At 37.4% G+C, this 72,089-nt stretch overlaps 3 protein-coding genes and 1 non-coding gene across 9 annotated transcripts; 1 reads left to right on the top strand and 3 right to left on the bottom strand.

Moving 5' to 3' along the window:
• Positions 1–16,507: 16,507 nt before the first annotated feature.
• On the bottom strand, positions 16,508–26,337 carry LOC145638985 (putative E3 ubiquitin-protein ligase RHG1A). The gene is made up of 6 exons (XM_081690070.1): positions 26,020–26,337; positions 22,843–24,698; positions 20,435–20,485; positions 17,192–17,290; positions 16,969–17,112; positions 16,508–16,870 (listed from the first exon to the last, which is right to left on the bottom strand). The coding sequence occupies exons 2-6, from the start codon at positions 24,607–24,609 to the stop codon at positions 16,739–16,741; spliced, it is 2,193 nt and encodes a 730-aa protein (XP_081546196.1). The 5' UTR covers positions 24,610–24,698; positions 26,020–26,337; the 3' UTR covers positions 16,508–16,738.
• Positions 26,338–34,643: 8,306 nt separating this feature from the next.
• LOC145640136 (uncharacterized) lies at positions 34,644–35,126 on the top strand. The gene has a single exon (XM_081691445.1). The coding sequence runs from the start codon at positions 34,644–34,646 to the stop codon at positions 35,124–35,126; it is 483 nt and encodes a 160-aa protein (XP_081547571.1).
• Positions 35,127–48,478: 13,352 nt separating this feature from the next.
• Positions 48,479–60,210, bottom strand: LOC145638984 (uncharacterized). 6 transcript variants are annotated; one of them, XM_081690069.1, is made up of 9 exons: positions 60,015–60,210; positions 59,786–59,908; positions 53,704–54,004; positions 53,413–53,629; positions 52,736–52,913; positions 52,506–52,540; positions 49,567–49,808; positions 49,158–49,489; positions 48,486–49,051 (listed from the first exon to the last, which is right to left on the bottom strand). In XM_081690069.1, the coding sequence occupies exons 4-7, from the start codon at positions 53,497–53,499 to the stop codon at positions 49,782–49,784; spliced, it is 327 nt and encodes a 108-aa protein (XP_081546195.1). In that variant the 5' UTR covers positions 53,500–53,629; positions 53,704–54,004; positions 59,786–59,908; positions 60,015–60,210; the 3' UTR covers positions 48,486–49,051; positions 49,158–49,489; positions 49,567–49,781. The 6 variants fall into 6 exon arrangements, 5 of the variants coding, with proteins under 5 accessions (XP_081546193.1, XP_081546195.1, XP_081546190.1 ...); XM_081690067.1 differs by lacking the exon at positions 52,506–52,540 and having other exon boundaries at positions 48,479–49,051; positions 49,348–49,489; XM_081690064.1 differs by lacking the exon at positions 52,506–52,540 and having other exon boundaries at positions 48,488–49,051.
• A 1,448-nt stretch (positions 60,211–61,658) lies between these two features.
• LOC145641252 (small nucleolar RNA R71) lies at positions 61,659–61,764 on the bottom strand. The gene has a single exon (XR_014115307.1). It is a non-coding gene; the product is annotated as a small nucleolar RNA R71 (small nucleolar RNA).
• Positions 61,765–72,089: the final 10,325 nt, after the last annotated feature.

Raw genomic sequence — 72,089 nt, 5'->3', positions numbered from 1 at the left:
GTTCAACTCAAGTGGGTTTCTCAAATCCCAATACTTTGGTATTTATAGAAAATTCCCACCAATATTCCTCTCTCCCATCAATGAGGGAGAATTGGTAAAAAAAAACCTTTTTTCAATTTTATTTTTTAGATCAAAAGAAAAAGCATTGCAATAATTAGTCAGCAAGTGTCAAGCAAGATGGGAGAGAGTAGGTGAGGACCACAAGGGGGGACAAAGCCTTGCCCCCTAAGGATCCCCAAAACCGCCTCACACAACCTCTCACCTAAATTCACTAATCGCGCGCTAGCTGGCGCTACTAGCCTTGGGTGACAAGGATGCCCAGTTTGCTACCTGGCCCCTTGGCTAGGCCTACTAACTGTTACGGGGCTAGCAGCCCCCGCCAGCACGCCTCACAATGATGCAGGCTGCTTCCAGTATCTCTCTTGCACCCACCTAGCAAGCAATGCTTACTTGCTTGCAGTTGGGCGTGTCGTGCTATAATGCTCCGCTCCGTGCTAGCTAGCCAGCGATGCTAGCATTCTGCTAGCACACTACATCCCCTGCACTAGCCAAGTGCTGCCAGCACCCTTGGCTAGGTGCGGTGCGCATGCTAGCTTCTATGCTAGCACCATTACCCCTAGAACTCGATTTTCTCGGGCCATTCCGATGCTAGGGGTATTTTGGTAATCGTTTATTAATTGATTTTTTACCATCTCGTAGTTTTATTACATTGACTCGACGACTTGCGACTCTCGGTCTCAACGCTCCTAGCTTGATATCCGTAGTTTGTGTTCATAATACTCGAGCGACTCATTAAATCCTTTCGGATTAATTAGTCATGACGGATCGTTAGTTTACTTGGGTGTAAGGTTTCAGTCAAGATTAAGCTATAATATTAATTATATATTAATATTTGTGATCAAAAGTAGCCTCCAACTAGGCATTCCGATCACTTGACCTCACTGAGTAATTAGCTTTCAAATAATTTCAAACCCTCTATCAGAACAATACACTTGTTCGAAGGACACCATTCCTATCAGACTCTTGCTGAGCTAGGGGAAGATGTTATAGTGTTGTCAACTACAGATTTGGATCCTAATTTTTCGACCGTTTCTCCTAAGCCCATCGACGACATCGGAGTGCTGCCGACGATTTGTGAAGATGTTGCGGAGAATGCTCAGGCTAACGAGATCGTCAAGGACGTCGTCGGGGAGTTGAACACTGATGATAACCCCATAGATGATTATGTTTGAAGGCCATCTTTTGTGATGGTTTTGCTTTTTTATGTATTTTTGTTTCCTTTTTTTCTTTTGAACTTTTTACTTATGTTTTATTGCTATGTTATTCTACTTGATGGCAAGTGGTTTATTTGAACATCGTTGTGGTTTCTTTGAACGTCGTTGGTACTTTGTTTTTTGTTTTGTTTGTTCATCGTTTGTTTTTTCTCTGTGTATGTTATGTCGGTATGAAACATAAAACTTCATAAGTTAGAAAATATGATAAAGTTAAAACTGGAATAAAAGGGAATTTTGTAAAAGATGAAGAAAAAGAAAAAAAGATGTACAAAGTGATAGACTGTAGACACCTAATAGTGTCTCCCCAAAATATCCAAACCCAGTGATGAATATCCTTTACTTAATTTGATTATCAACAAGAAGAAGTGTGAAAAGTCTTGTGATGCGGTCATTTTTAATACAATACTTTCTTTCTGTTTTCGAAAAAATTTCTTTTCTTACTCTATTTATGAAAATAGCCAGTCCAATTTATTTTGTCCATGATATGGGTCCAATAATAGTGTAGTCGGACGGAGTTTGAAAAGACCTTTCCAACGATATATTATAAGCCTAATTCCGATGAATAATGAGGAAGTTGTGGCCAAAATACTAAACTGGGCCCAAACCGGATTTTACCTACGGCCCAACGATCATGTGGAGGGTCCAAAGTTTTAATCCCAATCCTAAACTAATTAGGATTTAATAATAAGCTTTTATAAGTTTCTGAAAGATCTTAATTATCCTTTTTTGAAAAGATAAGATCAAAGAATTCGAAATTGAATAAAACTTCTCTTTTTTAGAGTCCTTGTTCTGTGCGAAATGGAAGATGTTCAGATATTATTTTCATGCCTCATAATTTTTAATCCAAATATTAAATGGTTTGATAAATCATGAAATTATCTTTCCAATAATATAATATAATATTAATTCCCAGCCATAATGAAAAAGATATGAAAGAAATACAAAACTCTAACCAAAATTGACACCATTCCCTTATTTCGGTCATATCTTTTTATCTACAAAAGATTTTTATTTGATTCCAATTGGGTTGTAAAGTAGACTTTAAGGTATTTCCAACTACATATTATATGACTTATTTGAACTTATGGATCAAAAGATAAGATAAAAACAAAATTCGCAAAAACAGTCCTAGCGCCAAACGACAGAGCCTGTCGCCATGCGTGATCCCTGTCGTTTAGCGACAGACTTTGTCGTGAGAAAAATCTTTGTGACAGGAGCTAATTTTATTCCGATTCAAATTCTAACTCTTTTCTATCATTTCCGGACGATTTTCTCTATACATAGGGGTCGTATTTCCCCGTTTTTAATCATTCACAATCACCAACAATCATCTAATTCTATTCTTTTCTCTCTCTAAAAGCTAGAAGCTTGTTCTTTCTCCCTCTTTCTAAACCTCCCGTTTTACAAAATTCCGCATTCACAAGTTCTACACACACCTAGCCAAGTTCGAAGTTGCCTTCGCCCTAGGCTTGAAAGGTTGTTAATTATTGAGGGTTTGGTCCCAAATCTCTATTTCAATCATTTAAATTAATTGTTTGATTTATTATTTTCATTGAGGTTACTAACGGGAGTATTTTGTTATTAGAAAGAGAAACGAGGCATCCAAGTAAGAAATTTAATTACTTTGTTATTCTTTTGATATAGATATCATGCTTTAATTATATTAATTCCTGTATCATGTTCGGATGTCTTTATGATTCCTAGTATCATGTTTAGGGTATTAACTAATATTTCTAATATCATGTATTTCTTTCTTATTCATATTTAGGTTGCTTCCTATTTCTTTCTTATATCATGATAATATCATGTTAGGGCTAAAGATTTTATCTTTAATGTTTAGTGACATGCTAGGATTTGTTATTAATCATGTTAGTATCATGCCTAAGATCTTGCTAATATTATCATGCTTTATAGAGATTGAGAATATTATAATGATTGTGATTATTATGTTACTTGATATTACTATTGTTATTGCTTGATCACGCCCTCTCTTGCATGTTTAAAGGGAATTTGTACTTTTAATCACGCTTAATAAGATAATTAATAACCTTGTTTAGGTTAATATGATTATAATTCAAGTGATCGCCAATAATAGATTTTTTTGTGCATTAATATTCAACCAACATAGATTAAACAGGTTTAGGATTAACCTATTGATTGTATGTTAGTCAGAAAGTGCACATGAATATGAGAAGAATAAAGTAGAGGCCTATTTTTAGGGCAGGTTCAATCTCTTTTAGGTTGCATTTGTACCTTCATCCCCGAATATCTAGTCATGGTTCCAGACCACTATGAAGTTAGCGATCTCATGGATCGTGAAGGGGTGTAACCTTCACCCTGTGAATGGTTTACAAGTTCCTAAAACTTGTTGGCGACTCTTTTACTCTAGCTTCCTTCCCTTTGGATGCCACTATGCTTAATTGTATGATCTCAGTGGGGCTCAAGTGTGGGATTCTTGAAATATTCCCTACATAGAAGAAAGAAGTAAGATTTAGTATATATTCTATTTCAAAATAAAATAGACAATGTGATAGACGAAAGATGTAAGATTTGGTAAACATAATTTCGACTTTTCATTCATTGGTTTTTTCAAATTATACAAAGTATTCGTTGAAGACTAGGTAACTTAAGTTTAGGCCTTTTATTGTTGTCAATGCCCCTTGCGTCCCATGATGAGTGTCATAAATGGCACTCATTTGATGAGTTTTTAGGTTGTTTTTACCTTCTTTTCATAGCTTTCTTTCTTAATAAATGCTTAGTATATGCATTTTCTCTTTAATTTTCTTTTTTCTCTTACTGTGTTTTTATGGGTTTTTTTTTATGTTTTCTCCTTTATTTGCTCTCTTTTTTAGGTTGTAGGTATTGTACAAGGTTTAGGTCTTAGTATTGGTGGCTTTATTAGTAGGAATATGCCTTTTGAGCAAGCTTATAGCATTGGGAAAGCTCAACATGTAAGAAAGTGGCATGCTCCAAGTTCTAGCTCTTGCACTCTCAAGTCATGCTCTCATGAGATCATGGTGTTAAACCCACCGTGAAGTCCATTTGAATCTGTCGTGCTTAGTGACTATCATGAAGACCTTGCGAGCGCATATGAAGACTCATTAGCGAGAACACGAAGCTACGAGGACGTGAAGAAACCCAAATGAGCGTGGACGCGCAGCCTTGCGCAGCCGCGGGTTTCCCCGCTTTCCCGATTTTACGACTTTGAATTCCTGCCTCTTATAAATACCTTTTTGTAACCAATTATCAGAGGAAGCTTTTAGACATTATTTTCCTCATAATCTTAGCTTGATTGAGAGTTTCTAGTTTTAGGGGTAGTTTAGGAGTAAATTTAGAGAGAGAAAGTGAGAGAAATCATTGATGATTTGAGAGATTGGAGATTCAAGGTGACAATTGTAATGAAGATCTCCACAATCAATCAATAAGAATATAATTTTATTGCTTTGTTTAGATTCATGTTTGTTTTACTTGGTTTTGAAGATTGATTGTTGTTTAGTGTAGTAATTCCTCATATTTTGTTTATTCTTGATTTCTTTAGTAGTTTATTGATTAGATGATGATTCTTGAGTAGTTGTTTTGTTAGGGATTGGGTGAAACTTGTTGATTGATTAATTGATTGTGATCAATTTGGGAATTATGTTGATTGATTGTTGAGATTAAAGTGATTAATGTTAGTTTGCATGTGTGTATTTTGATTAGGCCTTTAGAATTATTCTAGATTGCATTGTGATTTCTAATGACACGATCCATTGATTTAGGAATTGCAATTATCGATTGATTTGGATTGTGTTCTCCTAGTTTGTTATTCGTAGAGACCACTAGCTTAACGATTGGGAGATAGCTCTTTTATCCCAATCGATAACTCTTATCATTAGTCTTCAAAACCATTAATTGTCATATTCTTCCCAAGTTGTTGCAATTGTCATGATTACTTGTTGATCCTAATTCCCTAGTGTTTCATTTGTTTGATTGTTTGTTTTTGTAGTTGTTAGTGTTACCTCTTCACCTTCAACTTTCACCTAGCTTAGGCCTTAATTGGAAACATTTAAACATAATCGTTCCTAATGGTTCGACCCTTGAATTACCTTTATACTTTAATTTAGGTTTGTTAGGTGATTATAAATTTTTTTGGCTTAGGGAGGATTAGTCAACAACCTAGTTTTCCCCCTTTTAAAATGGCGTCGTTGCCAGGGAACACTGTCTATGTTTGAGTGTTTTTTATTGCTTCAATCTAGGTCTTTGAATATACTTTTCTTTTTTTTGTTAAAAAAAAAAGTGGCATATCTCTCAAATTCTCATCAATTTGATAATGAGTCTTTTTGTGAATCTTTCATTAAACTTGAGGGATTTATTGATTATAATTGTTGTAATCTTTGGGAGGCTTGTTAGATTTGTTATTTTTGTTTCAATGAGCAAATTAGGGATGAAGTTGAATGCATGAATAATGGTGAATTTAGAGCATTGTCAATTGATGATGCTTGGGATCTTTATGTTTGGTTTGAAAGGAATGGTGTCCTTTGAACAAGTGTATTATTCTGATAGAGGGTTCAGAGCTATTAGAAAGCTAATTATTCAGTTAGTTCAAGTGATCCGAATGCCTAGGTGGAGGTCGCTTCCGATCAGTAATATTAATGCATAATTAATATTACAGCTTAATCTTGACTAAACCCTTCGGGTCACACCTAAGCAACTAACGATCTGACACGACGAATTAACTCGCGAGGAATTAATGAGTCGCTCGAGTAAAAAATATTTAGACGTCGGAAATCGATCTACGAGCGTTGAAACTAAGCGTCGCAAGTCGAGTCGAATAAATAGAAGACGAGACGTTAAAATCACTAATTAATAAACAATTTACCGAAATAACCCAAACATCGGAATGCCCCGAGCAAACCGAGTGCTAGGAGCATTTGGTAGAGTAACATGGCTAGCATGCGCATCAAGTTGGGCCTAGGATGGCTGGCTAGGTGTTGCGACATGCTAGCGCACCATTGCTAGCAAGGCTGCCAGCACATGGCTAGCAAGCCATGCTAGCATGTGCGGGGGCAGCCGCAACAATGGGCTAGCAGTAGGGGTGTTAAAAAATACCCGACCCGATTGACCCGACCCGTTGACCTGCCGACTCGATAGATTTTAGCAGGTATTTTTTTCAGTTTTCTTCAAAATTAGCGGGTCGGGTACCCGACCTGGTTAAACTGAGATGTAGCGGATCGAGTCATGGGTCACCCTTTTGTGTTAGACGGGTACCCGCTGACCCGCTAAGCTTTTTTTTATATATAATATATATTGCTAGGGAATTAGGGTTTTATGCACAGCCATCAGCCGTCACACTTTCTCTTCTTCCCCCCCACCCCCCCTTCTCTCTCTCTCTCCTTTAAGCACCCACCTCCTCTCTCTCGCTTTCCTTCACTCCTCTTTCTCTCTCCTTCACTCACCTATTGAAAATAAGCAAATTCATTGCAAGCATCAAGAGCAAGCTTTCGTCAACCCAAAAAAACGGAACCACGCAATAGGTATTCGATCCCAAGAACGAATTGTCGTAGATAAGCTCGCTGGAAACCGCCATATACTCCCTTCTCAGCCAAGCTTCAGTTGCGGGCCTATCAATCCTAGCAATAACACTTCTAAATCGGCCATTTAAACATTCGACAACCGACACTTCCCCTGAGAAAGTTACTCATCAAGTTCAATTTGATAATTTAACTCCTATTGATGTTAAGAAATCTAGTGATTCTCTAGTATTTTACTCAAATGTGATAAGATTGATCCAAATGATATAAATTCTCAATGGTTCGTTCATTGTTTAATGTTTAAGGTGTTTTGTCATTATATTATTTGTGGTTGTATCTAAATTTTATTCTCAATTTCTTTTAATTACTTGGTTGAATCTTGATTATCTTCAATTTGTGTATGAGAGTATTTTTGTATGCTTTCAATTGCAAGCATTAAACTTTTTTTTTTTTTGAACTTTTATTCGGGTACCCTTTGACCTAACCCGGGAATTTTGGTACCCGTATTTCGCGGGTCAAGACATGGACCAAGTACTAAACTACCCAAAACCTCGGGTACCCGCATTTCCGGGTACCCGAAATCTTGGGTACCCGGATCTGAACACCCCTAGCTAGCAGTGCTAGCTATCTAGCACCGCGCTAGCGTGCTAGCACTGCTAGCAACGTTGCACGCATGGTGCTTCGGCTAGCCACACAGCCACGCGTAGCAGTATGCTAGTCGTGCACACCAAGCACCAACAAGGCTGCTTGTGTGCCAAGGCTCGGCCTTCCACGTGGCAGCAATCCATTGGGGCATTTGGCATTAGGGGAGCCGGTTTTGTGAATTTTGGGGTCAAGTATTGCCCCCCCCCCCTTCCCTTGTGGTCCTTACCTAACCCCTCCTCTTAGAATGCCACTTGTTGATTAATTAGTTGTTAGCTATTTTCTTTTATTTTTAATTTAAAATAAAAGAAGAAAAATGATTTTACCAACTCTCCCACATTGATAGGAGAGTGAATTTCTCACTTGAGTATCCCTATAAATATCCCACTTGGGGATCAGGTAAACTCACTTGAGTAAGAGCTCAACTAGGCATCTCCACTTGAGAGAAAACCTATAAGCTCACTAATTACTCGAGTACTGTTTTGGTCCGGCTTGGCTAACCTCCAAGCAAAAGACCTGTCGCGATTGTGTTATGGGTGGATATCGTCGGAGGTCGTTGCGCTTGCGAGGCTTTAGCTTTCTCAAGTAAGAGCTCCATTTGATCGAGTGAAGCACGCTGCAAGAGTAATTTAGTCTTTTCTCTAATCTTGTTATTTATGCATTTTGGTTATATTAATTGTGAGTTTTTCCTTGGGCTCGGGTTTTATTTTCCACGGTGAGTCGGACTCATCGAAACCCAACATGGTTTACTTGGGATGTCTATAATAGGGGTAATCATGTTTCTAATATTAATGTGCAATGTCTTGATTCTTCTAATATTAGCATGAAATCCCATGAATTGGCATATGATCCCATGATTGAACTTAGAAAAAATGATTTTATATATCTCTATTTCCTCTATTGCTCATGATGATGATGTACAAGCTCAAGTTGGTGTTAATGGTGTGTTTCAATGTTCTTCATTATTTACCATGCCTTCTTTTAATGTGCTTGTTCCCTCAATGACGAATCTCATGTGCTTGATTGTGCCCCCACTCCCCAATGTGATGAATATGCTTATGATTTAAATGTTGGTTCTTCCTGGTTGTACTCCTTCTTTTGTTGTACCTTAACCTTCTACACCTTTTGAATATTTGATTGCTATTTTTGAAACTCAAATTAGGCATATTGAGTTAGTGATGATCTTGGGCCTAGTAAGGATTCAATTATTAATTCTATGAGAAGTCAATTAGAGATGATAAAAAGAGTGAGGAGCGTCTTGAGAAGGAAAGAAGGAGACGTGGAGAGTTAGAAAGCCAATTGTCATCTTCGATGTTTGTTTGTGAAACATCTCAATATAATGTGTGTGTTGAGGATGATGATGATAATTTTGAGCAACCAAGAGAGTGTGAGGATCCCATTATTGAGCATAAGAGTGAAGGGAAGGGAGTTGAGAGTGATGATGATGATGGTTTTGTGAATTGCATGCTTGTGTCTTCTTCTAACACTCTTTGATCGGGGGTTGCATTTTCTGTTTTTGGAAGGACAAAGAGTGGTGTTCTACATAACATTGGTCGTTGTAACCTTTCCCCCCCTCCCCTATATCTAAAGGAGGTAATTCGAGAGCCCTAACAAGTTTATGCCCTCTTCCTTTGAGGAAAGGCCAAAGATACCAAACAACTAGGGTATCGTGTCAAAAGGTCAAGTATTAAGAAAGTGAGTTTAGAATCCCATTGTTTGGTTTTAGGCCCTTTGGATTACTCATTCAGTAGTGGGCTCCAAGTCTAGGCAACTCGCGTTTTGCAATCCCTTGCCAGTAGAAGTTCCTTACTTCCAATTATTTCATCAATATTTTGAGTCCACTTCTATTTCATCATTTTTGCTTTTTGTCTAACCTCAACAAGCACAAGTAAATTGTGTTTTTGCAAGATTGTGGTTGTATAGGTGTGGTTTGTTGTAGTACCTTCCGTTCAGTTTGTTTACTTTAATCGTTATAATTTCTCTTATTTATGAAGTTCTCTTCCAAAAAAAATGAAAAAAAAAAAAAAAAAAAAAACAACAACGTAGTTTGTACATATAGGATGATTGTTGAATGAAGTATTATTTAAGTATAATTCTTTTCTTTTTATTATTCTCTTCCAAATTTCCAATCCATTTCTTACTTCTTTCTCTCTTCTGTTCTTGTCTTGTTGTTACTCCCTCCGTCCCCAAATGATAGGCCCTTATAGACAAATTTTAGTCCCAAATTGTTCACACCATTTGCTTTTTCCAACAACCATTAATATTAATTTGTTACCAAAATTCCCTTAAATTTGCAACAATATTTGTGTAAATTTAAATTTCCTATGTAAATTTTGTTTTCCTATGTACTTTTATTACTTTCTCTCTACTTTTTTACATACCCAATGTCAATTTACTTTTTCAATATACTATTACTATTCTTATTTGTATTTATTAATTTCCGTGAAAAATGCCTATAAGGAACTATTAATAGGGGGCGGAGGGAGTATTTTTTTTATCTTGTCCGAATAACTATTCTATTATTCCTTCAAAAAAACTGCAAAATTACCATGTGAACGAACACACACATAATACTAATATTAGATGGACTTCCTCCAGACCCTACTGACTCGAGCGAGGTCAGAAATTGACAATGCCATAAGCTTCATGAGCAAATCCAAATTGATATCCTATATCAACAAAGCGGCAAAAACGTCAATTCAGTCATTAAATGAAGGACAAAGTTGGAAGAGAAATAACTGCCCAATGTACCCCGTTTTTTGTCCTCCGTTTTCGTTTGGAGTGTTGTATGTACGACGTTAACATCGTTAATGGTTTTCTGTCATTGAAATCTTAAAATGTGTGGAGATTTCTCTCTCTACCGCAACGATGGTCATTAATGGTTGATCAATAAGTGGTAATTTTGATGATCAATAAGGAGTTGTACATCGTATAATGAATATTGTCGGTTTCGAGGATAGCAGGAGTGAGCTTCATTGCGTTGCTGATGACGGGTGGAAACTGAATCCAATCTCAAAATTCAACACCACAACTACACTCTGCAATGGGGAATAACAAAACAAAATCACAAGTCTAATCAACATTGAACAACAAAATGTACAGACCTATTTCCACAACTTATCTCAAAATTCTAACCACAATAAAAATGACATACACCAATTCGCTTGCATTAAATCATGTTGGAAATTTGGAATAACATATTCTGGATATATTTTGCTACATTACCTAACTAAGAAAAGGTCTGCAACTACTTGAAATAAACGATTCAGGTCTGATTTGCAAAAAAGTGAATTACAAAGTTTCCAATTACAGGATTTGCAAATTGAAATTGAAGGACTAAATGGACAACAACCATCATTTCTCGATTCTTCCCAAAAACAGCCAAATACAAACAATTAAGGACTGAAAATAAGTTAACAAAATTAGCTCATTAAGGGCAGTCAAGTTGATACAGACCATATACATTATTAAGGAATTTGGCGGGAAAGTTTGTTAAAACAATTTGTTATTTCCAGTTTTGTCTTTTTCTGCTTAGTATATTACAGCTGGATTAAGGGAATCTTTCTGTTAAGCCATGCTCTATTTATGCTCCGTTAGATTGTAATTCTGGCATTATGAAATGAATTACATCTTCTTATCTTAATCTCTCTCTCCCTTTCTCTCTCTATTCTGTTACACAATATTCTTCTTCCTAGCTGCAAGTTCTCTTTCTGGAAATTCTAATTGAATTTCTGGAGAATTACTCAGATAAGGTTTTAAACCTTATCAGTGGTATCAGAGCTACCGTTGTACTACTCTGTCGCGCTCCATTCTGGCACCATCTCTTACTACCCGGGTGACAAGAATGGATGCTCAGCTTGCTGCCCTTGAGAAGAAGCTGGAAGCTCAATCTGCTGCTTCAGCTACTTCTGCGAAGCAGATTGAAGACCTTCTCGGAATGATGCAGATCATGAAGGATCAATTGGCGATGGCAAAGAATGATGCTCGAGGCAATCTGCCTAAATTGGGGTATAATCCTAAACTTAAGTTTCCTAAGTTTAATGGTAGCAATCCTAGAATGTGGATAAAAAAATGCTCAAAATATTTTGCTTTGTGTAAAATCCCTGATGATCAGAAGGTAGATTTAGCTTCCCTGAATATGAAAGATAAAGCTGAGATGTGGGTTACTAGCTATCTTTCTACTCGTTCTGCTGTTGATTGGGATGATTTTGTTATTGATGTTAATAGCCGATTTAAGGACGAGGTTGGGGTCAATGTGGTAGAGGAATTTAATAAACTGAGTCAATCTGATACTATTGAAGCTTATGTTGATGAATTTGAAAATCTTAGGGTTGTTATGTTGCAAAATAGCTATGTCTTGCCTGAGAGATACTTGTTGGAAAGTTTTATTGGTGGATTGAAACCTGGGATTAGACCTTTTGTTCGAGCTTTTAAGCCCCAATCTATGTCTGCTGCTATTGAATATGCTAGGTTGCAGGATGACTCCATTGCTGCCAATTCTCAAAAACCCTTCAAACCCAATACTACTGCCCTTAAACCTTCTTATACCCCTCCTACCATCACTTCTCCTAAGCCACCCTTGTTACCTACCCCTCAAATGAAACCAAACACATTCCCTAAACCCAATAAACCAGCTAAATATGTTCCAGCAGCTGTGAGGGCTGAAAAAATAGCAAAAGGGCTTTGCTATTACTATGATGCCCCATATGATAGGAATCACACTTGTCAATTTAAGGAGCCTCAACTATTTACAGTTGAGATACCTGGTTCTAATGCAGTAGAATCTGCTTTGGTGGTGTCTGAGGAGCAGGACCAGGTTGAAGATCTGATTCCTCAGATTTCCTTCAGTGCTCTATCTGGTAGTCAGACTTTTAATACAATGAGAGTCAAAGCCTTGGTTAAAGGTACTCCCCTGCATACACTGATTGACTCTGGAAGCACACATAATTTCCTTGATATTCATTTAGCTCAATCACTGGGGTTTAAGAGTGAGAGCATTGCTGGGCTATCTGTCATGGTTACTGATGGCAACAACTTGATCTGTCAAGTTGTGTGTAAAAATTTCACATGGACCCTGGGGGCACATCAGTTTACTACTGATGTGATGCTCATACCTTTGGGGAGCTGTGACATGGTACTAGGTATTCAATGGCTCAGTACTTTAGGCTCTATATCTTGGGATTTCAAACAGCTCACTATGAAGTTCAAGGTACATAATAAGGAGGTGGTGCTGAAAGGCATGCCAACTGAAAAGCTCAGAGTATTACAGGATTCTCCCTCCCTCAAGCTTTTGTCCTGTGCATCCCAAGTCTGTTTTCTACAGGTATCTGGAAGCTCAGTTACAGTCCAGCCTAGTTGTCTCATACAACTCTCTAATGAAGTCAGGGTGTATGATGAATTGGATGCTGTGAAGTCCAAGTTTGCTAAGATATTTGAAGAGCCTACTGAACTTCCACATAGCAGAGGACTTTATGATCACAGAATTGAGTTAGAACCTGGAAAGGGTGTTGTTAACATCAGACCTTATAGATACCCTCTCAAGTAGAAGGATATTATTGAACAATTGGTTCAGAAAATGCTGGAGATAGGAATTATTCAGCCAAGTTCAAGCCCCTTTGCATCTCCTGTTGTGCTAGTGGGAAAGAAATATGGAAGTTGGAGATTATGTGTAGATTACATAGAGCTTAACAAAAGAACGGTGAAAAATAAGTTCCCCATTCCTGTCTTGGATGAGTTGATTGATGAGTTGGCTGGGTCTGTAATCTTTAGCAAACTAGACCTCAGAGTTGGATATCATCAACTAAGAATTCATCTAAATGATTTTTTTAAAACAGCATTCAAAACTCATGAGGGTCACTATGAGTTTTTAGTAATGCCATTTAGCCTTAGCAATGCTCCCTCTTCTTTTTAAAGTTGGATGAATGTTGTTTTCAAACCTTTACTTAGGAAGTGTGTCTTGGTTTTCTTCGATGATATTCTCATTTACATCAAGAGCATTAAAGAACATTGGTTTCACTTGGAACAGGTCTTTCAATTGATGACTGAACATTCCTTGTATGCCAAAATGAGTAAGTGTGCCTTTGCAACAACTAGGGTTGAATATCTGGGTCACTTTATATCTGAGAAGGGGGTGGAGATTGATCCAAGTAAAATTGATGCTGTAAGGTCCTAGCCCTGTCCCAAATCTGTCAAGGAGCTTAGAGGGTTCTTGGGATTGGCTGGATATTACAGGAAATTTGTGAGAGGTTATGCTATCTTAAGCAAACCACTCACTGATTTACTTAAGAAGGGTGCTTTTGTGTGGGGTGAACAGGCTCAGAAAGCGTTTGAACAGCTCAAGTCTTGTCTGGTAAATGTTCCAGTTCTAGCATTGCCCGATTTTTCTAAATAGTTTGTTGTTGAAACTGAAGCTTCAAAGAGTGGCATAGGTGTTGTCTTGATGCAGGAGGGACACCCATTGGCCTTTATTAGCAGAGCTTTGGGATCAAAATGGCAAAAACTATCTGTCTATGAAAAAGAACTGCTTGCCATGGTCTTTACTGTACAAAAGTGGGAGCGATATTTAATTGGAGCCCCTTTCATTGTTAAGACTGACCAAAAAAGCCTGAAATGGCTATTGCAGCAAAAAATTTCAACCCCATTTCAGCAATTCTGGCTCTCTAAGCTTATGGGATTTACTTATGAAATCCAGTACAAAGCTGGCAAAGAAAATTCTGCAGCTGATGCCTTGTCTAGAGTTCCTGGTGCTGCTATTTTGCTTATGGCAATTTGTGTTATAGACTCTGATCTGAGTCAGCTTATTAGAGCAAGTTATGACAAGGATGATAACACTAAATCCTTGTTCCAAAACTTACTCTGGGTGAGGATATTCCTGGTTTTAGACTAATTGATGGTCTAATTAGAAGGCATGGCAAGATTGTTATAGGGTCTGATAGTGATCTTAAAGGCAAACTGATCACTTGGAATCATGCTTCAATGGAAGCAGGACATTCAGGCAGAGAAAGGACCTTAAAAAGAATGCAAAATTTGTTTTATTGGAAGGGAATGGCCAGAGATATCAGTCATTTTGTTAGAAACTGTACAGTGTGTCAAACATCTAAATATGAGACTACAGCTAAACCTGGTACTTTACAACCTTTGTCTATCCCTGAGAATATATGGACTGATATATCCATGGATTTTATCACTGGTTTGCCTATGTCAATGGGACAAAATGTTATCTTTGTTGTTGTTGATAGACTGTGCAAGTATGCTCACTTCATGGCTTTAAAACACCCTTTCTCTGCAGTTGAAGTAGCTCAGGCTTATCTTGACTTTGTCTTTAAGCTCCATGGATGGCCTAGGAGCATTGTAAGTGACAGGGATTCCATATTTCTGAGCCAATTTTGGAAGGCTCTATTTACCTTATAGGGAACAGAGTTCTTGCTCTCTTCTGCCTATCATCCTGAAACTGATGGTCAAACTGAGGTGGTTAATAGGTGTCTAGAGACCTATTTGAGGTGCATGACCAGTGATCGACCTAAGGATTGGTGTAAATACCTTCCTATGGCTGAGTGGTGGTATAACACTCACTTTCATGGTGCTGCTGGAATGACACCCTTTGAGGCTGTATATTGTCAAGTTCCTCCTTTGCACCTTCCTTATTTGCCTGGGGAGTCAAATAATGCAGTTGTGGACAGATGTATGCAGCAGAGGGAACTAGTGCTAAAAAATCTCAAAGACAATCTGGCCAAAGCCCAAAACAGGATGAAAATACAGGCTGATAAAAGGAGATCAAAAAGACAGTTTGCTGTGAATGATTGGGTGTGGTTGAAATTGCAAAATTACAGGCAATAATCTGTCTCTTACAGAAGTAATACTAAATTAGCAGCTAAGTATTTTGGCCCTTTTAAGGTCATTGCAGTAATTGGAAGGGTAGCTTACAAACTGCGGCTGCCTACTTCTGCAAAAATACATAATGTATTTCATGTCTCTAAGTTAAAGCCTTTTTCTAGTGAACTTCCTGCTACTTCAGTAATACCACCTGACTCCACTCAGAATGATCAGTCCTCACTCCTCCCTGCTGCTATCCTTAACGCCAGGTTCAAGTAGCTGGTGTACTTTAGGATCAAGTCTTGGTTCATTGGCTAAAAAAGCCTGCTCATGAAGCTACTTGGGCGGAGATGTCTGATTTTGAAGCTCGTTTCCCTGGTTTTTCATCAATTGAGCCTTGAGGTCAAGTCCTTTGAAAGGGGGAGAGTATGATACATTCCATATACATTATTAAGGAATTTGGCGAGAAAGTTTGTTAAAACAATTTGTTATAATTTGTTATTTCCAGTTTTGTTTTTTTCTACTTAGTTTATTACAGCTGGATTAAGGGAATCTTTCTGTTAAGCCATGCTCTATTTATGCTCCGTTAGATTGTAATTATGGCATTATGAAATGAATTACATCTTCTTATCTTAATCTCTCTCTCCCTTTCTCTCTCTATTCTGTTACACAATATTCTTCTTCCTAGCTGCAAGTTCTCTTTCTGGAAATTCTAATTGAATTTCTGGAGAATTACTCAGATAAGGTTTTGAACCTTATCACAAGTTCAGCTATAATACCTTGATAAGGATCTACACAAAGGATTCACTATCAAAATTTTGCATAATCTCTCTCCTGCACTCCACACGTACTCCAACACAACCAGACGAAATAATGACGAAAATAGAAGTATTAATCAGATTTGAGTGTTTGAGCGGGGTTGTACCGAATTATCCACCGCCGATGATCATCCTTTCCACTTATGAAGATAATTATTTGTTATTCTCTCTCCTCTGGAATTTTAGATCTCAAGAAAGTAGATCAAACGGCGTTAATTTTCTGTCATATCAATACCATTACAAGATTTGATTAAAAAATTGCTCCAACGGAGTACTTGTCAACATTCCACTAGTTTTCATGTGGGTCTGAGAATTAACTTCCAACGTATTACGAGATTGCCATTATATCAACGATTTGGTTGATATAAGATATCAATGGGGTCTGGCTCGTTTATGAAGTACGAGTATGATTTATCGTAACAAGCACAGGAGTGTTATATAAACAAGTTACTAAAGCAAATGAAAGAGATGCAGCCAAATAAAATCATGAATTACAGTACATAACATTACCAATTATAATGTAAGAATAAGGAAATTCTCTAGCCGATCAAATGATTCAAACTACAAAGTCTGTAAACAAACAATAATCTACAGACTTCTGAACTCGGATGTTGTTTACCTTGTTCCACTCTTGCATTCCTTTTGGAAGCAACTGACTTCAAAAACAAATGGTGTTTTTTTTCTACGTAGCTAGACCTGTTGTTTTACAAATGGGGCACAAATTCTTGTGTGACAGCCATTGTTTAACACACTCGCGGTGAAAATCATGTCCACAATCCAAAGTGCCTAGGTCTTCTCCATCACTATAATTTTCCTGTTGCAACAAGAAAAAAAAATTTAAAAAGCATTAGTAAATTATAATCATAAGTGATTTGATGTTCAAACATGCATATGGATGGAAAGGGTTATTACCTGACAGATACAGCAAGGCTCCGCCTCAATTTGATCATCACTCATAGTATGTATATACTTGCGTTGCTTCATGCGATTCAAAATCATATCTTCTGTCAATCCAGTGCAAACGCTCCCAATGCGCTCTTCCAGAGCCAATAGCTCCTATAATTGAACATAATATCACATACCTTGCCAATGTAAATTAGTCTGTAGACTACATGACTAGGAACATATACTTTACCTCATAAGACATATTATCAACATCAAGTCGCATGTCCCTGTGCTGATCATGAACATCACCCATTCCAAATAAGACTGATTGGTCAAGGATCATAACATCCTGCAAACAATAAAATAAATAAGTTTCTAAGTTATATACAGAACAGAATTCTTCCAAAAAGCTGGTTGTCTCATGGTGGTTTTAATCTAAGGTTCAAATGAAATTTCCTTTGCATGGCACCCTTAGTTTCTAAGAGTTTGTGGCATTAGCATAAACATTTTAATGACTCAAGGTAAGCAAATTGGCAATATAGTGATATAATCTATAGTAATACACATGAGACTATACAGCAACATATAATCCAACTAATATTGCTACAAAGTACTTCATAATAATTTTAATTCTTAACCATCTTCTATTACAATCAAAGACATACACTTTATTAATGATGGTGACTAATGATGGAAAACTTAAGAAGAATATTCCAACCTTTGCCCGATTCTCCCAAAATAATCCAAACCAATAATCCAAAATAATTATTTCTAGACAGTCCAACCTTTGCTACCCATTTTCTTCTAGTAAACCTATGTGACCGGTTACCTAGGTAAAAAAATTAAAAAAATTACTTCTTTTCCCCTATTCACTCATTTTTCTTCCTCCTTACTTTCATCAACGAATGGCAGCCTAACCCCCCACTACCAAACCATCAACAATGGCTTCCTATCTCTCTCCTCCTCCTTCCTCCCCTTTTTAACACCCTTCCACCTTCAAGTAAGGGTGAGCAAAAATTCCGGGTACCCGGGATTGGAACTGGATCCGGTTAGGAATCGGCGGGTCCGGAAGCAGAATTCAGGTAATAAATTAAGAACCCGGTTATAACCAATTCCAATTCCAATTCCAATTCCAATTCTCAACTTTTTGGAACCGGAACCGATTGGGTACCCGGTTACCTAATATATACTAAACTAAATAAATTTTAAATGATAAAAATATGTTGAAAGTATCTAAATTGTAAATTAAAAAAGTACTATTAATACCTAACATAAATACAAATAGCTTAATGCATATATAAATTTAAGTATTAAACGCTAAAAATGAACCTTACTAAAATAAGAATTATAAATTGTATTATATTTTAACAATTACATACATAAGTGGGTACCCGGTGGTTCCAATACCAATTCCTAAATTTTAGGACTTGGTTGAACCAATTCCAATTCCGGATCCGAATTTTAAAACCCGGTTCAAACCAATTCCAAGTCCGGGTCCTAAAATTTTGACCGGGTACCCGGTTTGCTCACCCCTACCTTCAAGCATAACCACCGCCACCCATCTTCCCTCAACCCCACAACCACAATCGACCCCTTCTCCAACTTCTCTTCCGACCTAGATACTGCTACCCACCCCTCTCGCCACCCTATTTGTCCAGAAACCACCCCAAAACTCAAAACCCCAATGAATGGTAATACCAAAGAAACCCAAACCCCTACAACTCCTCTCTCCTCATTTAGAAATGTTGATGTTAGTTCTTTGATGTTGGTTGTGGCTGTGGTGGTGGTGCTCGTGTAAATGGTAGGAATAGGAATTGGTGAGGTGGTGTGGGTGGTGGGCTGGTGCCTTTGATGTTGGGTTGTGGATTAGGGGTGGAGATGGGTCATGGTCGTGGGTTTGGGGTGAGTCATGGATGGGGGTGATGTAGGCCAGTGGTGGTGGTTGGGGGTCAGGTTATGTTGGTTGTGGGGTTTTGAGGTTTGTGGTGATGGAGGTGGGGGTGGTGCAAGAGCTTTTCTGGGTGTGGTGAAAAGGGTGGCTGTTTTTCTGCTTAGGTGGTGGAAGTGAGGCAGGTTGTGGATAGTGTTAGTGGTGGCTATGGAAGTGGCGGTGGTGGATAAGGGTCGGTTAATGGTGGCCATGGAGCAGGAGTAGGAAGAAAGAAGGAGGGCTTTTTTATTTTTAATTATTATTAGAATTAGAATTAAAAGATTAAAATTAAAATAATTATTTTAAAATTAAAATAATTATTTTAAAATTAAAAATAAAATATTTAACCAACAAGGAAGTGACATGTGGATTGGCACCTAGTTGAATGGATGGGGAGACATGCTGGGAGAACGGTTAGCAAAGGTTGGATTATTCAAAAATAATCAAAAGGTTGAATCATTTTGGTAGAATCATTAAAAGGTTGGATTATTCAACCAATGGAATTTCAAATAAACTAAGATGGCCAAAATCGAAGGACGGTTGATGAAATGTTCATCTTAAATGATGATAAGCAAGATATTTGTTCAAAATTCATTGTAAATGGTCATGTATTTTTATTTTTTTTTCTGAATAATTGTAAATAGTCAAGTAAAACTCTAAAATAATTGTTGACTTTTTATCTCAAACACCAAACTAATAAAGATAATACTAATAAAAAAATCCCGAATAGCTATGTATTCGATAACTTCCCCAAAAATTAAGATTGTTTTTGCTTACATAGAATACATCCCATGCATTAGCACAGGTACATTCTAATTCATATAAGAGCTAATTAAATTTGTCCTTGCATCTAAAAATGGTATGTAGCAAATTCCTTATGAAACCATTTAAAGTTGTTCACTTAAATGGACACCCTATTTCTAAGAGTCAATGTTGCATGGCCTAGAAATATGTAGCAAATTCCTTATGAAACCATTTAAAGTTGTTCACTTAAATGGACACCCTATTTCTAAGAGTCAATGTTGCATGGCCTAGAAATATCCATTACTAATCGTCAAATCCTAAAAAGATTATAAAGTGTAATGATCAATGCACAGGAATAATATGGATTGTTTGACGATTAAGGGAAAGGGAACAATTGATTTGGTTAATACCCAGCCCTTTCCCTTGAAATTCCTACGGTCTCTTTTCTTTTACCTTAGTGCCCAATTACTTTGGTTATTACCCAGCCCAGCAGCCCTTTCAAAAATAGTGCCCTCCGTCTATTTATAAATTAGATAGGCAGTTTAAGTTTATTCCTATTTCTCCTTGTGAACATTCATATTTGGACATTACATTAACCTTGTCCATGAAGCATATTCAGCCACAATAAATTAATGAAAACTATCATAAGAAAACAATTCAGATCAAAATGAGCATCCAGATGTTATTTACAATCCAATTCTAGGCCATCAAAAGCTATAGCTGAAAGCATTATCAGGTATATGAGTCTACAGCGATATGCATGAGATAAAAGCTGTTAAAAGATTTTACACTTATGCAGAATTGAAATGAGAAGCTAACCTCAAAACGTAATCCTTCACCTCTACGCATGATATCCAAGACATTACGAAGCTGTTCCACAAACAATAAACATCAGCTTCAGATTATAGTTATCCAGATTTCATACCATAGCAACATAAAACAAAACAGTGAAACAAATCACACTGCACCTTATCTAATCATATATTCTACGGAAACAGACAGGAACCATTAACTCTTTAATAAAGAGCACATCTTATAATTACTGCAAATATTCATGCATCCATCGGATTTAAGTTTATGTCCCATCAAAAAAGCAATTGTAACACACTAAGAAAAAACTGCCAATAATTGCCTAAGAAAGATAGGGTAATAGAAATGAATCTTACAATCTTAAAGATCTGAGAAAAGAATTACCAAGGAAATAGACACATCAACATTCACATCAGATTTATACTCATTCTTTGAATCAAAGAAAATATTCCTTAGTACATAATCTTTTCACCTAGCTTTTTAAAATTTACGTCAGATGATAGTTTACAATGAGTTTATGACAGATACAGCAAATACAATCCAGCAAAAAGAATCTCAGCAAAATAAAGAGTAGAACCAAGCTGAAGGTAAAGATAATCTAATTCTATTAGTTGCCAAAAAATTTAAGATGCGCAAAGGTAATTATAACAACATTAACCACCACCACTAAAACATAAGTTTTGCTATCAACTTCTCTATAAAGCACTAATGATCGATTTTATTAGGAGTTGCTGCACAGAATGCCATCTAACCAAAAGCAGAAGAAAAAAAACAATTTTTGCCTGGAAACTAGATCTCAAAGTTCAGTCGAAATAATTTCTGGACAAATCCTATTACTTGGCATAACAATTCTCAAAGCCTTGCAACATATAGCTCCCTCCATAAACAATAACTGTAATAGTTGAAAGTTTGAGGTCATATAATAATCACTTTTGGTTCATGTAGCCGATCCCACTTATGTGATTAAGGCTTTGATTGATTAACAGAATATCCAATCATGGGTAACCAGCATATATTTTTCAATAATAAATCACTTCAGTATTTTTGTTCGAGTTTCATTATAAAATAAATGAAGCCAGACAAAGGATTGAGAGACAAATTAACGTACAATAGGCTACTTCCAAAGCAACTCGTGGTAGTTAGTATACTATGGTTAGATTAGCAAAAGTTGACCCGATACAACAACCTAGATGGATCAGGTCAAAACTAGGGTTCCATAACCAAACATGACAATCTAATTCCTATTTTACATTGAATGGAGCAGGCAATTGGCCCAATTTGAACAAGTTCATAACCCACAACACCTTAAAAACCATATAATTACAGGGAAGGGAAAAAAAAAAGGGGGGGGGGGGGGGGGGGGAAAGAAAGATAAAAACCAAACCTATGTTGAGATGTAGTACTCCCTAAATTCCCACCATTTCTATCATATAGAAATCCCACTCTCTAATCCCACTCCTCACAATACACTCTATCTTCTATCCTCCATCACGTGCACAGTCTCTCTCACTCAGATATTTCCTTTTAATTAGCTATCCACTTCACTCGGCCTCGTTGATCTCTCTTTGCTATAGTATCAGTAGAAAGATTTCTACTCTGTAATTACTAAAATAAACAAATTATAAAAACAAAGTGTTTTGTATATTTATTAAAATTAACTCATTAAAGGTCTTTCCCTAGCTCACTCTTTATAATACATGGTTTATCCCTCCTAGATACATTCTAAGTGTTGGCTGTCATAGCATGAATTGCTGGCATATTGCGAATTTAAAATTGGTATTTACACAATTAAAACTGTTTTCATAAATTTATATATTAACATAACAAATGTACATTTATACACCTTGTATACTTTGTGAAAAAATAGTGAACAGGTTTCATCACAAGGTTTTCTTACATATAAATTCCGACGATATTAAGTATAACAGCTTCATCAACATTAAAATAGTAAAAGCAAGGTGTGATTCAAAACATTTGTAACTAATAAATGCCTTTAAACAACAGCAAGCTCAAAATCATTCATCAAACAATTTACACACAAGAAATGGCTAAAATAAGATGAAGGGAAAGAGGGATAAGTGAATGGAGGATTCCGAGAATTTAACATCATTTGAAAAGTTCAAAGATGTTTTAAACTAGATTCCTAATGTTTGAAACATTATTAGTGGTGTAATTTTGGCTCATATAATTATACCAACCAAACATGCAAGGAGCTGTAAAAAGAGTACTATTAGGGTAAACAGTTTGGCCTCAATAGGAAATTAATTTACAATCCAAACACAGGTACCATGCGACATTGACACCAAGAGAATTACCCCAAACCAGACATTATTATTTAAAAAAAAAAATATCTATCATCAAAATCGAAAAAAAAAAAACATATTTAAAACCACAGAGAAGCAGAATATCAAACAAACCTCAGATACAAGCCTGCTTCTTCCTTCGCCAGCAGTTGCTAAGGCCCGCAAAGAATAAGGAATCCCAACAGCACCATCACCTTGCCTTTCACTCCACAATGCGGACCTGGAGTGTGACTGATTATGCCCCTGGTTTCCACCGCTAGAAGGAAGTATACCATCTTGCGAGGAAGATGGACCTGAATGAAGTTGGCCACTGTTACTGCTCTGGCCTGCAATGTCAGACCCAGCTGCAGATAATAATGATCTACGAATATATTCAGATAATCTACGGGAGTACTGTGATGAAGGATGGCGGTGAGAGGCCCAACTGGGTCCTGGTGTAGTATGGGAAGCTGAAGCAGACCCGGTGCGAGAGCTCGATGGAATGTTTCTAGAGATACCAACAGTACCACTACTTAAACTCCAATTCGTTGGAGTTTGAGACGAATTTCTAGGCTCTACTGGAGGTACAAACATAGGATGTTCTGCAATATTTCTCGACAAGTTTCTAGAGTTCAAATCTTCAGGCAACACAGTATCCCCACCAGAAGGAGCAGAATTTGATGAACTTCCAGCCTGTAAATTAGTGGCTCCATTCCACCTGTGAGATTGCATATTTCGCCGAAGGGCAGATACACGCGAAATGACTGGTTGACTTTGTGGAACTGAGCTTTCCAGGGGATTTGGTGACATCAAATCAAGAGGAGTTATCGGCACAAACCTTAATGGCTGATAAGCTGATGAGCTATCAGGTCGTCGGGCAACACTGCTACCAGGAGTGGGTGAAAATGAATTATTTGGCAAAGAATCTGGTTGTACTGAGGGATTCACCCTCAAACGATAGTTCCTCTGAGTGCTTTCTGAAGCTCCGGGTACAGTAAGAGGACGAAGACTATCGGCAGGAACTCCTCCACCCATACCTAATCCAAGTCGGGGATTGACCTGTTCAGGAGGGTTAATGCTCGGAGAACTTTCTGATGAAATGGATACATTAACACTGCTGCTGGCATCATAGCGAGGAGGAACCGCCTGCCACATGCCACCTTCTGCCCTTGCAAAGCAATTTCCACTAGTAGAAGACTGTCCAGCATTTCCTTCAAGAGTCTTTCTCTTACAAGAAAGACGACGACCATCCAATGAGCAACCAGGCCTACCCTCATCTTCTTCAACAAGGAAACCACCACCGTCAGATGAAGAAGCAAAAGGATCAGAAGAGCTACTAGCTGAAGAATGAAATTTGCTCTCAAAGCCAATAGATTTCGACAAATTAGGACAGTCTATACAATCATCAACACTATGAAAATTTCCGTCAGTTAAGTCACGATTTTGCGAAGCAGATTCAGTGTCAGGGGTTCGCACATAAGAGGGCCCAGTTACAACCTGGCTGTTGCTAAGGTTTAAGTTTACACCAGTGTGTGAAACAAAATTTGTAGGCTCATATCGTTGCTCCTCTAGCCTTAATGCAGCACCAACAGAGCCATTCAATGAAGGAGACCATCCACGTTGAGTCATTCGATCATCATAGTTAACCAGGTTCTGAGGATTAGTAGAACTTGATTCACCAATATTCCATCTATTAAAGTTTCTCCCGTCTTGGCTTACACCACCCATATATGTATCTGAACTAGTAGCAGAAATCCTATAATCAGACAACCTGCTTTCAGCAGAATTCCGGAGATTATTCCAGCAAATTTGCTGATCTACACCCACGTTGCTTGATGGAGACCCATAATCAAAATTTATTGAATCAGGCAGGGAACCAATGGTACTCCTTTGTCCCTGCATCACAGCCTGTGCTTTCTTCTTTAGACAATGATTAAATATTGCAGGAGAAATCAAAGAACAACCGCTGGTGTATTTTGAAGCTTCTCAAACTGCAACCACAGATAAAATGAGACAAAGTAAGTTTAATGAGGACAAAATCAACTCAGTGATAAGGCACCACATAGCTTAATACAAACAAATTACTAATCAAATAAACAACCTCGCGTAAAGATTAAAATAAGATTTCCCAGTCCCAAGCACGTACAGAAACTGAGAGGATATATATCAAATGATGGGGAAATTACAAGAAAATTGCTAGACAAAACAAAAAAGTACAAATTTAATATTAGAGCTTACAAATATTATCAACTCGTGCACAATGATAATAAAATGAGAAATAATAAAGAGACTATAAAGGAAAGATACATAATCATACATACAAACAACAACAAAGCCTTAGTCCCAAAAGGCTTGCTGCTTCGCTTGCACAACTAAACAGTATGATCTTCAAAAGTTCGCTAACAAGCGAAGACCAGAATATAACTCCCCTCAAGCTATCTACACTACTATACCCCACCAAGACAGCCACCATGCGCGTAGATTCAATTAACCAACAATATTCTACTCCAAGGTTCGTCACTATAATTTATGCCAGCACCATATAATGTACATCACTTATAAACAACATTCTATCCCGCCATCGAAATCCGCATTCACTGTAAAAATTACAGCTTTTCTCTAGTACATTCCAAAGAAAGAAAATCATCAATAAAAATACTCACATATATACAGCAACATCCCACAGAATAAGCAGCAGCAAGCAATACCAACATGATAAATCAAAAAAAATACTCACATATATACAGCAACATCCCACAGAATAAGCAGCAACAACCAATCCCAACATGATAAATGAATTAACTTTAATTATACACAACAGGAAACCTAGTTAATTATTACTCATAATAAAGTAAGTCCCTCAAACTAGTATTTTTTCACACCCACACAAATTTGTACAAAAAAAATGGGCAGATACACCTCCAAAATTCAAAAAGGTTGAAACTTTTGGAAAATTATAATCATACAGTATTTCAAATCGGGTCCTAACAGATTCAGAGACTTCATAACTGCTTGATAAAAATAAAATAAAATAAATAAAATAAAGTAAATTGAATAATCTACAATCATACATAAAAATCTTAAATTTAAAACAAATTTCAAAAAATGAAAAAAAAATAACGGTCTAAAAAAACCAAGTAGAAATGCTTAAAATCGAAGGACTAAAACCAATCCCAGAACCAAAAAAAAAAAACAAAAAAGAAAAAAGAAAAAAAAAAAAAACTTTAAATCAAAGAACACAAAACACAAACAGCAAAACCAACAGCCGATGATCAGAAAGAAAATCAAAAATTAAAAATATGAAGAACATACCTCAACAAATGGATCTGCCTCGAAAACTCCCAAAAAATAAAAAATAAAAAGTAACAAAATTTGGCAGAAAACAAGGGTGGTGAAGGGGGAAAATCAAAAATGGGTAAGATAAGAAGTCATCCAAAACCTACTGATTGAAAAATTCTCTCTTTCTTTCTCTAAAAAGAAGAAAAAAGGGAGAAGAACGAAGAGAGAGAAAGAAGACAACACAAAACCCACTGAGCAATAGGAGGAAGAGAGAGGTTGAAGGGGTTGGAAGATGAGGAGAGAGAGGAAGAGAGAGATTGAAAAACAAACAAGGTGCAAAGAAAGAGAGAGGGGATTAAAGAGGGGTGGGGAGAGTGGGAGACATTATTAATCTTCAATTTACCTATTCATTTCAAAAAAAAAAAAAAAATCTTCAATTTACCTACACTTGTATATTCCGGTAAACGGGTTGGGTTAGATCAGGTAAGATTGAGTCGGGTTAATTCGGATTAATGCCATAACCTATGCGGGTCAGGTTGGCGTTGGATTATGCTTGAGTCGGGTCATAGGTCTTGTCGGGTTTGGGTCGGGTTTAAGTCGGGTTAATAACATGTAGAGTTACGTTCGGGTCGGGTGAACAATAGGTTGGGTTTAGTTCGGGTTTTCACGGGTTAAAACGGGTTAGGGTAATTCTCGAGTTTGAGTCGGGTTTAGATCGAGTTAATAATTTGCAGGTTAGAATCAGATCGGGTCAGTCTTGGGTTTCAATCGGGTTCGGTTCAAGTCAATAATTTGCGGGTTATAATCAGGTCGGGTCATTCTCGGGTTCAAGTCGGGTTCGATTGAAGTCAACTAATTGCGGGTTATAATCAGGTTGGGTCATTTCCAAGTCGGATCGTTCTCGGGTTCAGGTTAGGTTATGTTCAAGTCAATAATTTGTGGGTCACAATCAGGTCGAGTCATTTCCAAGTCGGGTCATATTCGGATTCAACTAACTATTATAGATAATTATCATTTTTATCAAGCTAATTATTTCCTTTGACTATAATATATATGGCAACATACTAGGGAACTATAGCTTAAAATTTAGGAAGATAATCATCTCCCCTGACCATACTCTTAAAATTGGGGATGATGCTCCTTTCTTTTGTTGGCCTAGAATGACTTGGTCTCCCTAGACAAAATGCTTTGATCAACAATAATAAGGTGGTCTAAATTGAATTTAAAGTGATTTGAAATCGGGTCAAGAACAATTTGGGTTGAATTTAGGTCGGGTCAATAACAAGTTATGTTGATTTCGGGTCGGGTTAGTAACAAATCGTGTTGAATTTTCAAGTTTGGGCCAATTTCGGTTCAAGTCGGGTTCGATTCAGGTCATTAATTTACGGGTTACATTCGGGTCGGGTAATTTTCAGGTCAGTTCATATTCGGATTCGGGTCTCACATACTCGGGTCAAGGTTAGTTTCAGGTCGGGTTTGAGTCTCCATTTTTTCGGGTTCAAATGGTCGGTTAATAATCGATTTCGGGTCGGGTCAGCTTTTGATAGCTCTAAATTTACCAAAATTATGTCCAATTCCAACATATTTATTACATTTTTTTTAAGCAAATACATTTTTTCAAACTTGTAAAAATCGTCTTTGATATATATTTTTTTTTAACTTTTTTGTAAATGTAAATATGTAATAAAAAAGGAGATTATGTGAGGGGAATTAGTAATGTAATGAAATCTTGTTTGATTTTATACTACATAATATGATATTTAGGAGTGTTATTAAGATTGTTTTAGCTGGTCATATTAAAGTTTTAGTTGTTTTAGTGAGGATTTGATCAAGTAAATAAAAAATTTGTATTAAGTATGTAATTTTGTCCTTTTATTTGTGTGGCACCATATAAATTAACTAAGATTTGGGGTGACAACGAACCAATTTCTAAGCGATAACAAGGATAATTTATCATAGAAATTAGGAAAATTTCACATTTGCTATCAGGGAAAGGACCCTAATTCACATTTGCTACCTCTTTAATTTTTTTTTTTATTTTACTACCACCCAAATCCCAAAATTTTAGATATCACTACCATTTGACGGATGCCGTTACTATTTCCGTTAGTGAAACCCAACCACCGTCCAACCACCTCACCGCCACCGCTCCATCTTCAACCACCCTTATTGCCACCATCCAACCTCCATTTCCCATCAACGCCGGCGCCCAAAGAATCCCACGGCAGCCGCGAAACTCCACCAGCAGCCCACCTCCTTCCCAAACGCCACCAACACCTCCTCACCTTCACACAACCACCAAGAACAAACCCATTTCCCAGCCCGGTTCCAGCGAACACCTTCACACAACCACGAATAAAAAACGGCCCCATTCCCAGCCCGATTCCAGCTCGAACATTATATATTCACCCATCAGCGCGGAGGTTCTCCAGCCAGCCACAAATTAAATCGCAAACCCTAGCCACCCGATCAACCACCAACCCTCACGAGAAAACCAATCAGCCCCCTTTAATTCGTTTTTCGTGGTTTTGGGGTGGTGGTTTAGGGTTAGGGGAGGCCGAAAACGCGGTAAAGGAAGGGGAGGGGGGTCGATTCGGTGGAGGGAACGGGGTTGGGGGCGGATTCCGGGGGTGGTTTTGGTTTCGGTTCGGGGTGGTTGGTCGGGGCAGCGAGAACGGGAAAAGGGGAGGGGGGGTTCGCGTTGGCTGCGTAAGGGTAGGGGAAAGGGAGGGGGTGGGCACGCGCCGGCGCCGGCTGCCGGCAGGGGGGGAGGGCAGGGGGTGGCAGGGGAGGGGGAGGGGTGGCAGGGGAGGGGGAGGGTGGTTTATTTTATTTATTTTTTAATTTATTTTTTATTTTTTTTAATAAACTTAACGGAAATCGTAACGGATTCCGTTAAGTGGTAGTGATTTTTAAAAAACTCTAATTTAGGTGGTAGTAAAATAAAATATAAAATTAAAGGGGTAGCAAATGTGAATTAGGGTCCTTTCCCTGATAGTAAATGTGAAATTTTCCTAGAAATTATCTATGATTTGAGACGATAACGAACCAAAACTAAGTAGAGGTGTGGGACCATATAATTTACCTATCGTATGAAATGATATAAAATCAATTTCTAAACGACAACCTGGATAATTTATCATACAAATTACCTAAAATTCGTGATAATATCGGATCAATTTTAAGCAATGGAAGTGATAAAGTATAGTAAAATACAGTCTACATATTGACCAACAACAAAAAAATTTCAAATACAAAGTAATATTTCTATCATTTAAATCAATAAAAATAAAGAAGGTCAATAATTTCGATTACAATGTTACTTTAGTATGAAAAAATTTCGGTTACAACGTTACTACGTTAGTATGTTTTTTCATCTCTTTTTAGGTGCAATGAATTTTAAAGAACTAAAAGGGTATCCTACTAATAAAAGTCAGTAATTTGGGCCGCTTACCAAATGGTGTTGTGTCTCCCCACTGTCTTCTTTTCTTTCCCACTTTCTCTGTCAAAACAACCACCACCATTATTATTATAAACAATTAAACATGCTGTGAAATGTAAATCATTTAGTGTGGATGTGAATTGGTATGTAACTTCCCCAAGTCACATGATGTGGTGGAGACATTGGTGAGTGGATTATTATTATACCACACAACCAAAATCATTTAACCCCGTCTAAATATATGTTAACCACGGTCAAAATATACATTAATTACTTTTATAACTAAGGCTTTGGTAAATGATACTCCGTCCGTCTCTTTTTTATAATTACGTTTAGTATGAAAAAGATTTTGAAAGTATACATGATAAGAATATATATTTTGGGAGATGCAGAGTCGAATAAAAAAATTCATGGCATAAAAATCGGAAAATATGTGGATCCAATTTTCCATTTGTTTTTTGCTGACGATAGTCTTTTGTTCGTAAGGGCTAACGATGCGGAAGTGGATAATGTCTTGGATATTTTCTCCACCTATGAAATTGCTTCAGGCCAGAAATTGAATATGGAAAAGTCCGAGGTCTCTTTTAGCCGAAATATTGAGCCAGATAAGCAAAATATGCTTCAGATGAAGTTAACCTTTAAGGCTGTTGAGGGACATGACAAATATCTCGGGTTACCAACCTACCTTGGTAGCTCTAAGAAGAGGGTTTTTTCCACTATTCAGGATCGGGTTTGGAAAAAATTGAAAGGGTGGAAGGGAGGTTTCATTTCTCAAGCCGGAAGGGAAGTTCTAATCAAGGCGGTCGCACAAGCAATTCCTACATATGCAATGCAATGCTTCAAAATCCCGACAACTATTTAAAATGAGATTGAAAGACTTTGTCGGAATTTCTTTTGGGGTCAACGAAAGGAGGAAAGGAAGATGGCTTGGATTGCGTGGGAACGTACTTTTCTTTCGAAGAAGGAAGGAGGCCTTGGGATGAGGAACTTACAAGCTTTTAATAAAGCTCTCCTGGCCAAACAAGCATGGAGGATCCTCACAAATACTCCTTCTCTGATGGTGAGAATTTTAAAGCAGAAATACTTCATGAAATCTGATTTCCTCTCTGTGAAAGTTACTTCAAATGCCAGCTATACCTGGAGGTCTATTCTATCGGCCAGAGATTTGATCGAAAGGGGGGCAAGAAAGCTTGTTGGAAATGGTATGTCTACTGCTATATGGACTGACCCGTGGGTTCCAACACTCCCTTCTTTTCGTGTTCTTCCGTCTCAGCCTAGACATGGTGAGAAACCTGAAGTAGTGGGTCAACTTATTAGTGAGGGGGAATGGAACATGGAGGCCTTAAATACATTCTTTTTGCCTTGGGAGGCTGAGGAAATTCTAAAAATCCCTCTTGCTCGTTATGGGGGAGTGGATGGGTGGACTTGGCATCATACTAAGAATGGAGAATTTTCGGTCCGTAGTGCTTATTATGTTGAGATGAAAGCGAAGATGGTGGACCAACCTGCTTCTTCCTGTACCCCGAATGCAAATTTCTGGAACAACCTCTGGAATGCGAAGGTCCCTGCCAAAATAAAATTGTTCGGTTGGAGAGCCTTACATAATAGCATTGCTGTTAGGGATGCCCTTGCTAAGCGAGGTATGTGTGTTGATGTGATTTGTCCTTGTTGTGGTGAGACGGAAGAAACTCTGATGCATGCTCTTGCTCAATGTCGTGAAGCCCGCATGATTTGGTATGCTTCTCCTTTAAGGCTTGATATCCCCTGCTCGACACTTTCCTTTTTAGATTGGTATCAATCTTTAGTGCTTTTGTATAAGGAGAAATGTTGGTGGGATCTTTTTTGGTGTATTGTATGGGGCATTTGGCTAAAAAGAAATGCTCAACTTTTCGTGAATAGGAAAGTTGAAATTGAGGATGTCATCTTGAAGGCAGTTGGGTTGGTGGGTGAGTATGCAAAAGCTAATGAGAATTGCGGCTTTTTGGGAACCTCTCAGCAAGTTAAGCATGCTTGGCTTCCCCCTAGACCTGGTATATACAAAGTTAACTCAGATGCCGCTTGCTTCAATGATAATGTGGTGGGTTTAGGGGCTGTTATGAGAGACGTGGAAGGGGATGTGATGGTGGCGACCTGCTGTAAAATGAAGGGGCATTTCTAGATTATTGTGGCTGAGGCGCTGGCGGCTAGACATGCTTTCTCTATTGCTTTGGAAGCGGGGCTTTCTCACATTGTGCTTGAAGTTGACAATTTGACTCTCTTTCAAAAGCTGCAAAAGAGTAGATGCGAGAGCTCGTCCTTGGGTGTTATTGTGAAAGATATTCTGCATCTGGGCAACCTTTGCTCTTCTATAGAGTACTCTCATGTGGGGAGAAGGGGTAACAGGGTTGCTCACAAACTTGCCAATGTTAGTAGAGATTATAATGAGTTTAGAGTGTGGATTGACGAGTATCCTCCTAGTGTAGCTGCTGCCATTGCGTTTGATGTTCATTAATTTTTTCCTCTTGTTTAATTAAGGTTGTAGTTGTTGTAAAAAAAAAAAAAGTGTATATTTTGGGAGTGACTAATTTTGTTGGTCAATTCACATGTTTGCTTTTATTTATTTTTTTTTTTTTACAACACATGTTTGCTTTTGACATAGGTAAATATTTTGATAAATGAAATAGTTTTTTGTAAGGATATATAAATATTTTGGTAAATGGGAACATTTGCATTGGAAATTGGTACTCCGTACTATGAAGGTACGTATATTGGGAGTGGAAAATATGGAGGTAAATTTGAGTATTTAAATTTAGGAAATAATATGAATATAACCATAGGTAAGAGACGAGACACCTAAAATACAATACTTATACATTGAAAAGTGACGAAGAGAATTGTTATGCTAAAATTTTCACCTCGGAATTCTTATGTTCTACAGGTAGTCGGGTTACAGGTTATAGGTTGGCAATGTACAGGTTGAAGGTAACAACGAAGTTGATGTCTAGGAACCAAGCAAGCTGAGCAGAGATGCAAGGAATATTCTCCAGAATCTTCAAGTCAAACCTCTATCCGTGGAAATAGGAGCCACTTTCTACAATCTGGCCGTTGAAGAAGACTGGTTCAAACTAGGAAGCCCTTGACCAGGATGTGCGAAGAAAAAGGAGGAACAACTTTGGCCCTCAATCCCGAAATCAGAGGAGTTGAGGGAAAGTGTCGTTAAAGATCTTTGGGAAAGCTTTCTGAGTATATAAGAGAGAGAGGCGACCATAGCAAGGGGGATCACAAAAAATATTAGAGCATAGTCATAAAATATAATCAGAGATTTTTATCGTTCAATTATTAAATTGTAACCTATATTGTAACCTCTAAAACTTGATTACTGAGTGGATTGGTGGACTCATAGCCACCCGCAGTTTTTACCCTTGTTCTTGGGGTTTTCTGCGTCATCACCTCTGTGTCTTCTTCCCCTTTTTCCCCTGTTTCATTCTTGCGGATCCAAATTTAGCAGGCCTCGTTACTTTAATCTAGCTGTAGTTGACGTAACCCAGGTCGAACCTGGTAATTAGCTTTTTGACCAAAACAGTTTGGCGCCGTCTGTGGGGATACAGTTAGATTTACTGGTCCACCCTTCATCATGGGAGAAGACCCAGACCCGAATGCAAACACATTAATCGAACAACTGCGCGAAGAGCTAAAAGCCTCCATCGAGCGAAGCCAGAAGCTCGAAGAAGAGTCCCAAGCAACCTTGGCAAGGCTTAAAGCTGAATTTGAAGCGTCCTTGGAGAAGCTGTCCAAAGAGCTCGAATCTGTCAAGAGCAATAAAAAGAAGAGGGTTCAAATTGATGATATACCCCAATTCACCCTGGTATCCTCTAACGAGTCTGAAGGAGAAGACGGGAGAGAAAAATCTCGTGGTAACGAGGAACAGAATGGTGAAGAGTCTAACCCCATGGCTAGGGAAGTAGCCGTTATCAAAGCTCAAAATCGGAAAATGATGAAGCTCCTGACTCGGCTACCAGGTGCTCCCAAACCCGTAGCCTATGAATCCCGTGATGGGTTCGTTGAATCCCCTTTCGTGGAGGAAATTGCTAAAGTGCGCATTCCCACAAAGCTAAGCATTCCCTCCTTTCCCAAGATGTACGATGGAACCATTGACCCTCAAGATCACGTGGCCCAGTACAAGCAAAAAATGTGGCAGCTATCAATACCATGGGAGCTAATTGAACCCCCCATGTGTAAGTCCTTTGGCGCTACCTTATCAGGACCTGCGCTCCAGTGGCTTATCAACTTGAAGCCAGGTACCATCGCCAGCTTCTCCAGCCTGGTAAACAAATTCTATCAGCAATTCGCCACCAGCAAAGAGCTGGATAAGCAGAGCAGTGACCTGTATCGGATCGTTCAGAAGCAAAATGAGACAACCCGGCAATACTGGGACAGGTTCAATCGGGAAATGGTCAGCATAAAGAATTGTGACCACTCAACTGCTATTGAGGCTTTCTGCAAGGGTCTCAATTATAGATCCAGGTTATATTATGAGCTGACAAGGTATCCATGCTCTTCATTCGAAGAAGTCAGAACTAGGGTTATGACTGAAGTCCGTGTAGAAGAGGACGAGCATGCCGGAAACTGGGTCGAAAGGAGACCATCATGGTATTCGGGGAATCAATCTTTCAACAATCAAAACTCCGGAAACAGGCAAGGTAGCTGGCAACCGAGGCGCAGCAATGTCAACAGCATATCTGAACCTGGAGCAAGTGAAGGCCCCAGCAGGCCAACAATAGAGTACTATCCGGATGTCAGCTCGTATGGTTTTGATACCGATGTAGTAGGGATAGTAAACGCCCTCAAGGATATCGGGCCACCTGTAAGATGGCCCAGAAAGAGTGACAAGCCTGAGCACTAGAAGGATAAATCAAAGTGGTGCGAATACCATGGAGATCATAGGCATAGGACTGACGAATGTAACAGTCTTAAGAGAGAAGTAGCCTGGCTACTCAAGAAAGGTTACCTGAAAGATCTCCTCGGGAAGAAAGGAAAGGGACCTAAAATCAAGCGAGAAGCCCCATCAGGACCGCCAGCTTCGCCAACCCTAGGTGTCGTGATTCAAGCAATATCAGGTGGATCTAGCATCAGCGGTTTAACCTACTCCAGCGCAAAGCGTATATCAAGAGTCGGTACCTCAGCATCCAGCATCCCCCAAACCTATCCAAGTAATGAAGAAAAGAAGCTGGACGATATGGTAGTTATATTCGATGAGAGCAGGTTCAATGAGCCCGAGCATCACGACTGCTTGGTGATCTCCCTCCATGTGGGTCACTGCAAGATGAAGAGAGTACTGGTAGATAATGGAAGCTCGGCCAATATAATTTTCAAAGATGCCCTAGATCAAGCCGGCTTCAAGGAATCAGATATCATCAAAAAGTCCACAGTTCTAGTCGGGTTCAATGGCGAACCTATAAATTCCCTAGGAGAGATTCAGCTTCCAACGCTGCTCAAAGGGGTTAATATAATGCACAAGTTCTACGTGATAGACTGCAAGACTGCTTACAATGTGATAGTGGGAACCCCTTGGATCCATAAAATGAAAGCCATCCCATCAACTTATCACCAACTGCTCAAATTTCCAAGCCCATGGGGAGTAGCAGTAGTCGGAGGAGATAGGAGGCAAGCGCGAGAATGCTACCAGCTTGTCCTGAAACCCCATGGCCCTGCCATCTAGCAATTACAGCAAAATCCAGCACCCAAGAGCCTAGATGAATTTGTGCTGGATGAGTCAAAGCCAGAGCAAAAAGTTAAAGTTGGAGCTGCATTGACGGCAGGACAGAAAGATGTTATAATCAAATGCCTCAAAAAAAATTCGGATTGTTTCGCATGGTCGCATCAAGACATGAAAGGAATCAGCCCCGAAATCATCACACACAAATTGAACGTGGATCCTAACGCAAGACCAGTAAAGCAGAAAAGGAGAAAATTCGTCCCTGAGCGCAACAAGATCATTAATGAAGAAGTTCAGAAGCTGCTAGATACTGGGAAGATAAGGGAGGTCAAATATCCAGATTGGCTAGCTAACGTGGTTGTCGTCAGCAAAAAGAATGGAACCTAGAGGGTCTACATCGACTTCACAGATCTAAACAAAGCATGCCCTAAAGACCCGTTCCCTCTCCCTCACATAGATTCAATGGTAGATGCAATAGCTGGCCACGAGCTCCTCACCTTCATGGACGCATATTCCGGCTACAACCAGATCTTGATGCACCCGGAGGACCAAGAGAAAACAGCCTTCATGACAGATAAAGGAATCTATTGTTACAAAGTGATGTCGTTCGGTCTAAAGAATGCCGGTTCAACCTATCAAAGGCTAGTTAATAAAATGTTCAAAGACCAGCTGGGGGACACCATGGAAGTCTACATCGACGATATGTCAGTTAAGTCCAAAAAAGCGGTTGATCATGTGAGCCATCTAGAGGAAGCTTTCGGCATCCTCCGGAAGTACGAGATGAAGTTGAACCCGTCAAAATGCTCATTCGGAGTAGCTATAGGTAAGTATCTGGGCTAGATAGTAACTCAACGAGGAATTGAAGCTAGCCCAGACCAGGTACGCGCTGTAATTGATATTCAATCACCTAGAAACCTGAAAGAGGTACAAAAATTAACAGGTAGAGTAGTTGCATTAAATAGGTTTATTTCGAGGTCATCAGATAAATGTCACTTGTTTTATAACGTCCTTAAGAAAAATAAAGGTTTTATTTGGTCTGATGATCACGAAAAGGTCTTCAGGACCTTAAAAACTATTTAATGACGCCACCATTGTTGTCTAAACCTGCTGATGGAGAGTCCTTGCAGCTTTACCTTGCAGTCAGCACCCAAGCCGTTAGTGCTGTCCTAGCAAGGGAAGCTGAAAGCTAGCAGTTACCTGTTTATTACGTAAGCAAAACTCTCCTCAGTGCTGAAACCAGGTACTCCTCTCTTGAAAAACTGGTATTAGCACTGATTGTTGCTAGTAGGAAGCTTCGCCACTATTTTGAAACTCACCCCATAGGGGTGAGAACTAATTATCCTGTGAAGATTGTTCTTCACAGACCAAAATTAACAGGTCGAATGAGCAAATAGGCAATCGAGCTTAGCGGATTCGGCATCACATACGAACCAAGAACAACTATCAAATCACAAGCACTAGCCGACTTTGTGGCCGACTTCAGCCCTGATCTTGAGCAGCAGGCAGCTTTGGAATCTGAGAAAATCAACCAAGTCCTTAACCCAGGTACCTGGACTCTTTATGTGGACGGCTCATCTAACTTTCGAGGTGCAGGTCTTGGCGTAGTGCTGAAGTCACCACAGGGGGACATGATGGTACAAGCTATTTGTTGTGATTTTAAAGCTACTAACAATGAAGCAGAATTTGAAGCTTTAATTGCAGGTATGAATCTTGCGAAAGACCTAGGTGTTACTAACCTGCAGGTATTCTGCGATTCCCTCCTAGTAGCAAGCCAGATGAATGGCGAGTTCACAGCCAAAGACTCCAAAATGGTTTTGTACCTAAACTTTGCCAAATCCCTAGCAACCAAATTTCGAACTTTTACCATAAGGCAAATACCTAGGGACAAAAACACACAAGCAGATGCTCTAGCCAACCTGGGATCAGCCTTAAGGAAATCCAAATTCTCATCCATCCCTTTGATCCATCTGCTAGCTCCTACCGTAGACACAACCAACCCACCACCTAAACCTAACACTCCAGAACCCGTAAAACCGGACCCAGATGACTTGAAACCATCCATCCCTGCCCAAAGCCAAACCGTTAAGATCAAACCTAAAGAACCCAACTTCGTCGCACCTGTCACCAATCCCGCCAGCTGGATGCAGCCCATATTTGATTATCTGGAGCACGGCGTACAACCAGAGCATAAAGCGAAAGCAAGGGCACTAAGGTTTAAAGCCAGCAGATACACGGTTATACAGGGTGTCTTATTCAAAAAAATCTACCAGAGACATCTTACAGCACTGCATAAAAGAAGATGGCTACGAGCAAATCCTTAAAGATTTCCACGATGGGGAATGTGGAGCCCATTCAGCTGGACGGACCTTAGCTAACAGGATACTTACATATGGGTACTATTGGCCAACTCTGCGAGAAGATGATCACAGGTATGTACGCAAGTGCGATAGTTGTCAACGACATTCAGGTATCACCCACAAACCCTCTATGCCTCTGCATCCTACTCTAACATCCTGGCCTTTCATGAGGTGGGGCATGGACATAGTAGGTAAACTACCTGCTGCACCAGGCCAAAAGGTCTATATGTTAGCTCTAACAGATTATTTTTCTAAGTGGATTGAAGCAGATGCGTTCCAGCAGGTTAGAGACAAAGAAGTTATCAATTTTATCTAGACTAACATAATCTGCAGGTTCGGAGTACCATCTGAAATAGTATGTGACAACGGATCCCAGTTCATAAGTGCCCCAACCAGGAATTTTTGCGACAAATGGAATATCACGTTGGTGACCTCGACGCCTAGGTACCCTCAAGCAAACGGACAAGCTGAATCCACCAACAAAGTCATCATCGGGTCCTTAAAAAAGAAGCTGAAAGACAAGAAAGGTAAATGGGCAGAAGAGCTGTCGAGAATCCTTTGGGCCAACAGAACCACACCTAGAACCGCTACAGGTCAAACACCTTTCTCGTTAGTATATGGATGTGAAGCTGTATTACCTACAGAATTCACCACCCCAACAGCCAAATACGGCCTAATGACACCAGAGCGCAACAACGAAGAGCTATCACACGACCTAGATACCGTGGAGGAACGAAGAGACCTAACATACATAAGGATGGCCACCTATCAGCAGATGGTAGCTAGAAGCTTCAACAAGAATGTTAAAGCTAGGATGTTCAAAGTAGGAGATTGGGTCCTAAGGAAAGTCTTTCAAAATACCCAAGAGCTCAACGCAGGTAAGCTGGGGGCAACCTGGGAAGGTCCATACCAAATCATGGAGGTCATCGGCAAAGGGGCCTACAGGTTAGCTGCAACGAACGGTAAGCTGGTACCCAGAAGCTTGAACGCAGCACATCTGAAACTTTATCACTTCTAGAGTTTTTGTTCATGCAAAAAAAAAAAAAAAAAAGGAGCACTTGTATATATTTGTTTTCTTAGCTCCGAAAAAATGATCAGTACTAACTTAAGCATCGGAGGGCCGTTGGTGGCAACACCAACGGTCAGCTCTAACCTGTTGTTGTGCAGAACCAAAGGAACGCAAGCAGGTAACTGAAGACAATCTGAGAAATACCAAGGCAACACAGAAAGCAAGAGCACGAGCACAATGAACAAAGCAACTATGGGCCTAAGCGCCAGACACCACGTATTCACAAAGACCAAGCAAGTACCAAGCGTTTCCGCAAGACAAAGAAATCTAAGGTATTAAATGGTCACTCAAAAGAAATTCATATGCAATGTTCAAACAGTAGAAAGTGCAAAGTTCAAAACCTCTCTCCCACAAGCGAGGTAAAACAAAGTCTAGAAAAAGCAACACATTATTCTAACAACCGATATCAAAGGACTAAAAAAATAAAAACATCATAGATCAGGCATCAGGTGGTTGCACATCTTCCTCAACCCTCCTAGGTGGGGACTCGAGCTGGTGACCTGGAGAGGACTCAGTAGTAGACTTCGTGGCCTCAGGTTCTATAGGGTCAGCTTTGCCGGATGCCAGATCCCTGATATAGCCAACTGTCAGATAGTCATCAACAAGCTGGCGAAGCCTCTTCACACCTGCGTCCCCTTCAAACTTCTTCAGCAAAAAGCTATTTGCCATATAAGCCTTGATCCTTAGAGTATCCTCAGCCTCAATATTCTTATTCTCATCCTCCAGATCAACCAACTTCTTATAGAGATCTGCCGCTTCCTTGTCCTTCTAGCTCAGCTCCTCACCCTTATCTTGTAAAGCTTCTTCTTTCTTCCTCATCTCCTCCTTAAAATGTTTCTGCTTACTTTCCAGCTGCAGGTTGGCATCCTCCACCTTCTTCTTAGCTGCCTTTACCTGAAGTTGCAGCATTTTTTTAGCTTTGTCAGAATCTAGCAGCTTCCTCTCCAAGCCATCAAGCTGGGACTTAGAATACAAAATATTCTAGAAACCCTGTTACACTAACCAAGCATTTAGTCAATAGATACCTATTTAGAAACTGATTAGGCAGAGCTAGTTCAGGAACCATACTTGTAGAATCAGTTGTGCCCCATTAGCTAGAGCCAGAGAACCATCCAAACTTGCCAAGCGCTTAACAGCTGCTGGGAACAGGAGCTTGTGAGCCTCCGGCCAGATCCCATTACTCGTGCCTTCCCCAGCTAGAAAGTCAGGAGAGAAGCTGATATCGTAGGTATCCGAGATAACCACAACATCAACAGGAACACTAGACCTAGTGCGAGGAACCCTAACCTCTTCCCTGTTGGAAAGAGTCCTAGAAGGGCTATTTTCAACTCGATGAGTAGTAGTATCAATCGAACCACCTGCCGAGCTGTCACCTCTCTTCCTTTTGAGACGCTGCAGTGCCTCTTCCCGAGACATGATAACACTCTTCCCTGATACCACCAAACAAACGCCACCCCATAAACACAGTACACAAAAACTATATTCCAAGCAAACCAGTAAACACAGAAATTATACCTGAAGTTATAGTAGCACTAGCAGTAGTAGCAGAAGGAGTAGGAAGATCGCCCGTAACTTTCCCCGGAATTTGATACAATGCCTTCACAACCAATTCTGATCCGTCCTCTGGCTTAAGAGCATCCAAACGCAGGTCTGCAAAAGGCACACAAAGTTCAAAACACTTAGTTAATATACCTCATTCCAAAACCTATCACACCAAAGAGAAAATCTTTACCTTTATGCCAGCCACTCCTAATCCACCTTCCAGGTTCCCCCAAGGAATCCTTCAAAACAAAAAAGAACCTCGAATTCCACGACCGGTCAGGGGTCTCATATCCCAGGAAAAGGGGAGGGTTGTAAGAAGCCCTCCTATAAATCGTAACCCTATCAAGGTCCTTTTTCCTCAGCTCGTAACACCTAACAAAGTCAGCTGCACTTACTTTTGTCTCCCAATTGGCCGTAGCCTCATTAACAATTCTAATAAGATTCCAGACATCAGGCATAAGCTGCCCTGGACTCAAGTCAAAAGTTTCTAGAATTTGCCTAGCCAAGTGAGAGAAGGGGTAAGTAAAACCATGCTTAAAGGGGTACTCATAGAACACAATGTTATCGTCGCTGCAGAGCTGTGGCCTGTCATCTGGTCCAGGCACAATCAGCACAACAGATTCAAGGAACCCAGCCGATGCTTTCAGCTCTGCCAAGTCAGCCTCTGTAATCTTGCTAACCTTGTCTTCATCTGCTCTCCCCATCTTACTTTGGCTCACTCTCAAGTTCCTAGTTATATGTCTATGGCACTTCTTCTTAGCAACATGTTTGATTTTTACCATAATTGAAAGCAATTTTCGCAAATTTAAGCAAAGGAAACAACGAAATCGAAAGACGAAAAACAAATTACTTACCAGAGTAAAGAGAATTAGCAAAGCTTGACTCCACAACAGCGAAATCCCAATTTAAGTTGCGTCTTGTCTTCGTCAATCTGGTTTCCCCAATTTTCGCGGATCGAAAAACCCTAGATTTTCTGAAACAATGTTTATCGCAAAAGAGGGGAAGTAGTTGAAGGGGTTTGCTGCTTATCTATTTATACCGCATTTAATTATTTCTAACGGCCAAAATTTATCTTTTCTAGAATGTTTATCTTTGCAGCAAATTCGAATTTATATATAAAGAATTACATTTTTTGAAATACTTATCTTTTTTAACAAAATTTCTAAAGCTTGCCTCGTAGAAGTCACTAGAACATCTAAGAGACAAGCTGGGGGCAAACTGTTATGCTAAAATTTTCACCTCGGAATTCTTATTTTCTACAGGTAGTCAGGTTACAGGTTATAGGTTGGCAATTTACAGGTTGAAGGTAACAGCGAAGCTGATGTCCAGGAACCAAGCAAGCTGAGCAGAGATGCAAGGAATATTCTCCAGAATCTTCAAGTCAAACCTCTATCCGTGGAAATAGGAGCCACTTTCTACAATTTGGCCGTTGAAGAAGACTGGTTCAAACTAGGAAGCCCTTGACCAGGACGTGCGGAGAAAAAAGAGGAACAACTTTGGCCCTCAATCCCGAAATCAGAGGAGTTGAGGGAAAGTGCCGTTAAAGATCTTTGGGAAAGCTTTCTGAGTATATAAGAGAGAGAGGCGACCATAGCAAGGGGGATCACAAAAAATATTAGAGCATAGTCATAAAATATAATCAGAGATTTTTATCGTTCAATTATTAAATTGTAACCTATATTGTAACCTCTAAAACTTGAATAATGAGTGGATTGGTGGACTCATAGCCACCCGCAGTTTTTACCCTTGTTCTTGGGGTTTTCTGCGTCATCACCTCTGTGTCTTCTTCCCCTTTTTCCCCTGTTTCAGTCTTGCGGATCCAAATTTAGCAGGCCTCGTTACTTTAATCTAGCTGTAGTTGACGTAACCCAGGTCGAACCTGGTAATCAGTTTTTTGACCAAAACAGGAATAATATCTTAGAAAAACTATTGTACAGACCGAAGACAATATGGATTATGAAATATTTATTTCATGAAATTAATCAATCATGTAGGTGTCGTAAGCATCAACCTACTTTTAGTACATGTGAATGTGTTTGGCAATGGTATAAAAATTTGGAACTGGTATTGAAATGAAAGAGACAAGGGACAGAGTAAGGGGTCCCCAACAAGTTTTTAAAAAACTTACAAATTGTTAATGAATCCCTATCCCTACCTATTAAAAAGAAGAAACTTGTCAAATATGAAAGGAATAGTGATGTGAGTCTAAAGTCAATGAAAATATTGTTCATATGGTTGGCAGAATTTTAGAGTTTGAGTATCTTGCATTTAATTGTAATTTCATTTCATCACAAATTTTTGTATGCAGCTTGCTATACCGTGCGGCAGGGGTTACCCGAGTTTCTCAGTCATGGGTTACTTGAGTTTCCAAGGTCACTTGAGTTTCTAGGTCAGGGGTTACTCGAATTTCTCAGTCCGGGGTGTGTAGACACCCATTTGTGTCTCCCCAAAACCAAACCCAGTGATGAGTACTTTTCGCGTCGAATCATAATCAAATGAAGTGAAAGTGTGGAAAGTCTAGTGTTGTGGTTAGTTTTTATTTCTTTTTTTTTTTTCTCTCTGTTTTTGAAAACCTATTTTAAGAAAATAGCAAATCCAGTTTGGTTTGGTCCATGGCAAGGGTCTAATAATAGTGTAGTTGGGTCGGGTTCGAAAAGAGCTTTCCAACGATATATTATAAGCCCAATTCCTAAGAATAATGAGGGAGTTATGACCAAATTACTAAATTGGGCCCGGTTTGATATTTATATGTGGCCCAATGATCTAGAGGAGGGCCTAACATTGATTTATCATTCCTAATGCAATTAGAATTCATTATGGTCTTCTAGATTCTTTTAGAAGGTTTTTTTCATTCCTAATTTAATTAGCATTGATAAATTGACTTTAGTTGACTTTTTAGAATTTTATTCAGAATAAAAGAAGTGTTTTTAAGGAAAATACGGTTTTGCCCTCCTGTACGGCTAAAATTTATCAAATTAAGAAAACGCGTGGAAAATGTTTTCTATCTTCTGACGACAGGACCAGCGCCTGGCGCCAGGATTGGCGTTTGACACTAGCCCTGGCGTCTGGCGCTAGAGTCTAGCATTTTGCGCCAATTTGTTTTATTCTTTTCGAAACTCTGATTCGTTTTTTTATCCATCTGGCTGATTTTCCCTATAAATAGCCTCCTAAAACCTCCATTTTCAATCATCAACTATCTAGTTTTCAATTCTAATACTCTATTCAAGATTCTCTTAATCTCTCTATCTCTCTTCTAAACTAGCCTTTTACAAACACAATTCCTCATACATTTGCACTAGACACACCTAGCATAATTCGAAGTTGTCTTTCGCCTTAGACGTGAAAGGTTTTACATTTCTGAGGGTTTGGTCCCAAATCTAGTCTAAAATTTCATAGTCTCTATTTCAATTATTTAATTTAATTGTTTGATTTATATTTTCCTTGAAGTTACTAAAGTGTGTATTTGTTATTAGAAAGAGGTACGAGGCATCCAAGTAAATACTTTAATTGTTTTATTGATATTATGATATAGAAATCATGTCTAGGTTGTTATTTTGATTCCTAGTATCATGTTAGGATGCTTGATGTTTTGAATAACAACAATGATTCTTAGTATCATGTTTAGGATAATAACTATAATTTCTAATATCAAATCTGACAATTGTGATTCCTGCGATGCTTCCTATTTTCTTTTTCTAATATTCATGATAATATCATGTTATAGTTAAAGCTTTGATTTTTATTTTTTAGTGACATGCTAGGGTTTGTTATTAATCTTGTTAGTATCATGCCTAGGATCTTGCTAGTATTATTATGCTTTGACATGATTATGTTAATTATAATTAATTTTATTATTTTAATTATAATTATTATTATTTATGATTATTATTTTGTCGCTTGATATTTATTGTTATTGCTTGATCACACCTTTTGTGCATGTTTAAAGGGAATTTGTACTTGTAATCACGCTTAATAAGATAATTAATAATCTTGTTTAGGGTTAATATGATTATAATTCAAGTGATCGCCAATAATAGATTTATCTGTGCATTTAATATTCAACCAACATAGATTAAATAGGTTTAGGGTTAATCCTAATGATTGCATGTTAGTAAAAAAGCGCACATGAATACGATCAGAATAAAATAGAGGCTTATTATTAGGGCAGGTTAAATCTCTTTTATATTGGATTTGTACCTTCATCCCCGAACTACCAGTCATTGTTCTAGACCTATTGGAGTTGACGATCTCATGGATCGTTAAGGGGTGTAACCTTCACCTCGTGAACGATTTACAAGTTCCTAAAACTTGTTGGAGACTCTTTTGCTCTAGCTTCCTTCCCTTTGGACGCCACCATACTTTAGTGTATGATCACAGTGGGGTTCAAGTTTGGGGTAATGCTTGAAATATTCCCTACAGGGTGACTCAAGTTTCCAGGGTTTACTTGAGTTTCTCTGTAACCCCTTAGAAATTTCTTTCCTTTAAAATACATGTTTTGCCTTTTTAAAAATACGAAGTAGGAAAATCTAAGACATTACCGCCACCGTGAAAACAACTAAAGCAATTATCAAAGACACACATTAAAAGACTTTTTAAAACCATTCAAAATAAGTCAACTTTAAAGTCAAACCCAACGGAATTAAAGTCAAACCAAAGTCAAACGAAGTCAATCAAAATCAACCTACAACTTGGAACCGTTGAAGGCCCTTATTAAAACCCGAGTGATACCAAAAAAATTTCGTGAGTCTGCAAGCTTAATAAATAAAATAATAATAAAGCAATAAAACACATCATATTCCTTCACTCATGCCCATCATGAATATGTTTTATCACCTAAAAAGCTTCTCTCTACTTGTCCCCACTACTTGCCATTAGAAATGGGTCATCATAGGGCCAAGGTAAAGACAAGGCCAAACAAACATACAAACACACAATTAGCAAAGCTAAGTACGTAAGCGTAATAAAACACACTAACATGTTTTTATGTTATCGATCACACAACTTACCTTAGCTTGTTGCACCTGTAACCAAGCATTCAAGATATTCAACATTTAGCTAGACAAATACCAATGTCCATTTAATTTGATTACGCATCGAACAGGTTTCCAATCAAATCCCTGCCCCAAATAAATTGAGGTAAACTACACCGCGAGCTATCTAGGTAGGCAAATGTCACATGAAGTGGCGGACGTCCTGCGCATAATAATAATAATAATAATAATAATAATAATAATAATAATAATAATAATAATAATAATAATAATAATAATAATAATAATAATAATAGAGGAGTGGGGGCCCAGATTGTATCTCGGCTTCCCACTAATTTATTGTAGGTTGTATGAATTTTGTTTTTGAGATAATAATAATAATAATAATAATAATAATAATAATAATAATAATAATAATAATAATAATAATAATAATAATAAAATAATAATAATAATAATACAATGTCCTATATTCCCATTAAAAGTTATGGTCATATATAAAACCCCATAACTCCCTCCCATATTTTCATACTTGAGGTATATACGATCTAAGAGTTTTGGTGCATAATCTCTTTGACTTTACGTTGTTTTACATATTATTCAATTTGGTGATGACTCTCAAACCATAATGATGGGTGTCATAAATGGCACCCATTTGATGAGCATTTAGGTTGTTTTCTTCTTCTTTTCATAGCTTTCATGCTCAATAAAGGCCTAGTTTTATGCATTTGATCTTCGTTTTACCTTTCCTCTCTTATTTTGTAGCTTTTGTGCATTTTGTTGGTTTTTCTACACTTTTCTCCTTTATTTTCTCTATTTTCGTGGTTATAGGTATTGTACGAGGTCCGGGGCTTGATATTGGTGATTTACTAAGGTGGAAGATGCTTTTGGAGCAAGCTCATGGCAATTGGAAAGCTCAAGATGTAAGGAAGTGGATTCTCCAAGTTCTAGCTCTTGCGATCTCAAGCCGTGCTCTCATGAAGATGGGGTGTTGAACTCACTGTCAAGTGCTTTTTGGGACTGCCACTCTAAGTGTTCATCATCATCATATTGCTTGTTAACTCGAAGACTTTAGCGAACGCACGAAGTCGCGAGAAGATCCGAAGAAACCCAGAAGAGCGCGGGCGCGCAGGCTTGCTGTGCGGGTGCGCACCGTCGCTAAGTTGTAGATTGAGTTGATTTGTGAAGTTCCTATATCCTAGGGTTAGTTGAGACTAGGTTGTTGGACTAATCTTCCCTAGGCCAAACAAAATTTTGAACAAGGGTTGAGACTAGGTCCTTGGACTAATCTTCAGTCTTTGTAACTTTCCAAATAAACAAAAAAACAATTGCATATGTCGATTGAGTTGGTTTGTGTAGTTCCTAGCTAGAGTCTCTCGTAGTTGGCGCTAGTTTGACCTCTAGGAGATTAGCCTACCATACTCTCTTGATTGATTAATTAATTTTCCCTCGCAATACTCGACTTAGTCAATTCCAATCCCAATTAGTTGTATCCAGTGCAAGTATATGTGGATCCTAAACCCTAGTGTTTGATATATTTGATTCCATTTTAATTGTTTGATTGATTTAGAATTTACACACCTTACTTCATTTCTTCGAGATAGCTTAGCTTTGTCATTAGCATTCACCTCCAATTCCTAGTGGTCGAGCCTCGACTTACTCCTATGCTAGTTGTAAGGGTGTGTTGAGTGATTACAATCATCAATCAAACTTCACCAATCAACAAAACAATTGAAATCATAAGCTAAAGATTGAACTTCAATCATCAATCAATCTTTAGCTTATGATTTCAATTGTTTTCTTGCTAGGGTAATGGTGAAGCATATATGAGTAACTTTGATTGTTGCACTAGATTGCATTGTAAGTTCACATTGATACGGACAATTGATTTGTGGCTTGCATTTGTCGATTGAGTTGGTTTGTGAAGTTCCTAGCTAGAGTCTCTCGTGGTTAGCGCTAGTTTGACTTCTAGGAGATTAGCCTACCATACTCTCTTGATTTCTTAATTGATTTTCCTCAAAACACTCGACGTAGTGAATTCCAATCCTAATTAGTTGTATCCATCACTAGTAGAAAAAGTGCTATTTGTAACTGGTGAAATTGACTTTTTGTAACTGGCATTGTTGGTTGCGAATGCCACTGTTACAACCAGTGAAAATTTTTTGTAACCGGCTCATGTTAGTTACAAATAATGTATTATTCGTAACTAGCATAACCCAACGCCAGTTACAAAAAAGTCTATTTTCCAAGTAAGAAATCACACTATTTGTAACTGGCATTAAGTTACGTCGGTTACAATAAGGGTATTATTCCTAACTAGCATAACCCAACGCCGGTTACAAAAAGTCTATTTTCCAAGTAAAAAAATACACTATTTGTAACTGGAATTAAGTTACGTCGGTTACAATAAGGGTATTATCAATAACTGACAAATCATAACGCCGGTTACGAATATATTTTTTTATTTTTTTTAAAAAAATACTATTAGTAACTAGCACTGGATTACGCCAGTTACTAATATATATATATATATATATATATATATATATATATATATATATATATATATATATATATATATATATATATATATATATATATATATATATATATATATATTTTCAAATATTTGATTCGAATACAAAAATGGTAGTATATGCTACCAAATGACCCATCGTCAGATGGGTTATAACCTGTTACAATTCAACCAACAAAACACGTACTACGAATACTTCCATACAATACAAACACTCTAAATAGTTCCGCACAACTCGAATTATTCATTCATAACCATACAATATAAAAAAATTAATTATACTTTAATTTCCAAAAAACAATTAAACTTGAATTAAAAAAGCATTGATTTATAATTTAGAAATGTAATAACAATAACCAATAGGCTAAATAAAATTAAAGTAGATATATAAAAATGTGTTATATCATTTTATTAAGCTAAATGCGATAATTCATATCATCGATTAATAAGATAACTAGTCTTTCAACAAAAAATTAAGCCTAAAAAACTTAGCCTAAAAAACTTAGCCCATTGTTCTCGAATCTCATCCAATTCTACATCGTTGTAGGCTGCAAGTCTTTCCAAATACTCTTGGAAAAAAAATACGTGTATATATATTATACTTTATAAAAATAAAACATCAGCCAAAACTCGTAATATATCTCATCACTAACCTCTTTCAAATTACCCTTGCAATCGCTATAGAAAGATACTATCTCATACATATATCTCATCACATAATAAGCACATTTGGTACCACCTCATTGTTGAGCACACTAATTCAAATGAACATAGTACGTACAATTATTTAATATATTAAATAATACTTTCATTACTAATAAAACGAAAAAGCAAAAATTATACGCTTATCTCCATTCTTATGTGTAGTAATTGTGGCTTACTCGTTTTGAAAGCATTTCCTTTAAGGTGTGACTTATATACATTGTAAGGTCTAAAAAACAATCATAAAAATCATTATTAGATTAAACGAATGAAAAATAAATTTTAATCACATGCATATGAATACGTAGTACTAGGAATGTTGTGTACTAACATCTTCATTACTTTGGACAACTCTGAGTTTCGAGCGTTCGAAGGTGATTGAATAACAGAATCAAACTCATACACAAGACTCATACGCAAATCAATCACATAGAGTACCTAATGATTCCTACATTTCAATAAACTTGTTTGTATTATTCACATAATTAAAATAATAAAATTATGAAAAAGTAAAGATTTCAAGGATCAGCAGTACATACGCTTCCATATATGGAGCCAAAATGAATTTGCATTGTGCATCCTTTTTCCTTAATTCTATAAGAAAAGCATTTTTCAAATACATTTGGACTTCAAGGAATTCTTTTTTGATTTCAGCTGCAGAAATTTTTTGGGGCAACAAGAATTTGATTTTAGTCTTCTGAAATAATGAGATACGCTCTTCAATTAAGTACCTGCATTTTACAGAAAAAATAAATAATTAGTATAATAAATGGATCTAATAAAATATATTTCATAGTAAAACAAATTCAAATAACTTAAATGAATGTTAGTATTTACAATATGTAGACATGGATTAATGAAATATTAGCCCATGCTCCTCGTAGTAATTCAGAGACATCATCACTAGTAACATAAATTTGTGTGTCTTCCTTTTGATAAAACAATGGAGCCTTCAATGGAATTGTCGTACTATCATAATCACCACTTCCTGAAGTCATGCAATAATACAACATAGAACACTGCTCACCAAGACTCTCAACAATATTTTTCGGAATAGTTATGCCTTTGCCTTTAATAGTTGAATGCTCTGAGTTGATAGGTCCGCAACTATCAACTTTCTCTTTGGTTTACACCAATTCATTATCCGTCTTTTTTGCCAAAGTCATAACCTTAAAAAAAAAGATAAATATTAATATAATTCAGTTACAAATATTTTAGATCATTACATAGCATATCAATGAATTACCTCATCAGTAAAGAAGACTAAATCTGCCGGCCACCCCAAAAAATAACCTTTCGCCTCACCCAACTTGGTGATACTGTCATGAGTCTCTTTTAGGAGATTTAGGTGAGAATAATCACTGTAAACATGGTCAACATTAACTTTATAGATGTCACAGTTCATTTTCTTGTTATGAATCACTCCACTAGGACAAGGTTCTGTCGCTCCATCGGCCACAATCACTGAGTTCCCACTGAACTCATCAACTAAAGCAAGACGACATTTAGTTGGGACATACATAATTGATCATGTCATAAAAAACATGAAAGCATAATCTACAGTTAACAACTAATAAGTATGAGAAATAAAAGCAGGTAAGATTCTTTGTACAAAAACTAATTTTTTGTTAAATTGACCTCTGGCAAATGGGTTTTGGGAGGAACATATGTGTCTGGCAGGGGGGAAGAGGGCAGGGGTACTTAATGGACAACCTCTGCAAAATTCACAGTATGATGTATTTGCAAGAGGAACGAATGAAGAAAATCAACACATTTTCAAGGATATCAATATTTCTCATATACTTCCCCTATATAAAATTAAAACCCATGTTTTTATATGTTGGTATGTGAATACAAAGATATGCCAGCCAAAACTCACACTCAAACAACCCATATCAATTAGTGAAAGTACCTCTAATTTAAACTTTGAAATCAAAGTAACACATTCAATCTCTTATTGTCACAAACAAGATATGTAACAGGCTAATTTACATCTACATTGATAGACAAAAAGTGATTATTAATTGTCACTCATATGATCAGAATTTGTGATCATCTAGAGAGCACGTCTAACATACACCTGGCTAATACCATGCCAAACTTAAAATAAATTATTTTGGGAAAACAAAATAATTTAGGTCTATTTTAGACAGAACAGTTGCTACAACAGGTACCACCAGTACACCACAACTTGCAATAGACTGCAACTTACAGGTTTGAACTTTAAACTAAGGAAAAAAAGAATCTAAGCTGGCTAATATCATGCCAAAATTAAAATTCCCTCAGCATGAAATGGCAAACCAGCATAACATGGAAAAATACAGAGTATAAATATTTCATGGAAAAAAACCCATTTCCCAGCTTATTCTACAACATTAAAGTGAGGATTCTCTTTAGTTACACTATTCTTTAGGCTTTAAATAAAAAAGTATGAACAAAACAACACTAAAATCATACTTGCACAACATTCACATACATAATTATGTACAATATAAAGGTAATATGACCTAAAATGAACAAAACAACACCAGAGGATGTGCTTGAGGTCAGACAGAAGAAAGAAGGGGATACTACAGGGGTGGAGGTCCTGCTTAAGTGGAAAGAGCTCCCTAATTTTGAAGCAACTTGGGAAGACTATGTAATGGAACGAGTCAACGAGATCAATGGCTCCAAGGAACCAAGTCAGCCACCCCTTTTGGTGTATAGCAGGCGCACAAAACAGAGACATCAAGGGTCAATTGTGAGAAGCAACAATGAGCAATAGGACAAGGTTAATTAAAGAGAAGTGTGGGAAAGTTAGAAGATGCCTTTAATCATAGATGTTGTGGGTTTCCATTTTAGTTAATCATTGTCACATGTATTATCTAAGTCTTGAGTATAAGTAGTGTAATTTAGCTGTTGGTGAGATTATCCAGAAATTAGAGAAAACACATGAGAGACTTGTAGCCTAAAGCTACTGTGAGATTCATAACCTCAAGTTATGTTTATCCTTTTTGTAATTCAACCATCAGTAAATTAAATACTCAAGCTTTCAGCCTTAATTTTCTTATTTACAATTAAATTACAATTTTAATAAATTAATCCATTACAAACTCGGTTCCCTCATTTCCACCTCCAACAGCAAATTTTAGCAACAAAAGGTATGTCAGCATGTAAACCTATCTCCAAAATATATCAATCAACCATAGGATTAGTCATTAAGATATGTCAGCATGTAAACCTATCTCCAAAATATATCAATCACACATATACGCTACAACATGTGCCATTTCATCCAAGATCATCAAGTGCACACAAGAGGTTACTAAGATGACTTAAATGGCAATATAATGACCTTAGAAAAAAAGCCACAAGGAGCACATCTGTATCAGATTTGGCTAAATAGCATCATTCCAGCAAGAACCCAAAGAAGGGCACATATATTAAAGCGTTGGCACATATGATGGCAAAAGGTGTCATACTAAAGGTCATCATATAAATGTACTTTGAGAATGAGTGAAATCATAAATCATTTTGCTGTTTTAGCACATGTCAAGTTAAATTCTCACAAATATGAATGAAAAAGCTTAGATGCAAAATTAAGAAGCTTAGATACAATCCATTGTATGAACAACAAAAGGTCAATACTAACTTTTATCTTCAATAAATACATCAAATAGAAAGAAAAAGAATACCACTCCAACATCAAATTCTACAAACAATACCAACCAACTCCACAAACCTAAAATTAAGAAGACTAAACAACGCTGAACAAACTATCCATCTTAACTCAGTTCTGAAAGTCAGCTCTGGATTGCGTTTTGATTTTCAGTTCTGAATTCAATTCTAATTTTCATTTTTGAATTCAGGTTTGATTTTCAGCTCTGAATTCAGGTCTGATTTTCAGCTCTGAATTCAGGTCTAATTTTCAGCTCTAAATTCAGGTCTAATTTTCAGCTCTGAATTCAGGTCTAATTTTCAGCTCTGAATTCAGGTCTGATTTTCAGTTCTAGAAGTCGGCTCTAAATTTAATTCTGATTTTCAATTTTGAATTCAGTTATGATATTCGGCTTTGAATTCAGTTTTGAAGATCAATTCTACATTCAATTCTTAAATTCGACTTTGAATTCAGTTTTGATTATCAATTCTGCATTCATCTCATGTGATAATAAATAAAAGTTCAATCTCAGTCAAATGAAGGTTTACCTCTAACAAGCGAGGACTTAGCTCCATTGGATTGGCTGAGAAAGATGGGGAAGGTTGAGCATCATTTACTTACAAATCATTAGCAGTAATGTGTGGTATGAAAGTAGAAAGATAAGAATTTATAGCTGCTGCAATGCCTTCCTTTAATTTTTCTTCAAATTCCCGAGTTAAGTTCTCTTTAAATTCATTTAGTTCTTGTAATGAGCAACCACTTTTAGACATGTTTTTACCTTTTACCAGGCCAAATGCTTTTCTATAGCCGACACCAATCCCACATCCACCAAGTCCTTTCACAAATCCACGATGGTCCTTTTTCCCAAATGCCAAAGTAAGGGCATCAACGCCTCGCTCTGATTGTTTACACTCTCTTTCCTCAGATTCCTTTGATTGTTTTTGCAAGTTCTCTTCCTGTTTGACAAAACATAGAAAAAGTTAATTAGATGACTAGAAATCTGTAATGTCACTAGATTTCGTTGTTTTGATAAACTATGACATACAACTATATTGGCAATTCGAATAATCTTCGTATCTTTTGGGTCGATGCCCTATGTTCCATCTGGCAACCGCTTTTCATGAGCTAAAACCCACTCAAGAGCTCGACGATAAAAAATAGAACCAGTTGATGTACTGGTCTGGGAAGTGTTTCCAGTAGTTGAAGATTCTTCTAGAGCAGGAAATCTATTTTCAAGTCTCTTTTGCTTGTTCCAAATTATCCGAGCTCTTTGAAAACTGTTTCGACCCAAGTGATGGCGACATTTGTTTAGCTTTGCATTTTCCTTCCCCTTTTCACTATTTTCCTGTTTTTTTTTTATTTTTTATTTTATTTTTATTTTTTATAAACATTATCATATTCTTCACAATCAGTTTTTGTTTGATTAATTAACAGTGCATGTGAATATGTAGTTACCATGAATTCTGCTGATTTACTATATATTTCGAATCTCTTCCATTTCTCCTTTGTAAAGTAACCTTCATACACTTCCCATGGCTTCATATTTTCTTTAGGAGAAGTGGCCGGGTGTGGGTTTTTAAAAGTGATGAATCGTGCCCTTAAATCGCGAAGCCACAGCACTATGAAACCTTTTTTGCCATTCTCCACTTGGATCCTCAATGTGGAACATTTGCTGTGGATTAAAAAAAAAAGTTAACTAATATTTTGAATAGCAACATGACTAACTAGAAAGTGAATAGTTTATACCTTTGTCTCCTCCCATATATTTTCCCGATCCACTTTATCTATTTTTTCGTACTCGTTCACAGTGATGTCTAATCTCTTAGCACATGCACCAATTTGTTTTCCATAAGCGAGTTCCCATTCACCAGTAGGCAAGTCAAAATCATTAAATTCAAGCACCATAGGCTTACTTGATTGTATTGCCTTTGATGGCCCCCTACTCCTCTTCTTAGATGATGTGGCTTGCAAAGCAACATCTTGGCTTGGGAAGTTTGCTCTTGACTTTGTTGAATGACCATATTTATGCTCTTTGATCTAGAAGTGCCTACATAAAACAAAAGACAAAAACTGATAGAATTAAATATCACATGAACAGAGCTATATTTTTACAGATTATAAAAGGTTTCTATCTACAAGTAAGTAACAAAGAAAGCAAATATAAATAATTAAAGCAACCTGCAGAGACATTATTTTTCAATTCTTGAAGTTATAATACCAATAAAAACAGTCAAGCTTGTGCCGCATATATAAGAACTATGTAAAATTCCATTTAATCTGTCAAAGCTCAAAAGACTAAAATCCAAGTGAAACTGGAGATTTTATAGTCATCTAACATTATTGTCTAGCATTATAGTTACAAATTAATCGAAGAATTAAAAAGAACTACAGATTGATAAAAAATGAAGCCTAGGTATCAACATATTCTCCCTCCTCATGGGCATACTCTTCATAAGCGACAATGTCTTCCCCCTCTCTTAGAAGTTGAACCCTAATAGATAGAGGCGGTGTATCATCAAATAGGTCATACTCTTCCTCATCGATAACATTTTCGACACCGAGAATTCTTCTCTTGCCTTGAACAACAACATGCTAGTGATGATCAATGTTATCCCTTATATAGAAAATTTGTTTTGCTTATGAAGCTAAAACAAAGGGCTCCTCCCCATCAACAAATCGACTGGAATCCACTAAAGTAAAACCAAATAGTTCATCTATCTTTTTGCCTCGCCGGTTGTCAGCTCATCTGCATCGAAAAACAGGAACTACAAAATCAACATAATTCAGCTCCCATATCTCTTGAATGACCCCATAATATGACTGTGTTGCATTAATAGGCCTAGCATCCTTAGAGCTTGAGTATTCCGTAGAAGATGCGACAACCATAACACCACTATTTTGATGTACACTCTTATCATCTTGGCGACTAGTGTAGAAACAATATCTATTGATGTCATAGCCTTCATAAGTTTTCACAAACATTTGAGGACCCCGTGAAAGCCATCTGATCGTATCAGATCAATTATTATTCGGTTTCCCCAACTCACACTTCACTTGGTTTTGAAACAATTCAAATAAAGAATGATTATGTTTTTGCATCAAAGCATATGTACCTATTCTTGGATTCATTCTTTTCAAATAATTGAGAATATGTTTCTATATAAGGATGGACTTCTGAAAGGTTTTGAAGAACATAACGATGAGCTTTCTGGATTCTATCTGATAGAGGCTTCACAAATTGACTACCGATCGTCCCTTGCCCTTGAAGTCTGCCCTCATGACGAGATGTTGGAACTCCAATTTCTTTAGCCTTAGTTAAGAACTCAGAACAAAAGTTTCTAGCCTCCTCTGCAATGGTACCTCGAATATACTACCTTCCGGATGTGCTTTGTTGGTTGCCTTTTCTTTCAAAGTTCCCATGTGTCTCTCATAAGGGTACATCCATCTCAAAAAAATCGGGCCACATTCATTGATTTCTCGTACTAGATGGACAACCAAATGAATCATTATGTCAAAGAATGAAGGAGGAAAATACATCTCAAATTTGCATAATGTTTCTACAACATCAGTTTGCATTTCATCAAGTTTATCTAGATCAATCACCTTGTTACATATGGCATTAAAAAATTGGCAAAGTTTAACAATAGTGTGCCTAACATGTTTTGGCAAAAGACCTCGAAGTGCAATAGGCAACATCACTTGCATCATGTCATGGCAATCATGGGATTTCATACCAATTAATCTCTTATCGGCCAATGAAACTAGACGCTTAATGTTCGATGAATACCCTGTAGGTACTTTGATGTCGTACAAACACTCACAAAATATTTTTTTTCTCCTCTCTTGACAATGTGTAGCAAGCTCGAGGCAAAAATGTCTTTTTTGTTTCGTCATTTTCCACGGGCCATAACTTTGGTCGAATATTTGCAAGCTTCATGTCTTTCTGCACATCTTTAGTGTCCTTTGTCTTGTTAGGTATATTCAATAATGTTCCAATGATTGAATTGCATACATTTTTTTCAATATGCATAACATCAAGACAATGTCTAACAGACAAGTGTTTCCAATAAGGAAGAATCCAAAATGTAGACACCTTTTTCCAAAGACCCGTAATAGAGGTAGGTTTACCAACTTTCCCGAAAACTATCTCAACATCTTTGATTCTCTCCCACAACTCTATACCACTAAGTGGCTCACGCAACCACTGTTTCTTCGGGAACCCATTGAATTCAGCTTTTTTCTTACGATAAGGGTGATCTCGACGAAGTAGTCGTCTAGTATGCATATAAACATCCTTTCCAAAATTCTTGAGGCGTGTCGGTTCCATTTTGTCCTCACAAATAGGGCATGGTTTTTTCCCTCTAACTTTGTACTTAAACAAGTTCCCATAAGCTGGGAAATCACTTACAGTGCAAAAAATTATGGCACGCAACGTAAAATTTGTACTTGTATGGGCATCGAACATTGGAACACCTTTATCCCATAACAGTCTCAAATCCTCCAAGAGAGGCTCCAAGTAGACATCTATGTCATTACCGGGTTGTTTGGGACCCGATATTAGAAGCGACAACATGATGTACTTACGTTTCATGCATAGCCAAGGAGGTAAGTTATAAATTAACAAAAGCACCGGCCATGTGCTTTGTTGAGAGCTAAGGGTACCGTAAGGATTCATCCCATCAGTACTTAGTGCAAGTCTCAGGTTCCTAGCCTCTTTACCAAACTCAGGAAATGTATCATCTATATGTTTCCATTGCTTCGAATCAGCGGGATGCCTAATGTACCCATCTATCTTCCTCTCTTGTGCATGCCACACCAAGTTTTTTGCATCCTTCTTGATAGAAAAAAGTCGTTTAAACCTCGGTATTATAGGCAAATACCATAACACCTTAGCTGGTGGCCACTTCTTGCGATTGGGGTTCAAACCCTCGCGCTTGTAACGATCAACACCGTACTTTGGACAAACATCAAGGTTTTCATACTCATTTCGAAAAAGTACACAATCATTAGGACATGCATCGATCTTCGTGTACTCTAGACCTAAGGGACACAATAGCTTCTTTGCATAGTAGGTAGACTTAGGAATGTCATTCCCTTCATAAAGCATGTCTGATAAAGCTTCTAACAACGAATTGAAACTTGTATCGGTCCAACCGTTCTTTGCTTTCAAGTTAAATAATGTCAAATCCCCTGAAAGCTTAGAGTACTTTGCACATCCAGGATATAAAGGTGTCTCGGCAGCCTTTGACACATTTTCAAACATACGAGATTCTTCGTTCACATGATCACCCAAACCATCCATCATCTCAGGAATGTGATTCTTCTCGTAATTTTCATCGGTATCCCTTTCATTATCATCATATTGTTCTCTATTCTCCATATCAGCGTCATTGATTAATGACCTACTAGTTGTAGGAATTATTTTCTCACCGTGCCAATACAAAATGGTATAATTTGCCATGACCCCACGACGAAATAAATGGTTTTCAACCACACTAATTTCCTTCCACATCTTCACATTGTTGGAATCACGACAAGAGCAAAAGATCGTTTCCTCTTTAGTAGTCCTCTGGTGTTCAATAGCAGTTTTACAAAATTCCTCAATCCCGTTCAAGAACTCGGGTTGAGTTCGATTTTCAACATACATCCAATCACGATTCATTTCTTACTACAAATTATAGAAAAAGCAAGCATATAACTATTAGAACAAGTACATTAGAAACAAACAAAGACAATTACAATAGAACAACAACCACAGATTATCAATAATTCTTAATCAGTTCTGAACTTCAGCTCTGAATAAGCTTTATTTAGTGCAAAATAATGCATGCCGCCAGATAATCTGCTTAACAAACAATGCTAATTGTTAACTTCAATTCCTAGCAAAAAGTAACTGATGGCTACTAATTTTAGTATTAGCGAATTGATCAAGTACTATATTGTCACTCAAAACTCAAAAAGATCCAAAACTCTGATTTCAGTTCTGATTTTCAGTCCGGAATTTGAGCTTTGATTTCAGTTCTGATTTTCAGTTCTGAACTTCAGATCTGAAATTCAGCTCTGAAATCGATTTTGAATTTTAGCACTGAAATCAATTTTGAATTTCAGCACTGAAACCAGTTCTGAATTTCAACTCTGAAATCAACTTTGAATTTCACCTCTGAAATTAGTTCTGAATTTCAGCTCTGAAATCAGTTCTGAATTTCAGCTCTGAAATCAATTCTGAATTTCAGCTCTGAAATCAGTTCTGAATTTCAGCTCTGATTTTCAGTTCTAAAATTGTGCTCTCATTCCCTCTCCCCTCTATTAAAGCAATCTAAAAAGATTTAACCTGACACAAGATCATCAGATTCTATAAGGTAGACACATCATGAAAGAGAATGTCAATGCATAATTGCCTATAGGAACAAATCTTCAAAAGGAAATAATAACTATCATCTCAAACATCAGTAATCACAATTCAAGACTAAGAACAATGACAACACACAAACTGATAACAACAGTTATAGAGTTTTAATTTCTTTAATTACTCAGAGTCTGACACGTAAATAAAAAAAATACATCTATTTCCTATCATTCCAACAATGATGAAAACAACAATGACCTGCTCAACAGGACATATCGGTGAAGCACCAAGATGCTAACAATAGAATAACATAATTGCCTGGGTGCATATTAATTATTAAAACAATGAGAACCAAAATAATCACACCTTTTAAACCAGAAAACTAGAAATAGCAAGATCAATAATCTCAGAACAAAAGAAAAGTTTGTTTAACATTATATGAATTATTAACAATAATAAGTTCAAGATCAAATTGCACAAAAATAAGTTCAAGATCGCACATAAAAATATGCTCTGAATTTAGTTCTGAATTTTTTCTTATCATGTGTCTACATTGAAAAATCGAGTTTTGGATGATTGTTAATTTGGAGCTAATAAGCACACAAACAAACAAAACGTTAGATGATTGCTAAAATGGAGCAAGTAAGTACACAAGTAAACAAACAAATACTTCTGCTACATACAATAGTTAGGATGGAAAAAGAAAAACAAACAAACATCCAATAAATCAGGACAAAAGCGACATTAAAACTATAGATGTGCTTGAATTTTACAATTATTTTGGGTGGTTTGGTACTTTTATTTGTACCTTCCTTAAAATAAGGCGTTTTTATTTATTAAGCTTGCTTAGTTTATTCCATTACAATGCTTTAATCTCCATATCTTTTAATTCTGTCGCCAGTTATGTGGCTTTCAGATTTGATAAAGAAACTTATATTATAATTACATTAATTAATCAGAGTATTAATGGTATTGATGAAGAGTTTCATGATCACATGCAGATGCAGTAAACTTAAATCAAGTGTACGAAGTATGTTTAAATAATGAATTAAAGTATACTACTCCGAATATAATTTTCATATTATTTCACTCTAAATTAGTAAGTGAATAGCTCAATGCTACCTTGCACAAAACATTCAATAAGGAATCAAGAAAAATGAAAAAAGTGGTTTCTCTAGCAGGATATGGGGTATAGGGTATTGTAAAAGGCAGCTAAACTGATATAGGCAAATAACAACCATGAACATCAGTCATAGTGAAAAGAAAAGGCATAACTGGTTTAATACACACATTAGCATCATATCATGAATACTATACCGAGATAAAGTAAATAGGAACTACAATTACAACACAACAACCACCACAACAACGTTCAACAGCAAAATTCAATTTGAATTGGAAGACTATTCAATTCGAATTTTAGGGCTCTACTGAATTCAGAAAAGAGATAATTACAAGAACACTAATTCAAAAATTACATACCTTTAAACCTCAATTGAAGCAATATTTCTGAACCCAAAATTCGAAAATCAGCCAAAAAATCGTGGGAGAAGCTGTAGGTTGAAGATGTTCGTTGTTATGGTGAAGTACTTGCCAAGAACAAAACTGAATTTATTTAGACAACTGATCAACAACAAAATTCAATTCGAATTGGAAGACTATAATTGAATTAAGAAAGGGAAATACTGGAACCCTAATTTGAAAATCATACCTTAATAGAACCACTAACGTTGAACCCCAATTCGAAAAAACCAAAACAATGTTGATTAGAGTGATTGGAGCGAACGAAAAATTACAGAAGGAACTGAGGAAGAAGCTATGGAGAAGTTTTCTCCATGAAAATTAAGGTTTAGCGACGCGAAAGTGAAACCGATTAAACCAAATTAAAAGTGAAAAAAAAAGTTTTCAATAATCAATAGTACTTGTCAAATAAAAAATAATCAATAATAGTAGTAACTTTATACTTGTAACCAGCATTTGTAGCTAGTTACAAACATATAAAGTCAAAATTTATTTGACTTGATATTTGTAACTGACGTTTGTAAGCTAGTCACAAATGGTTTAGTCAAAGTTGCTTTGACTTAATATTTGTAACTGACGTTGGTAAGCTAGTTACAAACATTTTTGTCAAAGCTTCTTTGACTTAATGTTTGTAACTTGCGTTTATAAGCTAGTTACAAATTTTTTGGTCAAAATTTCTTTGACTTAATATTTGTAACTGGCATTTGTTTAGTCAACTACTAATAAAACTTCAAACAATGATAAACCACACATTCATAACCAACACTTATTTAGTCAGTTACTAATGTCATGAAATTAGTAAGTGGCATTATATTAGTCGGTTACTATTAATGCTTTCGTAACTAGCATAACATACGCCAGTTACGAATAGGGCATTACAAATAGCACTTTTTCTACTAGTGGAAGTATATGTGGATCCTAAACCCTAGTGTTTGATATATTTGATTTCATCTTGATTGTTTGATTGTCTTAGAATTTACACACCTTACTTCATTACTTCGAGATAGCTTAGCTTTAGCATTAATATTCATCTCCCATTCCTAGTGGTTTGATCCTCGACTTACTCCTATGCTAGCTATAAGGGTGTGTTAAGTGATTACAAATTTTATTTGGCCTAGGGAAGATTAGTCCAACGACCTAGTCTCAGCCCTTGTTCAAAATGGCGCCGTTGTCGGAGAATGGCATAGTTGTTTGCTATTGTTGTTGAGTCTATTTCACCTAATTTCAAAAATACAAAAATATTTTTCTCTTTAGGCTACATTTGTAGCCGTGCTATTGATATTTGCTTTGAGTTTTTGTATGCGTAGGATAAGAGGAAGGACTCTAGTGCCATTTGATCCGGAAATTGAGAGAACAATAACAAGGATAAGGGTTGCTAATCGTTCTTCAAGTCCAAGCTCTCTAAGAGAGGAAATTCCCCAAGAAAGAGAAGAGGAGGATCGAGGAAGCATGGGAGCTAATCCAAGAGTTGATTTAAAGGAGTTGGGAACTCCCAGTACTTGTATATTTGAGAGTGGCATAGCTCCACCAATAACTCCCACCAATGACTTTGAGATAAGGCCGACAATGATAACAATGATTGAACGAAGACAATTTAGTGGTGCCAAGCATGAGAGCCCACTAAACCATCTCAAATAGTTCGAGAAGTATTGTAATACCATCAAGGTCAATGGGGTTTCTCAATAATTCATAAGGCTCAAGCTATTTTCGTTTTCCCTAATCGGAAGGGCTTTGGAATGGTTGGACAAGGAAGTGAAACCTAATTCCTTGAGAACTTGGGATGAAGTTACTAAGGAGTTTCTTTCCCGTTTCTACCCTCATAAGAAGACTGCCGAGGCAAGAACTCTAATCCAAAGTTTAAAGCAAAATCCTAGTGAGATTTTGTATGAGGCTTGGGAAAGATACAAGGAGTATCAACGAGAATGTCCTCATCATGGAATTCTGATTTACCAAATCATACAAATTTTCTATGGAGGATTGAGCCCCCAAGGGAAGTCATGTCTTGATGCCGGGGCCGGAGGCCCGATTATGAACAAGACCGAAGAAGAGGTTGTAGACATAATTCAGGATGTAGTTCGTCACTACATGGATTGGAAAGAGGGAGAGAGAGAGAGTCCATAAGCAAGAGTGGCTCAACGGTTTATTCGGTTGATCATCTCATGCAATCAATAACTTGTCTTCCCAAATCTCAAACTTGGGAAAGGAGATGACATTGATCAAAGCCAAGCTAGAGAGTGCCTCTTCGATTGCACCAAGTCTTCCCTCCCACATAAAAAGGAGAGGTACACCTTCTAACTTTACTCCTCCTTCTACCTCAAGTAATATGCCAAGTGGTTGTGTCTTTTGTGATGTTTGTGGGTCTTATGACCATGACTCTTCTAATTGTCCAAATGCTTTTGAAAATTGTGATGATGTTGAAAACAATGATTGTGAGCAAGTGAATTTTGTTTCCAATAATAATAATGGACAAAGATTTGATGGTCCAAGGAATTTTGGGAATAGGAATACTCACCAACAAGGTAGTTTTGATAACTACAACAATGGTGGTTATAGGAACCAAGGAAATCAAGGTTTCCAAGGTAACTATAACAACCAAGGTTATATTAATCAAAACCAAGGCCACGGGTATGTAAATCAAGGCCAATCTCATGGTTTTGGTGGACAACACCAAAATTTTGGCAACAATCAAGGCCGAGGTAATTGGAACAATCAAAATAGGGGAAATTTTCAAAACAAAAACCAAAGGGGACCCCCACCCGGATTTGCTCCAAGACCTCAAGGCAATGGTGATAATTCTTATGCTCAACCCCCATATTCCAAGACTACCTTAGAGGAGATCATCGAGAACCAAACCAAGATTTTGAACACTTACATGTCGATGAGTGATAAGAAGTTTAATGAGATGATGACACATAACAGATGCTTGAAATCCAAATCACTCAACTAGCCAGCACTTTGAAAGATTGTGCTAGCCCTTCTTCATTACATTCTCAAGGAGTTGATCCTAAGAAACCCATTATTCTATCACCACAAGGAGTGAAAAAGTGCTTGAAGAGAGAGTTTCTAGGAATAGTGAGGAGGATGAGAAGAAGAGTGATTTAAGTGAGGAAAAAGAGAAAGATGTGTCAAAGAGTGTGAGCAAAGAGGAAGTCTGTGAGAAAAAGAAGAGTGTTGAGAGAGTGCAAGAGGAAGTGGGAAAACCCGACCTTCCATATCCCCAAAAGTTTATGAGGAGCAAAATAGGTGAACAATTTGGGAGATTCCTTGACATGTTGAAGGAGGTCCATCTTTCTATCCCTCTCATCGAAGCCATGACCCAAATGCCTAGATATTTTAAATTCCTTAAGGATATCTTGAGGGGCAAGAGAGAGTGCAATGAGATAGATTCGGTAGAGCCTTGTGAGTGTTGTAGTGTCTTGATTCACAATGACCTACCAAAGAAGATGAAAGATCCGGGTAATTTCTCCATTCCTTACAAAATCAAGAGTAAGTTGTTTAAAAATGCATTGTGTGACTTAGGTGCTAGTTTTAGCATTATGCCTTACTCGGTATTTAAGAAGCTTAAGCTAGGAGAAATTCTTCCTACGAACATGACCTTGCAATTGGCCGATAGATCCATTAAGTTCCCAAAAGGAAGAGTTGAGGATGTTCCCCTTAAGATAGGTGTAGGCGGCGTTCGAAGTGCGCCTACGTTAAAGCATGTTGTGAATATGCTTGGCACTCATAGGAAGTGAGAATTGACATATACGATTAGGGACAAGAAAAGTAGGGAGCCGCCAACATGTTTTTAAGGAACTTGTAAACCGTTCACGGATCATAAAAAGGCAACCACGAGAAAGGGACAACGATAGGTAGCAACGATTGACCCGTGAAGGTTACACCCCATTCATAATCCATGAGACTACTAACTCCATATGGTTCGGAACCACAAAAGGAGGATCGGGGATGATGGTACAAAGTGAGTCATGGAGTCACATTCGCCCATATTGGCCTCTACTCGATTTATTCAATTCGCTCCAAACTATTATTAAGCTAAATTGGTTACACTAGTGGAAAAAAGTCTATTTGTAACAGCTTAATTGTAACAGGCATGTTGTTGCCCGTTACAATAACATCATTCGTAACGGGCAAAATTAAGGTCCGTTACAAAAAATTATCCATCTGCGTAAAAAAGTAGTATTTGTAACGGGCGGTAAGGTGTCCGTTACAAATAAATACTTATTCATAACGGGCATCTTTCTGTCCGTTATGAATAAATATTTATTTATAACGGACACCTTACTGCCCGTTACGAATAAATATTTATTTGTAACGGACACCTTATTGCCCGTTACAAATACTAAATTATTCGTAACGGACATTTTCTGTCCGTTACAAATAGTAAAGTCAAAACGTGATTGACCTACTTATTTGTAACGGACATAAAATATCCGTTACGAGTAAAAGTTCGATTTTTTTTTGCACGGATTCAAATTTAGCTAACCCTAAATTATTTCCAATTCCCTCTTTTCAATTCATTTCGCGCGTCCCTCATTCACGTTTCCTCACTAAAGCGCAATCTAAGCTACGATCTGTTTCCGTTGAAGCGCAATCTCTTCTCTGGTGCCTTCTCCGTCACCGGTCGCCATCTCTTCTCTCGCCTTTTCGTCTCTTTCTCCCTGTTTCCCATTGAAGCGCAATCTCACCTAGGATCGATCTTCGCTGGTCCTCTCTTTCTCACTTTGTCCGTCGCCGGTGTTGGGATTGTTGGGCGTGTGTGTGCCGAAAATTGGAGGCTGCCTGGGTTATCAGAGGAACTCCGGCGGGTGGTGGTTTGTTGGGTGGTGGAAATTGGAGAAGCTTTGGTTAGGGTGGGTAAAATTGAATGCTGATGTTGGATGCCCTAAATTGAAGACAATTGGCTTGAAACGTCACAGGTGATTTTCTAAATTTCTATCAATTTCATTTGCATGTTCTTGAATTTTAATTTTAGCTTTAATTGTTTAGAACTGAAACCTTATTGTTGGGATTATAGCTACAATGCTATGATTTTTTTTTTTGATGTTTGGTTTCGTGTGGGGAGCTTCTATAATGTTTGTTTGAGCTAACTAATATTCTAGCTTCAATTGTGTTAAGCTTTTTACTATTTGTTTCTCAGCCTTTGTGTACCTCTTAGGTAGTTAGTACTGTGTAGCTTGTTTTGTGTGCTTCTGGACAACTGTTTTTGTGTAGAAGTATCTACGAATTTTTACTTGTTCAAGTATATTTCTTGGCTACTCTATGTAATGTATTTGAGTTAAGCTAATTTGTGTGACAACTTTTCTTGGCTTTAAAACCTTTTGTACTTCTGTATTTGTGATTTTGAGCTCATATTTACGAATGAGGGCCAATGTGGCAACTTTTGTTCTTAGAGTGTCTGATTATCATGTCCTGTGAATCATGTTAACTCAACAATCTCCTAAAAAAGTCGCATACTTAACCTATAAGAATTTAACATCTTCCGCATCAAGTTTTCCATATTATGTGTTCAAAAGTCCATGGTCTAATTCTGAATGGATTTTGACTGCTGTCTATACCATAATAAGCAATATGGGAACTATTTTTTACTTTGTTTTCCCTGGAATCATTGTGGTGCCCCTGGAACCATCAAACTAAATTTATAGGCAACCTTCTTATTATACCTGAGACGTTGATTCAGACTTGTTTAAATACTTGATATTATTATACCAAATATATGGTCATTGATATCTTACAATACAATACAAGAAGGGATAACATCATCCAAAACACGAAGACCAACCTGCCAAATAATGTGCTAAAGTGTGAGCAACTCCATTACCCCCCCCCCCTTTTCACAAATTCCCAGCTAACATAATCAAACTTACTACTAAAAAGCAAAATATCATCAATGACTAAATGGACAACACTGAAGCCTTTCATCTGATCACGCAGCATTCTAATAAGCACTAAATTTTTTGGTTAGAATTGTATGTTCAGATTCATTCTTTGGTTGAGGCTAAATTTTCTGGTTGGTTTGAGGAATGTTTGTAGTTGGATTTTTTTTAATGTTCTTTAAAGTAGTATAAACAATTAATAAATTTGAAAGCATTAGTAGCTAGAATCTTGTAGCTTACTATTTCTGGCCTTCAAATCATTTTAGCAATATCAATTCACAGTTTTTCTCAAATTTAAATATGTTGGATAATCCTACTAACAAAATCTCCCACAATTTTTCTCTAAAGTTCTAATCTTTCATTGCTCTTTCGAATTCAACTAATCGAGTTCTAATCTTTCATTGCAGTAGGGGTTATCCTGAACCCTTTCTCCCTCGCAAGTTCCTCGTTTCCCCCTCGCAACTTCGGTGGGTGGTGGTTTCTTGCGGTTTTTTTTCCGGCGGCCATGTGATGAACTCAAGGTAATAAGTTTACTTTACTCAAAGTAATAAGTTTTATTTTTTTTTCTTAGCCTTAATTTTTAGCAAAATTAAATCTGTTAAGGTTTTCATATAATTTTTTTGGTACTGAGGTGAAGAACAGTTGAATTATTTTTCAGTTCAATCATTTTTTGATTTTTTTCAGTTGAATTTTTTAATTAATTTTTTTGATTATTTTTGTTATTTTTGAACATGAAGTTTTAGTTTTCAATTCATTATTTTTGCTATAATTAGGGAGAGTAATGCTGAAAACACTGAAATAACCAGAGTATTGTCTGTAGGAACCGTGTGGCAGTAATGAGTCTTGGATAGCCAGTTTAGTGAGGTCAGGTTAAGCTCCGATGCCTTTATCAGCAAGGCAAGGTCTGATTTTAGTCTTAATTTTTGGCATTTTTGATGTGGTGTAGTGTATTTTATTGATTGAAATTGTTTTGTCTTAAACTTTTAACGATGATTTGTTTAGTTAAGAGAATTGAAATTAAACTAAGATTGATTGTGTATTAGATAATGTGATTAGCGTAGAAATTTTGAATCCAAGTGATGTTGAAGAATGAGTGTCTTAATTGGGTGTGTTAAATGAAGAATTAGTGTTACTATGTAAGAGGATAGGAAATGTTATTTATGTGACGAATTCCTAAGAATTAGAGGTAGAGGTGAATATTTTTCTCGCTTTTGGAAATTTAGAAGTATGTTGTACTTTATGTGGATACTTTTAGTGTATAGTTTCATTGGTTGGTCTATTTTATTGTATGTGCATAATTTATTTGCATCAAATATCAAATTTTCACTTTTAGGTAAATAACTCATGTTTATGTATTTGGTTACTTTTATTTGACATGATTGATCTTGAATGTGTTAATATTTATTATGCATTACATCTTCATATGCCTAGATACCCGTTCAAGATTTACTCATTAGGAGTAAATCTTGAATAGTACCCGTTTGGGACTGTTCTTGGAATTGTATTCTCACTTAAGATGTAAATGGTTGTTTGTTTTTCGGAAGTAAAGGTAATTTTGTGTTAGCATTCCCTAATGTGTTCTCGAGGTACATATGTAATTAAGAAATTAATTACATCGTGTACTTTGAGAACCATAGGGAAATGCTGCCGAAATTTCCTTAGGGCCGAAAAATGGTCAACCATTTGCTAGTGAGAATACACTTCCAAGGATGGGTTAGGTTAGAGAGATAAGGACCTTTGGAATCATGCATTTGGAATGTGTTGATATGTGATGTTGAATATAATTTGTTTCTTGGGTTTTAGTCATACATTTTTAGAAATGGACCGTCGTTAGATGTATAATGGTTCTCAAACCACACCAGAATACTTAGCCGGGGTCAACGAGTTCTGTAGAATTGTAGTGCAACACCAATGGAGTACTCTCGTTGAACAAAGGCTAACCAAAGCAAGACCTATTTTCTTCCCTTGTCGTGATTGTAACAATGTGAAGAGGTGGGGAGACATTAAGAAAATAGAGGACCATTTGATTATTCGTGGGTTTATGCCAAACTACAGTATTTGGTATTGGCATGGTGAAAAATTTCCTCCCACGGATAATTCTTCTTCTATTAACGGCAATGAAGCTGATGAGAGAGAGCCGAATGGTTTTGATGATAATGAAGTGGGTTTTAATGATGACATGGGAAGACAGGATAGAAGAGATGATAGACGGGTTAGGCGATCATGTTAATGAAGATTCTCATATAGATGAGAATGTGTCGAAAGCAGCTGAGACACCGTTGTATCCTGGTTGTTCTAAGTATTCCAAGCTTTCTGGGATTTTAACTTTATATAACTTGAAAGCGAAGAGCGGGTGGACCAACACTAGTTTCACTTTGTTGTTGGAAACCCTCTCTGATATGTTTCCAGAAGGAAATGACATTCCTAAGTTGACTTAATATGCGAAGAAGTTGATGTGTCCATTGGCTTTAGAGTACACTAAGATCCATGCATGTCGTAATGATTGTGTGCTATATCGAAAGGAGAATGTAAAATTGGATGCTTGCCCAAAGTGTGGTGTGTCACGATACAAGCGAGAGGGCTTAAATAAGGATCCCTTGAAGTGGCCACCAGCTAAGGTAGTATGGTATCTTCCTATAATACCAAGGTTAAAGCGCCTGTTCTCAATTAAGGATGAAGCAAAGAAGTTGGTGTGGCATGAAAATGAGAGGAAGAAGGATGGGTTGATCAGACACCCAGGTGATTCGTTGCAATGGAAAGACATTGACAAGACATTTCCAGAATTCGGGAAGGAGCCAAGGAACATAAGACTGACATTAAGTACGGATGGGATGAATCCATTTAGCACTCTTAGTAGTCAACATAGTACATGGCCTATTCTTTTGTCAATATACAACCTACCTCCTGGTTGTGCATGAAGCGCAAGTACATCATGTTATCACTTCTAATCCCAGGTCCTAAACAACCTGGCCATGAGATAAATGTTTATTTGGAGCCCCTTATTGGCGATTAGAAACTGTTGTGGGATGAAGGTGTTGTGACATTTGATGCTCTTTCGGGTACAAATTTTAGATTAAGAGCCATGGTGTTTTGTACCATAAATGACTTTCCTGCATATGGAAATTTGTTAGGGTACAAAGTCAGAGGAGAAAAACCATGCCTTATTTGTGAGGATGACATGCAAATTACACTCTTGACGCATTAGGGGAAGAATGTGTACATGCATACTAGACGATCACTTCGTCAAAATCACCCATACAGGAAGATGAGACAACAATTCAACGGGCATGTTGAGAAGGGAGTCGTGAGCCATTGACAGGAATTGAAGTGTATGAGAAAATTAAAAATGTTAAGACAATCTTCGGTAAGATGCACAGAGAAAAACAGAAGAAGGGTGTGTTGTGGAAAAAAGTGTCTAAGTTGTGGGATCTGCCTTATTGGAAGCACTTGTCGGTTCGACATTGTCTTGATGTTATGCACATTGAAAAAAATGTTTGTGAGGCACTAATTGGGACTTTGTTGAATGTCAAAGGGAAGACAAAGGATGGTGATAATGTGCGTAGTGACATGAAGGAAGCCAAAATTCGACCTAAGTTATGGCCTGAGGATAATGAAGCAACGAAAAAAGCATTTTTGCCCCATGCGTGTTTACATTGTCTAGAGAAGAAAAAATGATCTTTTGTGTGTGTTTGAAAGGAATCAAGGTGCCGACAGGGTATTCGTCGAACATAAGGCATTTTGTTTCTGCTACTGATAAGAAAGTTGTTGGTATGAAGTCCCATGATTGTCATGTGATGATGCAAGTGTTCATGCCAATTACACTCCGAGGCCTTTTGCCAAAACATGTTAGGCATGCTATTGTGAAGCTTTGCTTGTTTTTCAATGCAATTTGCAGTAAGGTGATAGATCCATAAACACTCGACGATGTGGAATATGATATTGTTGAAACATTATGCAAATTCGAGATGTATTTTCCTCCTTCCTTTTTTGACATAATGACTCACCTTGTTATGCACTTGCCTCGTGAGATAAAGGAGTGTGGTCTTGTATTTATGCGTTGGATGTACCCTTATGAGAGGCAAATGGGTACTTGGCAGATAAGGCAAAGAACAGGGCAAATCCTTAAGGGAGCATCGTTAAAGGGTTCATAGCAGAGGAAGCAGGGAACTATTGTTTAGTGTTTTTAGCTAAGGCTAAAGAAATTGGGATTCCGAATTCTCGTCACGAGGGATGACTTCAAGGAAAGGGTACAATAGGTCGGAAATTGGTTAAACCTCTACTTGATCGATATAAGAAAGCCCACCGATTTGTGCTACAAAACCTATCTGCAGTTCATCCATATATTAAAAAACATCTTCATGAGTTGAAAATTCACAACCCCAGGATCAACTCCTTTGCGTTGATGCAAGAGCATAATCGCCACTTTGTTGAGTGGTTTTAAGGCCAAGTGAATCTTGAATTGAGTAGAGATGAGAATGTTTTTGAAACGATCAAGTGGCTTTCACGAGGTCCACAACCACTTGTTTATACTTATGAGGGTTACAATATCAATGGATTTAGTTTTTCCACTTGTCGTCAAGAAGAAAAAAGTGTGCAACAAAATAGTGGTGTTGTCGTGGTTGCATCTTCTACTGAATACTCAAGTTCTAGGGATATAAGGCCAGTTGAAGCTACACAGGCATATTACGGTGTCATTCAAGAAATTTGGGAGTTGGATTATGTTGATTTCACAATTCCTTTATTTCGTTGCACATGGGCTGATAACCGTTGTGGTATGAAAACCGATGAGTTATTTGGATTCACCTTGGTTGACTCTAGTCGATACATTGATGGTGAAGAGCCTTTTGTATTAGCTTCACAATCAAAACAAGTATTTTACATCAAGGATAATATAGATCCGCAATGGCGTGTTGTAGTTGAAGGAAAGAGAAAAATTGTGGGTGTGGAAGATGTCGTGGATGAAGAAGAGTATGACCAATTTGATGACAACCCGCCTATAACAATGGGAGTTCAACCTCTATAAGAAGGGGAAGATATTGTTGATGATGTAGAGTATGATCGTGAGGAAGGGTTAGTGGTTCCCATAACTACAACCAAGGTTTGTGTTATTGTATTCCTTTAACAATAGTATTTTTTTTGCAATAAATACTAAATTTATTAAATTGGTATATATCTAAATCATTAATTTCTTTATTGTATAGTATTTACATTAATATGATTTTATTGTTATGATTTTGATTCTAATTCTTATTAATTTCATTCTTTGTGTAGGTTTATGCAAATAACAATGGAAGAAAACATAGATGATCATGATGGACAGGAACAATCTGTTGACATGGATGCCTCCACTTCCCAAGTAAAATCTTCTAAAAAAAGGGACGAGGCCCGTCTAGAGCAGTCCAAACAACTACACCCATGTTCCTCGAATTTGATGAGTTTGACATGCCTATTGGAAAGTGGGAATCTGCTTATGGGAAGCAAATTGGTAATTGTGCTCAAAGAGTTAACATTAATGTGAAGGGATATCCGAAGTATGATAAAGTTCAAAAGCAAAACTTGTGGGAGGAGAGTAAGGTAATTATGATATAAATATGGTTTATTGCTCTCAATTTAATGATACTTATAATTAATTATGAATATTAACATTCTCTAATTTTGTAGCGAAAGTTCCACATTGATGATCCCAAGGGTAGTAAAGAGAAGAAGTTCCACAAAGCTGTTGGTGCTAGATTTAGGAAGCACAAGTCTTGGTTAGTTTCACGATTCATTACTAAGGAAACTGCACCTCCGCCTGACTCACCAAGTGCAAACATTAAGCCCTGGGAGCTTTATGAAGGTTACATCACAAAAGAGCAATGGAAAGAGTTTGAGACATATTGCAATACAGATGAATTTAAGGTGTGTAAGATATTATGAAAGTATTTTTGACATATATACTTTATTTCAACTACAATACTACTTATAATAGCTTTTCATTTTATAATAGGCTCTAAGTGAAAAAGGCAAGGAAAATGCAAAGAATAATAAGCATCGCCACCATCTAGGCTCCAAGAGTTATGAGAGGGCTCGAGTTGATTGGAGTAAGACCAATAGAATTCCAGCAGAATCTTCAACCTCAAGCACCACAGAGTCCACGACAAGCTATGTAATGAGTGAAAAGCTTAAAAATTTGTCTCTTTATTGGATTTTGGCCCGTCAAACTCGTAATGCATATGGATCGTGGGCTATAGACCTGAAGAATGCCGAAAACCAACAAATAGCCAATGCTATTGTAAGTGTTGTTCTTAGTAACCAAGTATATTTTTTTTTCAGTCATTTGTTTATACTTTTGAGCTGATTAGTTCTGATCAGGCCTTTTCTGTTTATTGCTCATTTCCTGCATTGTTTAATGG

The sequence above is a fragment of the Chenopodium album genome, chromosome 7, assembly GCF_948465745.1.
Source record: "Chenopodium album chromosome 7, dcCheAlbu1.1, whole genome shotgun sequence".
NCBI lineage: Eukaryota > Viridiplantae > Streptophyta > Magnoliopsida > Caryophyllales > Amaranthaceae > Chenopodium > Chenopodium album.
The sequence above is the reverse complement of the archived record's forward strand: the minus strand, read 5'-3'. Positions and strand labels throughout refer to the sequence as shown.

Excerpts from the sequence above, each read along its gene's own strand:
- LOC145638985 (XM_081690070.1), bottom strand. The coding sequence starts at position 24,609 with ATGCAGGGACAAAGGAGTACCATTGGTTCCCTGCCTGATTCAATAAAT. Across the intron at positions 17,291-20,434 it reads GTGAAGGATTACGTTTTGAG|GATGTTATGATCCTTGACCA; the intron begins GTTAGCTTCTCA and ends TATTGTTTGCAG. Across the intron at positions 16,871-16,968 it reads AGCCTTGCTGTATCTGTCAG|GAAAATTATAGTGATGGAGA; the intron begins GTAATAACCCTT and ends TTGTTGCAACAG.
- LOC145640136 (XM_081691445.1), top strand. The coding sequence starts at position 34,644 with ATGGTAGTTATATTCGATGAGAGCAGGTTCAATGAGCCCGAGCATCAC.
- LOC145638984 (XM_081690067.1), bottom strand. The coding sequence starts at position 53,499 with ATGAAGCCATGGGAAGTGTATGAAGGTTACTTTACAAAGGAGAAATGG. Across the intron at positions 49,809-52,735 it reads AGCATTTGGCCTGGTAAAAG|TTGATGAGTTCAGTGGGAAC; the intron begins GTAAAAACATGT and ends GTCTTGCTTTAG. Across the intron at positions 49,490-49,566 it reads TAGTCTTCTTTACTGATGAG|GTTATGACTTTGGCAAAAAA; the intron begins GTAATTCATTGA and ends TTTTTTTTTAAG.